General features: G+C 40.3%; 2 protein-coding genes and 4 pseudogenes across 2 annotated transcripts; all 6 read left to right on the forward strand.

Annotated features, from left to right (window-relative positions):
- Positions 1-4,183: 4,183 nt before the first annotated feature.
- LOC130137506 (anthocyanidin 3-O-glucosyltransferase 5-like) lies at positions 4,184-12,567 on the forward strand (annotated as a pseudogene).
- Positions 12,568-20,617: 8,050 nt separating this feature from the next.
- LOC115663013 (anthocyanidin 3-O-glucosyltransferase 5-like) lies at positions 20,618-30,727 on the forward strand (annotated as a pseudogene).
- A 3,263-nt stretch (positions 30,728-33,990) lies between these two features.
- Positions 33,991-37,311, forward strand: LOC115663012 (anthocyanidin 3-O-glucosyltransferase 5-like). The gene is made up of 2 exons (XM_030585074.2): positions 33,991-34,919; positions 36,526-37,311. Exons 1-2 carry the CDS (start codon positions 34,021-34,023, stop codon positions 37,079-37,081), a joined length of 1,455 nt encoding a protein of 484 aa, XP_030440934.2. The 5' UTR covers positions 33,991-34,020; the 3' UTR covers positions 37,082-37,311.
- A 6,297-nt stretch (positions 37,312-43,608) lies between these two features.
- On the forward strand, positions 43,609-53,777 carry LOC115669003 (anthocyanidin 3-O-glucosyltransferase 5-like; annotated as a pseudogene).
- A 3,297-nt stretch (positions 53,778-57,074) lies between these two features.
- LOC130140179 (anthocyanidin 3-O-glucosyltransferase 5-like) lies at positions 57,075-60,205 on the forward strand. Its single transcript, XM_056318858.1, has 2 exons — positions 57,075-58,026; positions 59,637-60,205. Exons 1-2 carry the CDS (start codon positions 57,128-57,130, stop codon positions 60,190-60,192), a joined length of 1,455 nt encoding a protein of 484 aa, XP_056174833.1. The 5' UTR covers positions 57,075-57,127; the 3' UTR covers positions 60,193-60,205.
- Positions 60,206-66,241: 6,036 nt separating this feature from the next.
- Positions 66,242-70,490, forward strand: LOC115662909 (anthocyanidin 3-O-glucosyltransferase 5-like; annotated as a pseudogene).
- Positions 70,491-72,089: the final 1,599 nt, after the last annotated feature.

Raw genomic sequence — 72,089 nt, forward strand, 5'->3', positions numbered from 1 at the left:
TGATTTTTGTGAGCAATTTATTTATTTTAAGTAGATAATTACTAGGATAAATATTAGATTAAGATCTTTGGCTGGTTCTGTTTGGATCAGTGATCTTCATTTTCCTTTTTTAAAAGATGGAACACTCTCCATTTTCAAAAGGGTCATCATGGACTTGATGACGTTTCCATGACCCTCAGGAAAGAGCATGATGAATCTGAGACCCTGGAAGTCAAAGTCCAAGAATGTCATTGGGCTAGGAATGAATCTAGGAGTGGAATCTCCCAATTCTTAGTCCAAGTTGGTGGGCTTTGAGAAACTTCTTTTTTCTTTCCTTGTCATGATGTGTCAACAAAGTTTGGGCCTCATTGATCATGACAAGCCATGACACCAAATCTAATACCACCTCTTCTCGTACGTTCTCTTTTATCATCAAAAGGGTGGAAAAGGGACAATGAGCATTGGCAGCCAGATTATCATAGAAGTTTCGCGTATTCTATGAAATGTCTGATTTGAGTCAATAACTATTGACAGAAGGACGAACTTGTCGTCGTAACCCCTCCACAGCTCAACCACGTACGAAGCAAGGAGATCATCGTGGCCCGAGTGTCACCTGTATATTGATCTACATATTGTAAGATTGATGAGCAACTAGGATGAGACGGACAAATTGGTTATAATACAATGACAGATTGTGTCTGTAGAAGCGTAACTACAAGTCGAGTCCCGGAGAATGCAGCTTTTCCTTGAAAAGATCTCCCACTGCAATAAGCGAATTGACGACGTTTGCGCTTTTCCATCATGTTACAGACATAGAAAAAGTCGCTTTAGCTTTTGGAAAATGTTTGATAGCACCATAGATGTAGAAACTCACAACGCTCTAAGGAAGTTGCACCACCCAAATTTTGAGATGCTCCTCCGGCTTTAAAAGATAATTGCTGCTAATGATGGGACACTTACACAGAATCGACTCTTGCCCCATTGAGGTAGGATGAAAAGACTACTATGGTCTGGTGGATTAAGAGACTCATATACTAGTTATGGTTCATCATAAAGTAATAATCTAATAAAAGATAGTCTCCAATTAAATGGTATGGTTTTGATTCTTATTGATTTGAATATAATTAACGTGTATGGGAACCCTATCGCAATGTTATTAAAAAGCCAATCACATATTTGCTGTATCTTAATGATAGCAAGGTGGGGATACACATATTATATATAAGCGATATGAGTGTAGGTGGATATTGAATCACTCATATTTTTTTGTTATAGGTTATGGAAAAGTACGAAGAGAGGAGACAAGGACAGAAATATCCGAAGCAGCAAGTAACATGGTCAAATTGTTTCCTCATGCTGTGGGATGATTCAAGATTTACGTGCTCATAAGATTTCTTTGCTGATTGATCTGGGGGCGAATGCTGAAACCTGGCTATCTAGAGGTCTGTGGAATGCCCTGCAAGTTTCGTGAACTGATTAAGGTCGAGCTTTTGAACTATGTAGGTGACCCTAATTTGAATAAGTTTGGACGTAGTAGGTATGATTTGGAAACAGAAATTGATTGCGTGGTGTCTTCAAATAGAAAAAAAAATGTTTATAAAGACACCAAAACTTAATGTCCCTATCAAGCTACACCTACAGAGGAGATCGGGGCAGCATCACCCAATCCACTGGACGCACCTTTTTCAGGATAATTATCAATAAAGTTTTAAACTTATTGTATGGATACTAATTCAATCATAAACCATTCGATTTAACCGGCTTAGTCATAAATCTTTGGACGATTTGCCAGTGTAGTCATTTCGACCAATTTTGTTCGAAAATTACTGACATGGAGGCCGGCAATCCTTTAGCCAATTCCTAGGTGGTTCACATTGTTTGAGGAGATCGCGACACCTCCCGGCAACATATAACTACAAAAAAAAGAGAAAAAAAATGACAATGCAAAGGATTGGAGGGAGATAGCAACTCACCCAAGTTTTGTGTTTACTTTTTGTATGCAGGTGTAGGTGATTTCTCAGTACACTGACCCTCTGATGCCAGTGCTGCCTTGCTCCAGTAGATGAAGTCTCATCAAATTTCATGTAAGCCACTCCAGCAAGATGCTCCAACTACACATGACTGGAAACAATAACAGAGACCGCATGTTTAGATCATACTAATTACAGTAGCAAAGCCAAGATTCTCCACTTCTGGACAACCTTGATAAAAAAAAACAGACATAAAAGCCAGGAAAAGGGCTGAACTCACATTAACCATTAGCCTGAAGAAACAACGAGACAACAAAAAGGATAAGAAGACAGAAAAAAAAAGGCTCATGAAATTCAAAGTTTATTCCCAGCACAGTACAGCAGAGCCTAAATAAAGAAGACCTTATCCAATGGATAAGCAACTGATTATGCAAAACACAAAGCCATGATAAGAAACAGAGAAAGACCAACATAGTTTAACATTAAACAGCAAAAACCCAAGCTACCCTTAACAGAACACCTGATGGTTCTGACCGAAGATCAAACAGTGTTTAGTTTCTTGCATTAGATCCAGGCATATCAGGTGCAGGGGCAAGGGTAATGCTTGTGAAACGGATAGAATGAAAGCATCTCGGCAGACAGTATAAAGTTGCTTTTGCGCTTGGATAGAAAACCATCTTTTTTAGGCCAATTTCCTAATCACAAACTACTGGATGAACAGACAGTGAAAAGGCATAAAGTGATCTCGCAACAATTGACACCAAAAAGGCATGCATAGAACAGGTTAGGATACACAGTTCGAAGAAGCATGAAATCAGTAGTTATATAACCAGATAAACTCCTCATTTTTCAGGATGATTCACCAATGACTTTATATGAAAACAATATACTTCTCTTTTGCGCAATGAAATAAAAATAATCTCCATGATCGCCAAAAGTCAAGCCATTAAGAGGATTTCCCATCGTGGATGTTAAGGTGCACATTTGAGCTTGTTATTGACAAGAAATTCCATGTATTGGTTTATTATTTCTTGGCTTAAACTTTTGATTCGTCTCTTCTAGAACTTCTCTATTTTTCTTACTGGGGGCGATCGCTACTTGTTTTGCAAAAGCAGTAGAAAATCTGGTATCGTTTCAACCAATGAGCATTTTCCTTCCTTTGACCGGGATGGCAATGAAAATATAGCTTAAGAGTGGCCAATTTATCAGCTTTATAATTGTTAAATCTCGAGTTATCGTGTCCTTGTCGGGGCAGTCAGATATAGCTCCAAATTTGAATATTTTATGTTGTAAGAATCGTCGGTGCCAAACGGCTTAAAATGACTTGGGAACGGCAGTTGAGGACTCGCCGTTGGGTCGACACACGAAAAAAGAAATCGGAATAATTCAGGTTGAGATCTCTGTACATCAGTTCGCTGATGAAAGACGATAAGAACACGATGCCTCCTGGAATGGTAGATTCACCGGTAAACTCTTCCCTTTGTCATAACCGAAGTATACAGAAGCAGCCCAATCATCGGTGTCGACATTCTGCCACATTTTACCGATTAAGAATCTGTGACCCAGAAAGGCCACGGATATGATGGTAATAAGTTCGAGAAAAAAGTTGATTTGAAACATCGGTTTAGTTAGTTCCGTAAGCGAAATGGTGAACCTTAATTCATATACTAAACACGAAAGGCGCCCGTTCACTAAGGGCGCCACCAAATGGAAGCAAAATTGGATTATGATAGCAATGATCCCGTCTTTCAGGAGCAAACTCATATACTTTGACCAAGGCTTCCGGATCAGCTGTCCGTCTTATCTTTTCTCTCTCTTTTGTAACTTCTCTTGCCGGAAATGTTTACAGTTTACGAGCGAATGGCGTGGTTAGTGAACTCGACTCAAAGTGACTATTTGCCCGTTTAGTGGAATCCATGCACACACGGCGTCAAGTTTTGGCTCGACTTGACTCGTACTTTTAGAGGTTCAAAACTCAATTCAACTCGATTAGATTGCAATCAAGTTGTAAATGAATCTCAACTTGAATATTTTTCACTATATTGTATGTAGATCGGTGCGTTATGTAATCTTATGGATTTCTTTGTTTTCTCTTATGAATTCACGTGCTTTATAAAAAAATCATAGAAGTTTGATTAAGCTCGCTAGCCTGTTGAATTGAGTAATAACTTTAGTTATAGTTTGACCATAAATCAAGCATGTCGATCTTGGAAAATCATTGAGCGGACCCCAGATTAATCTTGCATTCTCTGGAAATCTATAAACGCAAGGTCTACCACCAACCAATGGGCAATATTTTTAACCACACGAGGTTGGATACAAACTACTTAAGGATCCCCTCGCCAACCTGTGTTGTAGCCAACAAATCTTCTGCACACACACTCTCAGCTTCTCTTCGTTCCATAGATTTCCGCCTCTCTTCCCCCAATTCATCGATGGAGAAGCCGAACAAGCTCCGTGCAGCGCTCCTCTCGAGCCCCGGTATGGGCCACCTCGTACCCGTCATCAAGCTCGGCAACTACCTCATTGCCGACCATGGCTTCGAGGTGACCGTCTTTGTCCTCCCCTCGCAGGCCTCCCGCGCTGAGGCCGAGATCATTGAGTCTGCCATGACCCCCAAGCTCCTCGACCTCGTGGAGCTCCCGTCCCCCGACCTCTCGGCTGCGGGCCTCGGCCCGGATGCTGCCGTGGTCACGAGGCTCGCGGTCATGATGTGCGAGTCCCAGCAGGCGTTTAGGTCCACGCTCGCGGCGATGGAGGCCTGGCCCGATGTCTATTAGTGGTCTGCCCTAGGAATCAATCAAGGTTGATACTCTAATATTAGTTGTGGATTAGGTTGTGTCGGAAATCGACCTTCACTATACTTAGGTAGTCATAATGTCTTGCTAGAGACCGCTTATGACTTGTGGGCCAAAAGAGTTTTGGGCACACTGCTAATGTTTAGTGAACCTACAGGGTCGCACACAATAGCGAATGGATTTAATATTGTCTGTGCGCCTTGATCTACTTAAGAAGTAGATTTTAATTTATTCTCCTATTTAAATTATCTATGCGGTCGTGCGCGTTATGAGATAACGATTAAACGTACGATTGAAGGTGGACGGTTTGGCGGGCCCAAATAGCCCGTCCCACTTCTTTTAATTCCGCTAGATAATGAGGCTGTATAAATAGATAGAGAATCGTTCTTTGTCTAGGGTTTTTCGATAGAGTATCGAAAAGCAAAAGGCGTTCAAGAAAAAGGAACTTCAAGATCTTTCGCTAGCACGTGGATCGTTGGAGAATTTCGTTCGTGTGTGTGGATACCGGTAGAGGCGCAACACTTGGGGCGCTCATCCATACACAATCAGTTGCTGATTTCTCTTTGATCTGCAAAAGGTACGTATCGAAATTCCTTTTCGATTTCAATATACGCATGGATCCTGTCTAGGGTTCTATATTCCGCTGCGTTGTTACTGTTAATGAACCCTACAGTGGTATCAGAGCAACTTGTGATATATTGAAGTTGAATCGGAAACCCTAATTGTTGATACATATGATGTATGCTTGAAGAGTCTAAATTAGGGTTAGATGAATTTGAAATATGAATTGATATGATCAATTGAGAAGGAACGAAGCAGGGATGGGTCGATCCTGTTCCGCTCGCGTCGAAGCAGAGACGGTGTCGCGCCTGGGTTGTTGCCTGAGGCGGAGACGGCGGGCGAAGACGACGGCGCGTTTGGGTCTGCTGCCCGAGGCAGAGACGGTAGAGCCCCTGGTCTTCCGGCGCGTCGAGGACTCCCGGCGTTCGGCCAGTTGCGTACGGTGAGGGCGCGGGAGGCGGCATCGACGGAAAGTCTCCCGAGAACACAGAATTGAGAATTCTGTCTATGTTTTCGGGGCTCTCCTGGAAAGCAGAATTGAGAATTCTGTCTAGCTTTGGGCGCCCAGCCCACGTGGCGCCGCCTTCAACCCCCGACCACCGGGCTCGCCTTGACCGCGAGGGCGCCGCCTTCGACCCCGCAGGGCGTAGCCCCTTGACCCATGCATGGAATTGTTCGTTCCCATATATATGATTGATATACCTTTGTTATGATAAGTGATGCTTTGTTTTTGTTCATAACATGTATACATTCATCGCTAAATAAAACATTAAGAGTCCCTAATAAAATTAAGTAATAATATGATGCCTTTCCAATCATACACCTATTAAGACTTGAATCGTCAATAGATGAGCCTACCAAAGCAGGGTGTCTTTAACTATTTGAGTAAAATAGGATGGATAATGGTTATCCATAAGTCAAGATTGGTTTACTTAACGAGGCTATCAAAACGGTTTTGGGCCTTGAGGCATAGTATTTGGGGATAAGATATGAGATGTCAACCTTAATAACCAAGAGTTGTATTCGATACAATTGACAAAGAGTTGTCTACCTAAATAACTTAGTCTTGAGCGGTAAGCCAAAGTTTACTCGAGTCTTGGTAAAATATGGATCTTGGTCCACTATACTTTTTGGGACACATGTTATAAAAGTATAGTGGGAGTTTATTATTTATAATGTTAATGAACAATTCACTTTGCATATTTGTTGTAGATAATGGCAAATAGCTCTGCATCACACTTTTCACTGCGATCTGTCCTTGAGAAGGACAAATTGAATGGTTCGAATTTTTTGGACTGGTATAGAAGCTTGAGAATTGTTCTCAAGCAAGAGAAAAAGGATTATGTCCTGGAGAAACCACTCCCTCAGAAGGCACCTCCTTCCAATGCTCCCCATGCTGAAAGGAATGCTTATCAGAAGCATAAAGATGATGCATTGGATGCATCATGTCTAATGTTAGCTACCATGAACTCAGACCTTCAGAAGCAATTTGAGAACGTGGATGCCTATGATATGATCATGAACCTGAAAAATTTGTTTCAGGAGCAGGCACGCACTGAAAGATACCAAACGGTAAAGACCTTAATTGAGTGCAAGCTAGCAAGTGGGAGCTCAGTTAGCCCACATGTCATAAAGATGATAGGTTATATTGAAAACCTGGAGCGACTGGGCTCTCCCATTAGCCAAGAGTTGGCTATCGACATTATTCTTGATCATTGCCTCAAGATTATGACACGTTTGTTATGAACTATAACATGCATAATTTGAATAAGTCTTTGTGAACTGCATGGGATGCTCAAAACTGCTGAGCAGAATATCAAGAAGGACCCTACCCCTAATGTTCTCATGGTTCAAAAGGGGAAAGGCTTTAAGAAGCCAGGTAAGGTTAAGGGTAAGGGCAAGGGCACTAAGCCTAAACCCAAATCCAAGACCAAACCGGGTCCGACTGCTGATGCTGTATGCTTCCATTGTGGGGAGAATGGACATTGGAAGAGGAATTGCAAGAAATATTTGGAGGATCTGAAGAAAAAGGGAAGTGAGACTTCCGATTCAGGTATTTATGTTATAGAAGTAAATATTACTACTAGTTCTACTTCATGGGTATTGGATACCGGTTGTGGTACTCACATTTGTATGAATGTGCAGGGACTAAAACGAAGTAGAACACTTACAAAAGGTGAAGTGGAGCTACGTGTTGGGAATGGAGCAAGAGTTGCTGCATTAGCCGTAGGAACATATGATGTAGCTTTACCTTCTAGCATGTTTTTAGAACTGAATAATTGCTACTATGTACCTGTTATACGCAGGAATATTATTTCTGTTTCTTGTTTGGACAAGGAAGGTTTCTGTTTTGATATAAAGAACAATAGTTGTTTGTTTTATCTTAATGGATTATTTTATGGTAGCGCCCATATTGTGGATGGGATATATGTTCTAAGTCTTGATGTGCCAATCTATAATATAAATACAAAAAGGTTTAAATCTAATGATTTGAATCCAACCTACGTATGGCATTGTCGATTAGGTCACATAAACGAGAAACGAATTCACAAGCTTCATAGCGATGGACTATTAAATTCATTTGATTTTGAATCATTTGATACATGTGAATCTTGTTTAGTTGGAAAAATGACAAAAGCTCCTTTTACTAATCAAAGTGAGAGGACAAAAGAATTATTGGCCCTTATACATGCGTGTGTGTGGACCACTAAGTTCTACGACCGAGGAGGAGGTTATCGGTACTTCATTACATTTGCGATGATTTCGGTAGATATGGATATGTTTACTTAATGAAACATAAATCTGACTCCTTTGAAAAGTTCAAGGAATTTCAGAATGAAGTACAAAATCAACTTGGCAAGAATATCAAGGCTCTTCGATCTGATCGAGGAGGAGAATATTTAAGCCAAGAGTTCAATGACCATCTTAAAGAGTGTGGAATTGTTTCACAGCTCACTCCCCCTGGAACACCATAGTGGAATGGTGTCTCTGAGAGGAGAAATCGAACTTTGTTAGACATGGTTCGATCAATGATGAGTCATTCAGATCTTCCATTATCTTTCTGGGGATATGTACTCGAGACAGCTGCGTTTACACTAAATAGAAGTCCATCAAAAGCTGTAGAGAAGACACCATATGAGATGTGGACAAGAAAAGTTCCTAGTATGTCTTTTCTAAAGATTTGGGGTTGCGAAGCTTATGTAAAACGTTTACTTTCTGATAAGCTTGGACCCAAATCTGATAAAAGCTTCTTTGTGGGATATCCTAAAGAAACGAAAGGATATTACTTTTACAATCCATCAGAGAACAAAGTGTTTGTTGCTCGAAATGGTGTCTTTTTAGAGAAAGAGTTTCTTACTAAAGGAACCAATGGGAGTAAGGTAAACCTCGAAGAAGTTATTGTGCCACAAGAGGGTGTTCCAGTTCATGAGGAACCTCAATTAGATCTACAAAGAGTTGTAGAGTCTACTCCATTGGCACCTATAGTTCGTAGGTCTGAAAGAACACATCGTGAGCCTATGAGATATGATTTTCACGTAACAGAACATCGTCATCTATTGTTAATAGAAAATGACGAACCTACGACCTATACATAAGCTATGATGGGCCCACACTCCGATAAATGGCTTCAGGCCATGAAATCCGAAATGGACTCGATGTATCAAAACAAAGTTTGGACTTTGATTGATCCGCCCGAAGGTGTCAAACCTATAGGGTGCAAGTGGGTTTTCAAGAAGAAAACTGATATGGATGGGAATGTTCACATCTATAAAGCATGGCTAGTAGCTAAAGGTTTCAAACAAACTCATGGTATTGACTATGACGAGACCTTTTCGCCAGTGGCCATGCTTAAGTCCATTCGGATTATCCTAGCGTTTGCTGCATATTATGACTATGAGATATGGCAAATGGATGTAAAGACAGCTTTCCTTAATGGAAAACTTGAAGAGGATGTGTACATGACACAACCTGAAGGCTTTTCATCATCAGATAACACTGGGAAGATATGCAAGCTTCAACGTTCTATTTATGGATTGAAGCAGGCATCATGGAGCTGGAATATTCGTTTCGATGAAACTGTCAAAGAGTTTGGCTTCATCAGAAACAAAGAAGAAGCTTGTGTATACAAGAAGTCTAGTGGGAGTGCAATTGTGTTTCTAGTGTTGTATGTGGATGACATACTACTCATTGGAAACGACATTCTTATGCTTCAGTCAGTTAAGACATTGCTAGGAAAATTTTTCTCCATGAAGGACATGGGAGAAGCAAACTATATCTTGGGGATCAGGATCTATAGAGATAGATCTAAGAGACTTATTGGACTGAGTCAAAGTACATATGTTGACAAAGTCATCAATAGGTTTAATATGCAAGATTCCAAGAAAGGTTTTCTCCCAATGACACATGGCATAAGTCTTAGCAAGACTCAGTGTCCTTCAACACAAGATGAGCGAGACCGCATGAGTAGGATTCCTTATGCATCAGCTGTGGGATCCATCATGTATGCTATGTTATGCACTCGTCCTGACGTTGCTTATGCATTGAACATGACAAGTAGATACCAGTCAGATCCAAGGGAACCTCACTGGATTGCTGTCAAGAATATCCTTAAGTACTTGAGAAGAACTAAGGATTTATTCTTAGTCTATGGAGGTGAGGAACAGATCACTGTAAATGGTTACACTGATGCTAGTTTCCAAACCGACAAAGACGACCTACGATCGCGATCGGGTTTTGTCTTTTGCGTGAATGGTGGAGCGGTGTCTTTGGAAAAGTTCCAAGCGGGAAACTCTTGCAGATTCTACAACAGAAGCTGAGTATATTGCTGCTTCAGAAGCATCAAAGGAAGCTATTTGGATTCGAAAGTTCATAGAAGAACTGGGAATCAGTCCCACTAGTTCGATTCCAGTGGACCTCTATTGTGACAGCAATAGGGCCATAGCTTTGGGTAAAGAACCTAGGTCTCATCAGAAGACCAAACACATACTCAGGAAGTATCATCTCATTCGGGAATTCATTGAAAGAGGTGATGCTAAGATGTGCAAAGTTGCAACGGAGTTGAATACAGCTGATCCGTTGACGAAGGCTCTTCCACAACCTAAGCATGAGCGTCATTGTAACGCTTTAGGCCTTAGACACATTAGTGATTGGTCTTGATGTGAGTGGGAGTATATGTGATATACATTTTCATTGTTCATTAATAAAATATATATTATATTTGATTTCGATTTAATTTGAGTATATAGTTGAATGCGAAATCTTTATCCCCTGAATATTGAATATCCTTAATAGATAATCAAATACGTGATTTGAACGTGAAATTCTATTGATAGAGTGGATATTAATGTTCTAAATGTCCCTAGTCAATTTGCCATTGTGCATTGGGACGCAAATGGCATTTGAGACTAGCATGTGAGTCAACTGATGACCAAGTTTCACGGGTCATGAATATAGAGATATAAAGTTGATCACATGGAATACATGTTGGAGAACATTGTATTGGACTGACCCGCTATGAGAATACTGTAGGATTGTTATATAATGTCATCAGTATTTCTCATCACAGCTATAGAGTATAGTCCTTTGACCTGAGTCTACCATGGTTTCCTAGACGTGGATTGGCGTGCTTTAACGTTGCCAAACGTCAGCCGTAACAGGTGATTATAAAGGTAATGGCTGGGTATGTCATGAAGTGTGCTGAGTGATGTGAGTAGACAAGATGGGATTTGTCCCTCTCATATAACGAGGGTATGATTTCCTGGCCTCCCGTAGAGTTGAGAATGTGAAATGCATGGCCATGCTCAAGTGAGTTGAAGAGTCAACTACTTGTTTTGTGATCTAAGCTGCGGTATCGGGAAAATGAGTTTAAGCTATATAAGGATGACACTTGTCTGCCTTATGCTTAACTCGGAAATCAAGTGACAAAAGAGACTTAGTTTATATGATTGGTTCTAGTGCAAGTGGGAGATTGTTAGTGGTCTGCCCTAGGAATCAATCAAGGTTGATACTCTAATATTAGTTGTGGATTAGGTTGTGTCGGAAATCGACCTTCACTATACTTAGGTAGTCATAATATCTTGCTAGAGACCGCTTATGACTTGTGGGCCAAAAGAGTTTTGGGCACACTGCTAATGTTTAGTGAACCTACAGGGTCGCACACAATAGCGAACGGATTTAATATTGTCTGTGCGCCTTGATCTACTTAAGAAGTAGATTTTAATATATTCTCCTATTTAAATTATCTATGCGGTCGTGCGCGTTATGAGATAACGATTAAACGTACGATTGAAGGTGGACGGTTTGGCGGGCTCAAATAGCCCGTCCCACTTCTTTTAATTCCGCTAGATAATGAGGCTGTATAAATAGATAGAGAATCGTTCTCTGTCTAGGGTTTTTCGATAGAGTATCGAAAAGCAAAAGGCGTTCAAGAAAAAGGAACTTCAAGATCTTTCGCTAGCACGTGGATCGTTGGAGAATTTTGTTCGTGTGTGTGGATACCGGTAGAGGCGCAACACTTGGGGCGCTCATCCAGACACAATCAGTTGCTGATTTCTCTTTGATCTGCAAAAGGTACGTATCGAAATTCCTTTTCGATTTCAATATACGCATGGATCCTGTCTAGGGTTCTATATTCCGCTGCGTTGTTACTGTTAATGAACCCTACAATGTCCTCATCGTGGACTTGTTCGGGACGGAGCATTTGTGCATTGGCGACTAGTTGGGGATCCCCAATTACGTCTACGTCGCTACCAATGCATGGTTTCTTGCGTTGCTCCTACACTTGCCGACGCTGGACAAGGAAGTCAAGGGAGAGTACGAGGACCGGACCGAACCGCTCGAGATCCCGGGTTGCAAGCTGGTCCGACCCGGAGGACGTGGTGGACCCGATCTTGGACCGGTCCGACCAGCGATCACCGCGAGTTCGTGCGGCTGGCTGGCGAGATCCGATGGGAGATGGAATCCTGCTGAACTTGTGGGAGGATTTACAGGCCGAGACGCTCACCGCACTGAGGAATGAGGAGTTCTTGGGCCGGGTTGCGAACGGTCCGGTGTATACGGTTGGGCCGCTCATTGTACCGGTCAGACCGGTCGTTCTGGGGAAGGAGCTGCTGGAATGGTTGGATAAGCAGCCGACCGAGTCGGTGATGTTCGTCTCGTTCGGGAGTGGAGGGACTCTGTCGGCTGAGCAGCTAGTGGAGCTGGCATGGGGATTAGAGCTGAGCCAACAAAGGTACGGCTTGAAATTTGTATATCCCTAGAATAGTAATTTTTCCGGGTTGCCCTGTTAAACGGGTGGATAGAATAGAATTTGGGTCGGATCGAAAATGGAAAAATTGTCAAATCAGTCCTAAACCTATTGTACGGCGGCCAATTCAGTCCTAAACCTTTTAATTTTGCCAATTCAGTCCTAAACCTTTCTAATTCTTGCCAATTCAGTCCTTCCGACAAATTTTGGCCGGCCGGCGCTGACGTGACCACTGGCCGTCCGGCCAATGCTGACGTGGCAATTTATTATTATTATTTTTCAATTTTTTAATCTTTTTATTTTTTTTTCTGATTTCTTCCTCTGGCCGGTCCGACGACCGGCGGCCGGCCAGAGGGGAGGGCCGGCGAGGCCGACCTCGCCGTTGCTGAGGCGAGGCCGACCTCGCCGTCGCTCGGTTGCGATGGCGAGGTCGGCCTCGCCGTCGCGACCCAGCGACGCCTTTGTTGCCGGGCGAGGCTCGACCTCGCCGTCGCGACCTAGGCGACGGCGAGGTCAAGCCTCGCCCAGATCCGGCGAGGCTCGACCTCGTCGTCGCGAACCAGGGCGACGGCGAGGTCGAGCCTCGCCCAGCCTCGCAGTGCGCGGCGAGGCCGACCTCGCCGTCGCCGGGTCGCGATGGCGAGGTCGAGCCTCACCGGGCCTCGCTCGCCTCACGCCCGGCGGCGACGAGGCCGACCTCGCCGTCGCGAACCGAGGCGACGGCGAGGTCGGCCTCGCCTCAACAGCTGCGAGGCCGGCGAGGTCGACCTCGCCGGCCCTCCCCTCTGGCCGGCCGTCGGTCCGGCCAAAGGAAGAAATCAGAAAAAAAGAAAAAAAAATTAAAAAAGATTAAAAAATTGAAAAAAAATAATAAAAAATTGCCACGTCAGCATTGGCCGGACGACCGGTGCCGGCCGGCGGCCACGTTAGCGCCGGCCGGCCAAAATTGGCCGGAAGGACTGAATTGGCAAGAATTAGAAAGGTTTAGGACTGAATTGGTAAAATTAAAAGGTTTAGGACTGAATTGGCCGCCGTACAATAGGTTTATGACTGATTTGACAATTTTCCCGATCGAAAATGGTTCGATCCATATTTACTCATTTAATTCGTTTTGACCTATATTCATGTAGTGCAAATCTAGCGACCAAACCCCCAATTCATACTCGACCCGATTCGTATTGCTGAAAGACTTTAATATTAAATCTAATTTAGAAAACTTGTTTCTTATAATTTTTTTAAAATATATAATGCTAAAATACTGTGGATAATTTTTATAATTTTAAAAAAATATGATTTGTTTATATTTTTTCTTTTTATATATTTTTTTCTTCTACGTCCAACTACTGACGACTGGCACTCTTTTTAATAATTTTTTATTTTTGCTGTTATTTTCTATTTTATTTTTTTAAAAATCATTATAATTATTTTTTATTTTATTTTCTTATTTTCTTTTTTTTTCTTCATCGGCCAGTCATCGGCCATGGCGACGGTCGATGACTAGCCACAGGCGACAGCCGAAGGCTGGTCACAGGCAACAGACGAGCTCATCAGAAACCGGTGAACCTTGAGTTCGCTGATCTGACGAGGCCGAGGCCTTGTTGACCTCTGGTGAGCCTCAAGCCTCGCCGATCTTGTGAACCTCGAGCTTGCTGGCCTTGGCCTAAGGCTCGAGGCTCACCAGAGGTCAGCGAGCTCATCCCACGCCCGTGGCCTGCCCGCCGGCCGTTGTCGTGGCCGGCCATCGGCTGAGGAAGAAGAAAAAGAAAAAGAAAAAAAGAAAAGAAAAAATTATTAAAAAAAAAGAAAATTTTAAAAATTAAAAATAACATGTTTATGATTCACTTAAGCTTATCTAACGGAGTGCCCATAATTGCCCATGATTGCCTGGCCACTGTACGCCGAGCAAAGGCTAAATGCGACGCTCCTCACGGAGGAGATAGGGGTGGCGGTCCGGCCAAAGGTGCTTCCATCGAAGAAGATTGTGGGGAGGGAGGAGATAGAGAAGTTGGTGAGGACAGTAATGGTGGAGAAAGAAGGGCACACATTAAGAGCTAGAGTCAGAGAACTTAAGAGTAGTGCACAAAAGGCTGTGGCGGAAGGTGGTAGTTCTTACGAGTCTTTATCTAAAATGAAGGAAGATTGCAAAATGATGATCCGCCAAATTAAGAAGGCTCATTAAGTGGTTGCATATACGTGTGACATTAATGGAATGGAGATAATAATGTAGATTCATAATACAATACTTGAATTGGCAAATATCTATATCTTGGTATGTGAATAAGCTGTACGTGTATCTAAGATATGTTGGGGATAGAGGAGAGGACTCGTCATGTTTTAAGTTCTTCTAATGGACTTCAATGGAGATTTTGTGATATCTTGTGATTTCACCTGGGTAAGATGTTGTTTGCATTGATCAGGAGACAAAGTTACTAGAAGAAGAAAGGTACTTGGTTGAAGTGTATTTATGTTTTAGGACTCCTACGCATTTATGCATTCAGTGTGTTGGAGACATGTCTCCTTACTTTCACAAGCTAACAACTCTCCTACAAATAGTTGTCATGGAGATGATCAAGCGAGTGTATTCAATATGTTTGTTTCACCGAAAAGTGTCGACAAAGCACTTTTGAAATGTGGATTGATTTGGAAATTGACAAAAGATGTGAATGGTTTTTTGTTGATTCTTGGACAAGAAATGCAAATTGACAAGAAAATTAGAGGTGCGAAGACTAGAGATAATTGTAGCTAGCCAGGTGAAAGGGTAGTGAAATGTAAAGATAACGGGAAGACAAAATAGAATAATTTATATTCATTGATTGATTGACGACTCGAATTACATCCTAATATTTATAACTGCTAGAAAGGGTTAAATTCAAATAAAACAAATAACAACCTACAAAACTCCTAAAATTCAGCGACATGTATTTACAAACAGTTATAAAAAAAACCCACTACTCAACGATTATAGCTTCATTACTTGACCCACATTGACGGTTTCTTTCACAACCTACAAACTTTCCTCCTGACGTTTATAACAGTCCATATTTCTCGTCCATTAGCATTAGTGGCTTACGAGATTCACGACTGTACGAACTGGGGATGTACCAACTGAAATTGTCGGTCTCACGACTCGGACACTTATCTCACTCTTGAATTGACGATTTTCGCTTCAGTTAAGTTTTACATACCCACATCTCGTGACTCAAATTTTAGTGATTTTCTCTTGTATCGCCTGTTGGCGACTTCTCACTCCTTGTCGATCATCTGAAGTTGCCGACCAAAAGGACGTGGCCAATTTCATGTTTGCCATGTCTTGCTCGGTCTCATTTTGCTCGAGTCGAAAGTAAAAAAAAAAAATTGGCAATTTGTTGTGTCAACAATATTTAACACAAAAAAACCCTACCTCCGAAAGCACTCTGTACCCACGAACTATTCAACGGGGCAAACGTTGACGTTCGTGTACGATTTGCTCAGTGAGATAAAGAGAGAGAGACTGCCATGGCATGGAAAGAGGCGTCGACGGCAACAGGGCCATTTCCTTCGGCCCGACCCCGGATCCTTTGCTGGAGCCCTATGATAGAAATAATTCTACTTTTTAAAAAAAACAAAATTTCTAATCCTTTCCTTTATAGTGTAAAATCTTGTAACTTGTTCATGTTATTCTTAATTCCATTTCATATAAGATTATTTTATGTTGTTTCATTTTTACAGATATTTTTATTTATTTATTTATTTTTCGTTTTGTCTTTTCAACTAAAACTTGTTCAAAAAATATATACCAGTGTTGCCTATGTTATCGGGCTTGGCTTGCTCATCCTTTCTCGTGTGGGCACTTAACCTCGCTAGCGTATTCAAGCCTCACAATGCCTGGCGTCACAGAATAATAGATAACATATAACTCATTATAAGTTATTACACCCTAGAATATAATGCGTACATTTCCCATATTACCTTCATTTGTTTTAGAGTTCTCGATAAACCTTAGATACAAGAAGGATCTAGACATACATGGATTGTCTTGGTCACCTTTTCGGTCAGTTCTGCGGCCTGATGTTGCTCCCATCACACGCATATCCTCTTCTCACTACATTTGAAGGCTATTTCGTCCCATCATTTTCATATTGTTCCATGCTATAGAACCGACACAAAAGAAGAAGGAAGAAAGAAACTATCTGTAGCTTCAAACGTGAAACCTAAACTGAAAACATAATTAGAAAGTCCTAGTTCTCATGAAGAGAGTATTGGAACAATAGACAAATATGCCTTCATTCCAAAGTTTGGGCCTTTCTAAGATATTACTTTACACGCAGCAAATTTAGTAAATGGTGTTGTCTGTGAAGTTCCCTTTGGCCTGTTTGGTTGTTCTTTTCCAAATATAAAATAACCTTTTACTTTCCCGTCAAAATATAAATATCAATTAAATTTCAAAAAAAAGTATGAAATAGTATCCGACCGTATTCATCATTCTTGTCAGAATTGGCAAGGATGACCTTGTTGAGGTCAACGAGGGTTGCCCTTGCCGGTTGGCGTTGTGGCCGGTCGCTGGCTATTGCCGAGGCTCGACGACTAGTAGAGGAAGATGGAAAAAAACGAAAAAAAAGAAAAAGAAGATAATAAATAATAAAAAAAATGCAAAAATTGTCAATGTCAATATTGGCCGTACCACGTAAGATGACTGGCTTCACATCACTGATTTCCAGCCAAAATTGACAAGATGGACTACATTAGCAAATTATTAAAAGGTTTATAACTCAATTGGTCAAATTGAAAGGCTTAGAATTGAATTGGCATAAGTGTAATAGGTTTAAAATTTTTTTTGGTAATTTTCCCTAAGAATTTGCCAAATTACCAGCTTTCCTTTAGCTTTAGTAACTTTCTCGCAAGCCTATAAGATGTCCCCATGCAACCTACCAATTGGTTGGTGTGAAGGGTTGCCCACGTGAGACCCGAGCACGCCCTAGGGAAAGGAGTAACTCAAAAAGAGGGATAAGATTGACTCAATGATAAACCACTAACACCTGCTTCGGGCATTGGTAAAAAAACCGCTCTATTTACAAGAAATTGGCCACTAGTTACAAAGTTGAAGGCATGGAGAGGTCTATCACAGTCACTATGAAGTAATTACCCCTATTTGTAAAGTAACCCTTTTCATTTTTAAGGGTTGAGGCGAGAAATGGCTGGATGAATCCTTCCCTTTGCCACACATCGGTCCCATTTGGGTAGACGAAAGAAGAACTTCGAAAGCCCTCTATTTAGCTTCGAAAAGAACGGGCACTCAACCTATTTAAATATTCTCGCCATTCTATATTTTCTTGAAAATGACGCTCCACCTACTGAAACCGTTTATGATATTTTAAAAAAGGGGGAGGTTTTAAATTTGCCTTAATCAAACGGAAGTCAATTAATGTAATACGAGAAAAGCGAAGAGAGTGTGGGTGATTCGTATATAACTGTATAAGTTTTTTCCTGCTATACTTTCCCCACACTCCCTTCATCTTATTTAATTTGTCACTATAGACTTTTTTTTATCGTATTCTTTTCTGACTATTTATATTGATAATAGCGTATTAAATAAATATAATTTGATAATGTAGAAACGGTTTTATTTATATTCCTTTTATCTGTCCATCCATAAGGTAGATCGACTGCTACTCCTCCAATATGAAAATAGTTATGCATCATTCTCTCACTGGCAACAACTTCGAATAGACATATACTAATTATCTTTTTTTGAAATTATAGAAAAAAGGAGTCCGTGCACTGATATCTGCAATATAGTGGCCACGCCATAACGGATGAGAAGCTATATGAGTCAAATCTAACATAATTACTCCGATATAAGTGGCTCTTTTATGTACTTAAAAATTCTTCAACTACCTTGCTCCGTTTTCGATTATTGCTTTTGTGGACATAATAGCTAAATAATCTCAGCGTGTTACATAAGGCAAATATTGTATAATTAATTGTTCATTTTCCACAATTTTTTCGACTCCTCTGTGCATATGCCAAATAATTAGAACATGATGATTCATGGAGAATATAACATCACCCTTGACGATGCCTAACTCTTCAAGTCATCGTTAGAAGTTCGCAATTGAACAGATCGTTAATAATCTCCGGCAGGCATGTGCATCTTGAACTTTTTACCGTTGGATCGAAAAGAAAAATAAAAAATCACGGTAATTCAAACTGAGACTACTGTATTTCAATTCAACGGTGAAAGATTATAATGACACAATGCTTCCTAAAATGGTAAAATCACTCATATCTTTTCCATATATCATAAGAAAAATATACAGAGGTACTCCAATTATTAGTTTCGATGCTCTCCGCGTATGACTGATTAAGAATCTTTAATCTAAAACAGCGGTTTAGATAGTTCAAGAATAAAGTTGGTTAAAACAGCGGTTTAGATAGTTCTGTAAGCGAAATGATTAACCTTAATTCATATATCGAACACGAAAGGTGCCTGGTGACTAAGGGCGCCACCAAATGGAAGCAAAATATTATTACGATATTAATGATCCTATCTTTTCGGACCAACGTCATAGAAAACGAAATTATGCCTATGCTGTCCTCATATGTTGTGCAGACGAAATTGCATAAACTAAGCAGTAGTGCGAAAGGCGACGAGTAACCGAATTGCTCTGGGTGGGCTTACCTCAATGCAAATGCAGCTGTTGTTTTATGGTAGTGAGTGGCCCATTTCCGAGTCTGTTAACCGTGGGAGCAAAGCAACAACCGCGCAGCAGAATGTGAAAGGAAAAGGAGGAGAGAAGAGGAAAGGAAAGGAAAAAGTGAGGAAAAGGTGAAAAGGGGAGTACCCGTTTAAGAAGTTTTGAGGTGTTGTTTGGGAGGGAAAGGGAAGGCGTTTGGTCCATGATGTGAACTTGATTTGAAGCCAAACCAGAATGGAAACAGCTCCTCCATGTGACCAGTAGCTTGTTTGTTTCCATCTCTTTTGAACACCCCTTTTCGAGCTTGTTCCATTGACACTCCTTTGTCCCCCTCTCTCTCTCTCTCTCTCTCTCTCTCTCTCTCTCTCTCTCTCTCTCTCTCTCTCAACATTGTCATGGACGTGAAAGCTCCATGGAGAAATTACTCAAAAGTATGATGGTCCATTTGGCAATGCTTTCTGCAGATTGCACCCATGAAGTTTAATAATTTCGCTCATGGAGGATAAGGTTACTTGTTATGTGATTATTTGACATGGTCATGAATTGATTGCGAGGAATAAATTTATGGATTTCTTTGTTTCCTCTTGTGAAGTGATATGCTCTATAAAAAAAATCATATAAGCTTTGTTTAAGCTCGCGAGCCCGTTGAGTTGAGTAACGACCGAGTTATAGCTTGACCGTAATCAAGTACGTCGATCACGAATAATCATTGAGCAGACCCCAAATTACTCATGATCGGATAGCTTGATTTGGTTCCGCTCTTAATCTTGCATTCTCTGGAATTCTACAAATGCAATGACTACAACCAATATTTTCAACCACACGAAGGCTTCGTTTGTTTCATGAAAATGAATAATTTTGAACATATTTTTTCATAAAAATGATTGCTTTTGGTACATCGCAAGGTTTGGACCAAAATTTGTGTCCATCCGGACTTCGCAAGTTTTGCACCAAAAGTTGTTTCAATTGGGACTTCGCAACTTTTGGACCAAAATTTGTGTCCATTCGCACTTCGCAACTTTTGGTTTGTGTTGGTTGGGACTTCGCAAGGTTTGGAACAATATTTGTGTCCATCCGCACATTGTAAGTTTTGGACCAAAAGTTGTATCGGTTGAGATTTCGCAATGTCGCTTGAAATGAGTTGCCAATGAAAAATATTTCCATTATCGATCATATTCGTGGATAAGGAAAATATTGTTCTTTCGTTCATTTTCGTAAGCGATATAAACGATCATTTTTAGAAAAATATTTTTCAAATTATTCATTTTTCGCAAAATAAACTGAGCTGAAGTTGGATACTCAACTACTTAAAGACCCACTCGCCAACCTTGCGTTTTAGCTAACATATCTTCCTCAGCCACACTCTCAGCTTCACTTCATTCCATAGATTTCGACGACTTTTCCTCCAATTCATCGATGGAGAAGTCGAAAAAGCTCCATGCAGCGCTCCTCTCGAGCCCCGGCATCGACCACCTCATCCCCGGCATCGAGCTCGGCAAGCGCTGTTACGAATAATACAGAATTGTAAAGAAATGAAATTACAATAACAGAATTGGAATCGATACAAATGGATACCGAGGCCTGTGTTCGACACAGTTTCCTTAAAACAAATTCGTTCCCTCCGGCATGCGTATGAGGTTTCGTGAACGTCTGTCTCCCAGGATACAACGGTTGACAGCTAAGAAGAAATCGGCACTTCAAAGCTTTCGGCGAACTTGAACAAACCGGAACCGAACACTATCGAAAAACAGTGCAAAAATGCAGAGAATTGAAAGAGAGGAATAATTCGATGATTTTTAAAATAGAATGTGAAGGCATCTATTTACAAGGTCAGGGGGGAGCGTTTCGGGAATAATAACGGTTGATTAAATATGTCGTTATAAAATTAATTATGTAACAACATAATTTAACGCCATTAACCTACTATTAATCATACGTTACAAATTAAAATTTGTAACAGCTTGAGTTGAAAAATAAATCAGAAGGTAAAATTGGGCTCGTCGTGAGACCCACTTTTCGGCCCTGCAATCGTGTACACGGGATGTGCACTCGCGCCCAAGTTTTAGCTTGTCGGGCGTCGGATTTGCACCCCCCATAGTGTTTATGCTATGATAGTTACCACTTCAAATGAATGTAACTGCATATAAAGCATTCCATAGCCTTCTTTCTTTTCCAATGTAGGACTAGTGTTTTTCCACTTCCCACTTCCAACTCAAGGGTGTTCTTTGAGCATCAATTTCTCATTCATTCACCCATCAATTTATCCCATATTTCCAACAATCCCCCACATGAATGAAAATTGTTTTAGTTTTGACTCTATGATAGTGTTCAACAATTGAAACCTGCATAGGATAGGTAGGTGTTACCCTTTGAACCTTCCCTTGTGAAAGTATATTTACTTTAATAGTTGTCCAGTAGACATGATGTCCTAAAACTGTCCGGCTTTCTTATGTAAATGAACCATACACTTCACACAAAAATCATCTAAACGTTTGTTCAGTTCTCATAGTTATGTTCGTTTTGGCTATGAACATCAACCTGGTTCTGCAAGAGTTTCTAAAGAATTTAGCCCTTAAATAATTCTCCTTTGAAGCGGCCCCACTTCTCTCTCACATAGGTGATTACTTAATTTTTGAGTAATTTGTTTACTCCACTTAAGAATCATTAAAGTAAAATTGCTATCCTTTTCTTTACAATATCATTGATATTTTATATAGGAATGGTTTTAGGAATAACCCCTACAGTGACATCACTAAGTTTATATAATTAGGTTGTCCCTTTGAACCTAAATCTTGGGATCTCCAGTCAACTAAGTTGGGTTTCCTTTATACCAACTTATTCTTTCATGGGCTTCAGTCCCATTCCTCTTGTCGATTTCTCAACTAACTCTCTGTTTAACCCTTTGGTTAGCGGATCCGCAATATTATCCCTTGACTTTACGTAGTCTATAGAGATAATTCCTATTGAGAGTAGTTGTCTAATGGTATTATGTCTACGACGTATATGTCTAGACTTACCATTATACATATTACTCTGTGCTCTTCCAATCGCAGATTGACTATCACAATGTATACTTATTGGTGGCACATGTTTTTGCCATTTTGGAATATCCTTTAAGAAATGGCGTAGCCATTCAGCCTCTTCACCACATTTATCTAAAGCTATAAATTCAAATTCCATTGTGGATTTGGCTATAACAATTTGTTTACAGGATTTCCAAGATACAGCTGCTCCTACTAGTGTGAATACATATCCACTAGTAGATTTTGAGTCTTTTATATCAGATATCCAGTTCGCATCACTATATCCTTCTAGAACAGCTGGGTATCTGGTATAATGCAGGCCATAATTCCGAGTATATCGTAAGTACCTAAATACTTTTGCTCTTGCTTTCCAATGGTCAGCACTCGGATTGCTCGTATATTTACTCAATTTACTAATCGTATAGGCAATGTCTGGTCTAGTACAACTCATTAAGTACATTAGACTTCCAACAACTCTAGAGTACTCTACTTGAGAAATACCCTCTCCTCCATTCTTGGACAGATGAAGACTATTGTCTAGTGGTGTTCTAGCAATACCATAATCATTCATGTTGAATTTTTTAAGAATCTTGTCCACATAGTGTGAGTGATTTAAAATAAGACCTTATGACGTTCTTGTGATTTTAATTCCTAAAATCATATCGGTAGGTCCCATATCTTTCATGTCAAATCTTGAATTCAACATATATTTGGTAGATTTGATCATTTTATCATCACTACCAACAATTAGTATATCATCTACGTAAAGACACAAAATGACATAGCCATCTGTTGTCTCTTTAATGTAGACACATTTATCACATTCATTGATCTTAAATCCATTGGTAATTATTGCATTATCAAACTTTTCACTGCTTTGGTGCTTATTTTAGGCCATACAATGATTTCACCAATTTACAGACTTTCCTTTCTTGTCCTGGAACTATAAAACCCTCAGGCTGCGTTTGGTCAACCGGATAAAAGCCATGATAGGATATGTTTTATCCTATCCTGTGTTTGGTGGTGGTCCAGGATAGGATAAGGTCGGATATAGACCGGATATAGTCCGGCTAAAAATTCGGGGAGGGGGGTGGGATAGACCCGGATAGGATTTCTAATGCCGTCATCTTCATCCCCACACCTTGTGCGCTTTCACCAAAAAAATTTCTCGACTTTTTTTCCTTCATTGACTCCTCCAGACCCGTGAATAACAAACAAAAAAAATAAAAATTATCCTATCCGACTTTAAATCCGTAGTTCACCAAACAGTGGACAGGATATGAAGAAATCCCAGGATTTCTTATCCTATCATATCCAATCCTATCCTGTTTAGAAATCCCGACAACCAAACGCAGCCTCAGGTTGTTCCATGTAGATTTCTTCATCCAAATCTCCATTTAGGAAAGCTGTTTTTACATTCATTTGATGTACTTCTAGATTTTGTAATGTTGCAATTGTAAGTATCATCCTAATGGAGGTTATTCTCGTCACAGGAGAATAAGTATCAAAGTAATCTAAGTCTTCTCGTTGTTTGTATCGTTTGATCACAAGTCTGGTTTTATACTTATCAATGGAGCCATCTGCTTTCATTTTCTTTTTAAAAATCCATCAAAGGCTTACAACCAGGAGGAAGATTCACTAGCTCCCAAGTATGATTCTGCAAAATAGAATCAACTTCACTTTTTATTGCTTCTTTCCATAGAGGTCCCTCAGAAGAAGTCACAGCTTCTGCATAATTTAATGGTTCCTTTTCTAACAAATAAGTCAGAAAATCATTTCCAAAATTTTTTTCCACTCTTACTCTTTTGCTACGTCTCGGTTCTAGTTCATGATCTGAGTCATGAATTTCATGAGCCGAATCATGACTTTCTTCATTCATAGTTTCATTCTTTCGTTTAGATAAACTTGATACATCATTGGATTTACAAGGAAATACATTTTCAAAGAATGATGCATTCCTAGATTCTATGATCGTATTCTTGTGTATATCTGGAATTTTAGATTCATGTACAAGAAATAGATATGCATTACTGTTATGTGCATAGCCTATAAAGATACAGTCCACCATTTTAGGACCTATCTTTGTCTTCTTTGGTGTTGGAACCGCCACTTTTGCAAGACACCCCCACACTCGTAAGTGTTTGTAGGATGGTCTCCTACCTTTCCATAACTCATAAGGGGTTTTATCCTCTTTCTTTCGAGGTACCTTATTTAAAAGGTAATTGCTTGACAATATAGCTTCTCCCCACATATTTTGAGGCAAACCCGAATTTAGTAATATCGCGTTCATCATTTCTTTCAATTCAGCAACACCATTTGATTGAGGAGAGTAAGGCGCAGTTATTTCATGTATAATTCCGTGTTGTGCACAGAATTCACCAATTGGTACTTCATACTCGCCACCTCTATCACTTCTCAATCTTTTAATTTTCTTATTAAGTTGATTTTCAACTTCATTCTTATAGAGAATAAATTTCTCTAAGGCTTCATCTTTGCTTTTAAGCAAATACACGTAGCAGTATTTAGTGTTATCATCGATAAATGTAATAAAATATTTATTACCACCTCTCGTTTATATGAATTTCAAATCGCAAACATCACTATGAATTAATTCAAGGGGTTCGGTGTTTCTTTCAATTGTTTGAAATGATGATCTCGTTAATTTTGCCTCAACACAAATTTCACATTTATGTTTTGAATCAATTTGGAATGAAGGTATATGTTCCAAGTTAATTAATCTACGCAATGTATCATAATTAACATGTCCTAGTCTACCGTGCCATAAATTGGAAGACTCAAGCAAATAAACGGAAGACTTATTTTCTTTATTGATAATTGTCATTACATTGAGCTTAAAAAGCCCATCAGATACATATCCCTTTCCCACATACATTCCAGATTTAGACAAAATAACTTTGTCTGACTCGAACACCATACGAAATCCATGCTTGTTCAACAGAGACCCAGAGACCCAGAGACCCAGAGACCAGGTTCTTTCGAAATTCTGGCACATATAGGACATTGTTCAGAGTCAGCTCTTTTCCAGATGTCATCTTCAGTAGTACCTTCCTTTGGCCTTCGACAGCAGAAGAGACAGAGTTTCCCATAAAAACCTTTTCCCCATTAATTGGTTCAAGATTTGTGAATTTGTCTTTATTAGAGCATATGTGCCTAGTGACACCAGTGTCAATCCACCATTCCTTCGGATTGGACCCAACTAAGTTTACTACAGAAATCATTGCAGAAAGGTTTATGTTTGACACGTCTTGATCGATGCCACTCACCATATTTATCTCATAATTCTTCTTCTTCGGAAGTCTGCAATCCATAGATCTATGTCCCATTTTGCCACAGTTGAAGCATTTTCCTTAAAACTTGTTCTTGGAAACTCCTCCTTTTGGTCCCAACTTTGGCTTGGCAATCTTCTTGTTCTTGTGGCCTTGCCTAAGCTCCACAACATTTGCCTTAGCTGTAGTAGGATTGAACCCTTTGCGTTCAGATCCTCTATTGTCTTCTTAGATTCGAAGTCTAACAATCAGCTCTTCCAGGTTCATTTCCTTTCGCTTATGCTTGAGATAGTTCTTGAAATCCTTCCACCCAGGAGGTAGCTTTTCAATAATAGCAGCCACTTGGAAGGTTTCACTCAAGTTCATTCCTTCAGCCTGAGTTTCATGCAAGATCACTTGAATTTCTTGCACTTGACTTATCACAGTCTTAAAATCCACCATTTTATAATAAAGGAATCGACCGACAACAAATTTTTTTGCTACGGCATCATCTGTTTTATATTTCTGGTCCAGGGCTTCCCATAACTCCTTTGCCGTCTTTATTGCACAATAGACATTGTACAATGAGTTATGTAAACCATTCATGACATAGTTCCTACATAGGAAGTCAGAGTGCTTCCAGGCTTCAACAGCGTTGAAGGCTTGCTTATCCGTCTCTCCATCGGATAACTTAGGAGCTTCCTCAGTCAAGAATCTCGCAAGATTCAAAGTTGTTAAATAAAACAACATCTTTTGCTGCCACCTTTTAAAGTTCGATCCGTTGAACTTTTCAGGTTTCTCACCATGGTGGACAGAAACCGCAGAAAAAACAGAGGATGAGCCAGGCAGTTGGACAGCTGAGGCATAGGCAGAGTCTTTGGCGATGTTGTCAGCAGCCACGTCCACAACTTCGTTTCCAGTAACCATTTGAATTTTTTTTTAAGCACGAATTTGTTTTAAGATTGTTGCTAACAATACAGAATTGTAAAGAAATGAAATTACAATAACAGAATTGGAATCGATACAAATGGATACCGAGGCCTGTGTTCGACACAGTTTCCTTAAAACAAATTCGTTCCCTCCGGCACGCGTATGAGATTTCGTGAACGTCTGTCTCCCGGGATACAACGGTTGACAGCTAAGAAGAAATCGGCACTTCAAAGCTTTCGGCGAACTTGAACAAACCGGAACCGAACACTATCAAAAAATAGTGCAAAAATGCAGAGAATTGAAAGAGAGAAATAATTCGATGATTTTTAAAATAGAATGATGTCCCAGAACGCGTCGCCGACCCAAACGAGATACCCACATAAATATGCAAGTGGAAGCGAAATAAAAACAATCCAGACAAAAGACAAAGACAGAGGGATAGCACAAAACAATACTTTCATAACAATGGAAAGCAGTCAAACATTAGGCCCCTAAGGTTACATCCACCATCATCATAAAAAAGGGACAGGTGGTAGGGTAAGCTAGCTAGCTGCACAAAAAGGGCTCTACCAAAAAGCTTCTAAGCCCAGCACCCAAACGCTCCTACGGTGCCCATTCTGAATCGGACCCTAAAGACTCCGACTCCGTGTCAGAGTTGATCTCGATCGGCTCTTCCTCGTGCTCGGACTCCAAGGGCTCTGGAATGGGCTCTAGCTCAGGCTCGGGCTCTTCAAATTCCTCCTTGAGCTCGGGACCCGCAGGCGCTACGGGTTCTGGTACGAGCTCGGGTTCGGGATCAGGGTTCTCCGGGGGATCTTCGGCGTCCAGAACCTCCCCGTCAGGAGCACACACGTCCCCGGGCTCCCAATCCACGGCATCCTCGTTGCCGTGCTGTTGTCCCTCAAAACCCCGGATTGGGCCCACGAACTCCAACCCATCACAATAGAATCAGGCCAGGTAAGTGTGGCGCTGCAAGTTCGCTAAGCCCACATCTACTCAGACTGAAGTAAGGTACCTAATGTAAGTCTAATTTGGATCTACCGGGTACTCGGTCTCCTCATGCACCGTGTTCATAGGGACCCCAAAATGCCGAGGCAGTGGCATGATCAAGGTTGGGGTCGGGGATCTGAAATGTTTTGCACTACAGTAATGAGAATAAATCTCAATAAGCAGATAACCTATACCCCACCTAGGCCAATGCGTACCCAGACGAGTCCCAGCATGCATTTTAGCAATTGATATAATAAAATTTACAAGGTCAAGGGGGAGCGTTTCGGGAATAATAACGGCTGATTAAATATGCCGTTATAAAATTAATTCTGTAACAAAACAATTTAACGCCATTAACTTACTATTAAGCGCCTCATCGCTGACCGCGGCTTCGAGGTGACCGTCTTTGTCGTCCCCTCGCAGGCCTCCTGCACTGAGGCTGAGATCATCGACATCGCGATGACCCCCAAGCTCCTCGACGTCGTGGAGCTCCCCGCCCCCAACCTCACGGCCACTGGCCTCGACCCGGATGCCTCTGTGGTTGCGAGGCTTACGGCCATGATGCGCGAGGCCCAGCACGCGTTCTGGTCCGCGCTCGCGGCGATGGAGGCCCAACCCGATGTCCTCATCGTGGACTTGTTCGGGACGGAGCATCTGTGCATTGGCGACAAGTTGGGGATCCCCAAGTACGTCGACGTCCCTTGCAATGCATGGTTTCTTGCGTTGCTCCTACACTCGCCGACGCTGGACAAGGAAGTGAAGGCAGAGTACGTGGACTGGGTCGAACCGCTCGAGATCCCGGGTTGCAAGCAGGTCCGACCGGAGGACGTTGGTGGACCCGATGCTGGACCGGTCCGACCTGCAGTAGCGCGAGTTCGTGCGGCTGGCTGGCGAGATCCCGATGGGAGATGGAATCCTGCTGAATGTGTGGGGGGATTTGCAGGCCGAGACGCTCGCCGCACTGAGGAATGAGGAGTTCTTGGGCCGGGTCGCGAACGGTCCGGTGTATACGGTCGGGCCGCTCGTCAGACCGGCCGTTCTGGGGAAGGATCTGCTGGAATGGCTGGATACGCAGCCGAGCGAGTCGGTATTGTTCGTCTCGTTCCGGAGTGGGGGGACTTTGTCGGCTGAGCAGCTGGTGGAGCTGGCTTGGGGATTGGAGCTGAGCCGACAAAGGCACGGTCTGAATGAGCAAATTTTACATGCAAAAATGCTCAACGAGGCATTGGGTGGAGCACGTGTACGCTTTACGAAAAAGAAAACATTTTTTTAAAATTTTGTTTTGTTTTGTTTTGTTTTACTTATAATGTTCTGTTTATAATATTTGTTATGAAAAATTATGAGACGATAGCAACAAAAGCCTCAAAATAATCTCTTCTCCTTACAATTGCTTTCCGTGTGTTTTAATTTTCACATTATCACGTGTTGAAAAATATTTGTGAAGGTCGAACCTTGTTTGGCTCTATAAAAACAAGGGCCATTCTTTTCATAAATTCCATCCATAAGCTCATTCATCAGACATGGTCTTTTTTTTAAGGGTTAATACCATGAAAAACCTCAAACTGGTATGTCTGTGATAAATTTATGCCAAGCTAGTTTTTTGATCACCAAAAACCTTAAACTGGTATACTTGTCACAAATTTACCCTCTATTAGTTTCATTTAAATTTTACGGTCAAATTGCTGAGTTGGATGACACCTGGCAGTTGACGAATGTAATAATTTGGGGTTTTACCATCAGTTTGTCACATATGTACCGGTTTGTGATTTTTCGTGGTATTTATTCAATTTAATGGAAACTAACGGAAGGCAAATTTTTCATAAATGTACCGGTTTTGGATTTTTGATGGTCAAAAAATTAGTTTGAGGTAAATTTATCACAAAGTGTACCAGTTTGGGATTTTTGGTGGTCAAAAAATTAGTTTGGGGTATATTTGTCACAAATGTATCAGTTTAGAGTTTTTGTGATATTAATTTTTTTTTTAATGACCCATTTAGTTTAAATCCTATCTATCTGATCATCTTCTGATTTTCTTTTTCCTCCTTTTAAGATCTTTTGCTTGAGATACCGAGAAAATACCTTTTGCTTAGGAAAATCACTGCTTTAGGTTACTATGTACATGGTATGTGGTTTACTGTCGGTTGTAGGAAATTTTCCCCTTCCTCTAAGCAATGTCCCGTTAAGGATGAAGGAAAATAGTCTTTTTCTTAATCAAAACAAAATCCATTAACTGACAACACATTGAGATGGTTTGCGCGTGTATATATAAGAATCTCTAGCCAAATATTTTTATTAGGACCATTGTCAGTGTAAAAAATACAGTGCGCGTTCTTTATTAGCATTTGATATGTGGAAGAATTCATTATATGGAACTAACTCTTGGTAGATATATAATTCAATCCAATGATAAATGTGTAACTTTTTTCACATTCACAAAAGACCTAATAATAATCTGGAAAGGATAAACAAAAAAGTGTGGCGTGTATAAATTAAGCTTAATTTTAGTGTTTTTTGGTTATATACTTGATAAATTCCTTCATCTTACATAGGTATAATTTTGTAGGTTTATATGGATACTCCGGAAATCAACTGTCAAATCTCTTGCTGGATCGTTCTTTGATGCGGGGAAGGTAGGCGGTGCCGTTGAGCTTTTGAGCTTTCTGCCAGATGGATTCAAGGTATGTACCTGCGATGTCGGATTAATACTCCCATTGTGGGCCCCACAGGTGGACATCCTGAGCCATCCATCCGTGGGCGGCTTCCTATCTCATTGCGGATGGAACTCGACCCTAGAGAGCATAGTGAACGGAGTGCCCATGATCGCCTGGCCCCTATATGCCGAGCAAAGGGTAAACGCGACACTCCTCGCTGAGGAGATCAGGGTGGCAATCCGGCCAAAAGAGCTGCCGCCGAAGAAGATTGTGGGGCGGGAGGAGATTGAGAAGTTGGTGAGAACGATAATGGTAGAGAAAGAAGTGCACATGATAAGAGTTAGAGTCAAAGAGTTCAAGAGCAACGCAGAAAAGGCCGTGACCAAAGGGGTACTTCCTACGAGTCCCTCCGTAAAATGAAGGAAGATTGCAAAATGAGGATCCATCAAATTAAGAAAGCAAATTAAGTCGTTGCATATATGCATGACTTCAGTAGAATGGAAATAATAATGCAGATTGATAGTCCAATGCCTGAATTGGCAAAGATATGGTTGAAGTGTATTTGATGATGCAGGACTCCTACCCGTTCATGTATTAAGTATTGAGGAGACATTGCTTTCAGTACTCTCCCGAAAACAGTCGTCGTACAGATAAGCAACTAAGTGTATTCACATATAATCAACGCGATCCCAACCATTCTCTGTACCCACGACCAACTATTCAGTGGTGCAAACGTCGTCGCTGGTACACGAATTGCTCAGTGAGAGAGAGAGAGAGAGAATGCAAAGAGGCATCCACACAAACGCTGGCGATCAAAGGAGGGAGCCAAGGGCTTAGGGTGATTGGCTAGACCTGATCCTGTGTTGAGCAACCGTGAGCATGTCCATAAACGGGTGGGCGAGGGATGTTTGCAAATTTTTTTTTTCTTAGGCCCGACCCCAAAGCCGGAACAGTTGCTCAAGCTTTCCCACTCTATTTATGGCAAAAATAATCCTACCTTTAAAAAAAAATCTAATCCTTTCCTTTATAATGTAAAATCTTTTATTTTTTTTTTCTGTTTACATTTTATTTATTTTCCAATTTTATGTCTTTTCAACTTAAACTTGTTTGAAAATATATAAACCCACGTTACCTATGCAATTGGGCGAGCCTTGGGTGTTAACCTCGCTTGCATATTCAAGCCTCACCATGCCTGGTGTAAACGTGTTTGGCGTGCTTGAGGTGCTCAGGCCAACCTTGTCCGGGACGTGTTGTCTATGGTTGTATTAGTTGAGCGCAAGTTGATGTACCTTCGGGTAGTTTCGGTCTTTACAAAATTTCGCTTTAATTCTTATTAAGGCTATGCCATATCAAGTTGGTCCAACGTTTTCTTGTGTTGAGAGAAAAAATGTCCATAAGACTCGCGCTAGCTTTTTTGGCACAACTGTTAGATTGAGATCTGTTGAACGGTTGATATATGTTTCATTTCAATTTAATGGGTGAAAGATTATAAGAGCACAATACTTCCTTAGGACCGTAGAATCACCCCTAACTCTTTGAGTGAGTTTATGGTCCCTAAGAGATGCCATGTCTCTAGAGCTTTTCACTGTTAGATCGAAATGGAAAAAATAACAATTGTCCATATTGAGATCTGTTGAACGATCGAGATTTATTACATTTCAATCTCATGGTGAAAATTACACAGAGAAGATATCTCTTGAAGCTATCGAATCACCTCTAACTCTTCATGCGAGTCCGTGACACGTGCCTCTCGAACTTCTTACCATTGGATCTGGAAGCAAAAAAGAAATTACACTAATTGAGGCTAAGATCTATTGAACGACTGAGATTTATTGTATTTCAATCCAACAACGAAAGATTATGGGGGCATGATATCTCCTTTGACCATAGAATCGCATTAACTTTTCCATATATTTTAAGAAAATTATACAGTAGCCCGTGACATCCTTCGCGTGTTTGACTGATTGAGAATCTTTAATCTTAAAAAGGGTCGGATATCTTGATAAGTTAAACAAAAGCGCAATGTCAAAATCTGTTTAGATAGTTCCACGAGGGAAACGTCTAACCTTAATTTTATATATTAAACATGAACGGTGCCTGGGGATTAAGGGCGCCACCAAAATGGAGAAAAACATGATTATGATATTAGTGGTCCTATCTTTTCTTGAGCAACGTCATGGAATCGACCAAGCCTGTCTACATCTTTGCTCAAGAAAGGTGCCTGGGGATTAAGGGCGCCACCAAAATGGAGAAAAAACATGATTTTGATATTAGTGGTCCTATCTTTTCTTGAGCAACGCCGTGGAATCGACCAAGCCTGTCTACATCCATTGCTTGTTTAATTCCTTCTTCCGTAACTTTTCTTGGCGGAAATTTAGGGTTTACGAACATATGACGTGGGAAGTGAAATCTACTGAGAGCGAGTATTCGTGCACAGAAATGCTTGGAGGACGACGGTACCCTCCTCTAAGCATTGCTCATTCGTGCATTGGTTTGTCTAACATTCATTTACCTTCGAGAGTGCGCCGAGTACATCCCGAGTCTCTTATCAAGAAATATTATCGTGTCAAATTCACACATATGGTGTCAAGTTTGAGCTTGACTTGACTAATGTTTTAGGGGTTCGAAACTCAACTCATCTCAAGCTTGATTGAGTATTGAATTTCTAGCTTAATCTCGGCACAAATGAAAAATTAAGATGCAAGAACCTCGATTCAATTCAACCCCATTTTTATTGTTCAAAAATATTCAAAGCTTAATCTAACATCTTAAGCTTTTGAAATAGTTGAAAATGGTCCCGCAATTTTCATGTAAGAAGGTCCCAAGTTTAAATTTTTCGAAACCCCTTACTTCCTCCCTTGTTATATATTTTACCGCTTATTCTTATGCTAAAATCCAGCCTATGCCTTAGAGGGAGTGTTGAAATATTTAAATATCAAATCATATATTCATGTAACAGCTTAAACTTTTAGAACAGTTGGCAATGATGCCACAAATTCTTACAACTTATAAATGAATATCAAATTCAAGCTAGAGCTCAAGTTTAGTAGGCTTGAATATTTTTCTCTCCACTTACGTGTGTAAGTTTATCGGTATATGATGTAATTTTAGAATTTCTTTGTTCACTCATATAATATCGTATCCTTTTGAAAAAAAATCGTGAAAGTTTGATTAGGCTCGCAAGCCTGTCAAGCTGAGTATTGACAAGTTCAAGTTCGGGTTTGACTCCAAATCAAGTGTGTCATCTCGAGTAAAAATTGAACTGATCCCGAAATGCAACTTAATCTAGATATTAAACGGGAGAGGTGCCTGGTCATTAAGGGCGTCACCAAATGGAGGACCTTATGATTGTCAACTTATTATCCTATCTTTTCTTGAGCAACGTCATAGAATTGACTAAGGCTTTTAGTCTTAATCTTGCATCTTCTGGAAATCTATAAATTCGTGGGTTAATACCACGAAATACCCCAAACTAATACATTTACGATAAATTTACTCCAAATTAATTTTTTAACAGCCAAAATCCCTAAATTGATATATTTGTGACGAATTTATCCAAACTAATTTTTTTACCATAAAAAACTTCAAACTGATACAGTTGTGACAAATTTACCCTCGATTACATTAGTTTAATATCACGAAAAATCACAAACTGATAAGCATGTAACAAATGGAGGAGTAAAATACTAGACTGCTATATCTATTAATTGTCACGTGTCATCCAACTCAGCAATTTGACGGTAAAATTTTATAGAAACTAACGGAGGGTAAATTTATTATAAATGTGCCAATTTGATATTTTTTATGATCAAAAAATTAATTTAAGATAAATTTATTATAAATATATTAATTTGAGATTTTTCGTGATATTAACCATAAATTCAACGGAGCACCACTCCATAGATTTCGACCTCTTTTCTTCCAATTCATCGATGGAGAAGCCGAAAAAGCTCCGTGCGGCGCTCCTCTCGAGCCCCGGTATGGGCCACCTCGTCCCCGTCATTGAGCTCGGCAACCGCCTCGTCGCCGACCATGGCTTTGAGGTGACCATTTTCATCCTCCCCTTGCAGGCCTCCCTCGCCGAGGTCGAGATCATTGAGTCTGCCATGACCCCCAAGCTCCTCGACATCGTGGAGCTCCCGCCCCCCGACCTCTCAGCTGCGGGTCTCGGCCCGGATGCCGCCATGGTCACGAGGCTCGCGGTCATGATGCGCGAGTCCCGGCAGGCGTTTAGGTCCGCGCTCGCGGCGATGGAGGCCTGGCCCGATGTCCTCATCGTGGACTTGTTCGGGACGGAGCATCTGTGCATTGGCGACGAGTTGGGGATCCCCAGGTACGCCTACGTCGCTACCAATGCATGGTTTCTTGCGTTGCTCCTACACTTGCCGACGCTGGACAAGGAAGTCAAGGGTGAGTACGTGGACCGGACCGAACCGCTCGAGATCCCTGGTTGCAAGCTGGTCCGACCAGAGGACGTGGTGGACCCGATGCTGGACCGGTCTGACCAGCAGTATAGCGAGTTCGTGCGGCTGGCTGGCGAGATCCCGATGGGAGATGGAATCCTGCTGAACGTGTGGGAGGATTTGCAGGCCGAGACGTTCGCCGCACTGAGGAATGAGGAGCTCTTGGGCCGGGTTGCGAACAGTTCGGTGTATACGGTTGGGCCGCTCATTAGACCGGTCAGACCGGCTGTTCTGGGGAAGGAGCTGCTGGAATGGTTGGATAAGCAGCCGAGCGACTCGGTGATGTTCGTCTCGTTCGGAAGTGGAGGGACTCTGTCGGCTGAGCAGCTGGTGGAGCTGGCATGGGGATTGGAGCTAAGCCAACAAAGGTACGGTTTGAAATTTGTATATCCTTAGAATAGTAATTTTTCCAGGTTACTGTGTCAAACAGGTGGGTAGAATAGAATTTGGGTCGGATTGAAAATGGTTCGATCCATATTGACCCATTTAATCCGTTTTAACCAATATTCATGTAGTGCAAATCTAGCGACCAAACCCCCAATCTATACTCGACTTGATTTGTATTGCTAAAAGACTTTAATATTAAATCTAATTTAGAAAACCTGTTTGTTATAAATTTTTAAAAATATATATTGCTAAAATACTGTGGATAATTTTTATAATTTTAAAAAAATATGATTTGTTTATATTTTTTCTTTTTTTCTTTTTTTTCTTCTACGTCCAGCGATTGATGATCGGCACTCCTTTTAATAACTTTTATTTTTCTGTTATTTTCTATTTTATTTTTTTAAAAATCATTTTAATTATTTTTTATTTTATTTTCTTATTTTCTTTTTTCTTCTTCATCGGCTGGTCACCGGCCATGGCGATGGCCGATGACTGGCCACAGGCGACGGCCGACGATTGGTCACAGGCAACAGACGAGCTGATCGGAGGCCGGTGAACCTCGAGTTCGCTGATCTAGTGAGGCCGAGGCCTTGCCAACCTCTGGTGAGCCTCAAGCCTCGCGATCTTATGAACCTTGAGCTTGCTGGCCTTGGCCTGAGGCTCGAGGCTCACCAGAGGTCAGCAAGCTCATCCCACGCCTGTGGCCAGCCGCTGGCCATTGTCATTGCCGGTCATCGGCTGAGGAAGAAGAAAAAGAAAAAGAAAAAAAGAAAAGAAAAATGATTAAAAAATAAGAAAATTAAAAAAATTAAAAAAAACATGTTTATGATTCACTTAAGCTTATCTAAGTTATCTTTAAAACAAAAGTCAACCCATTAAAAATTATCTCTAAAACTAAAGCCAATCCATTTAAAACTCATTTAAGACCCATTAAGTTAATAAGTAACCCTTTTATTTAATAAGTAACCCATTTATGACCTATTTAAGTTTATCTTTAAAACTAAAACCAACTTATTTATGACCCATAAAACTAAATATGAATTAAAATATGGGCTCTTAATCCATTTTGCCACCTCTACGTATGGTATATGATTTTAAAAACCATTAAAATGATGTTCCTATTTGTAATTTATTATTAAAAGGCCCGGTTGAAGGAAATTTTCTCTTTTCTCTAACCAATCTCTGATTAAGGATGAAAGAGAATATAGTCTTTTTCTGAATCAAATCAAAATCCATTAGCCAACATTAACTTAGAATGTTGTGGTAGTTTGCGTGCATCTGTAGAAATCAGTAGCCAAATAAATGCTACCCGTTATAATAAGAATGTTTTTATTAGGATCATTGTCAATATAAAGAATACATTGCACCTTGTTTACTACTGATTGACATATGAAAGATTACACATACGAATTTAACTTGTTGCACATATGTTATTCAATCCAACTTTGAATGCGTAATTCTTTCGCGAAAGGCCCGATAATAATCCAAGAATGACAAATTTGCAATTATAGATTAAGCTTTGTATTAGTGTTATTTTGTTATATACTCAATAAACTCTTTCCTCTTACAAATGTATAATTTCAATAGGTTTATATGGGTACTCCGGCAACCAACAGTCAAATCTCTTGATGGATCCTACTTTGATGTGGGAAAGGGTGGTGTAGGCGATGGGGTTTTGAGCTTTTTGCCGAGTGGATTCACGGCACGTACCCGCGACATCGGATTCATACTCCCATCATGGGGCCCACAGGTGGAAATCTTGAGCCATCCATCTGTGGGTGGCTTCCTATCTCACTGCGGATGGAACTCGACCTTAGAGAGCATAGCGAACGGAGTGCCCATGATTGCCTGGCCACTATACGCCGAGCAAAGGCTAAATGCGACGCTCCTCACGGAGGAGATAGGGGTGGCGGTCCGGCCAAAGGTGCTTCCATCGAAGAAGATTGTGGGGAGGGAGGAGATAAAGAAGTTGGTGAGGACAGTAATGGTAGAGAAAGAAGGGCACACATTAAGAGCTAGAGTCAGAGAACTCAAGAGTAGTGCACAAAAAGCTGTGGCGGAAGGTGGTAGTTCTTACGGGTCTTTATCTAAAATGAAGGAAGATTGCAAAATGATGATCCGCCAAATTAAGCAGGCTCATTAAGTGGTTGCATATACGTGTGACATTAATAGAATGGAGATAATAATGTAGATTCATAATACAATAGTTGAATTGGCAAATATCTATATCTTGGTATGTTAATAAGCTGTACGTGTATCTAAGATATGTTGGGGATAGAGGAGAGGACTCGTCATGTTTTAAGTTCTTTTAATGGACTTCAATGGAGATTTTGTGATATCTTGTGATTTCACCTGGGTAAGATGTTGTTTGCATTGATCAGGAGACAAAGTTCTCTAGAAGAAGAATGGTACTTGGTTGAAGTGTATTTATGTTTTAGGACTCCTACGCATTTATGCATTCAGTTTGTTGGAGACATGTCTCCTTACTTTCACAAGCTAACTACTCTCCCACAAATAGTTGTCATGGAGATGAGCAAGCGAGTGTATTCAATATGTTTGTTTCGCCAAAAAGTGTCGACAAAGCACTTTTGAAATGTGGATCGATTTGGAAATTGACAAAAGATGTGAATGGTCTTTTGTTGATTCTTGGACAGGAAACGCAAATTGACGAGAAAATTAGAGGTGTGAAGACTAGAGATAATCGTAGCTAGCCATGTGAAAGGGTAGTGAAATGTAAAGATAATGGGAAGACAAAATAGAATAATTGGTATTCATTGATTGATCGACGACTCGAATTACATCCTAATATTTATAACTGCTAGAAAGGGTTAAATTCAAATAAAACAAATAACAACCTACAAAACTCCTAAAATTCAGCGACATGTATTTACAAACAGTTATAAAAAAACACCCACTACTCAACGATTACAGCTTCATTACTTGACCCACGTTGACGGTTTCTTTCACAACCTGCAAACTTTCCTCCTGATGTTTATAACAGTCCATATTTCTCGTCCATTAGCATTAGTGGCTTACGAGATTCACGACTCTACGAACTGTGGATGTACCAACTGAAATTGTCGGTCTCACGACTCGAACACTTATCTCACTGTTGAATTGGCGATTTTCGCTTCAGCTAAGTTTTACATACCCACATCTCGTGTCTCGCATGTCGGCGACTTCTCATCACTCTTGTCGATCATCTGAAGTTGCCGACCAAAAGGACGTAGCCAATTTCATGTTCGCCATGTCTTGCTCGGTCTCATTTTGCCCGAGTTGAAAGTAAAAAAAATAAATTGGCAATTTGTTGTGTCAGCAATATTTAACACAAAAAAAACCCTACCTCCGAAACCACTCTGTACCCACGAACTATTCAATGGGGCAAACGTTGACGTTCGTGTACGATTTGCTCAGTGATATAAAGAGAGAGAGACTGCCATGGCATGGAAAGAGGCGTCGACGGCGAAAGGGCCATTTCCTTCGGCCCGACCCCGGATCCTTTGCTCAAGCCATATGATAGAAATAATTCTACTTTTTAAAAAAAAAAAAATTTCTAATCCTTTCCTTCATAGTGTAAAATCTTGTAACTTATTCATGTTATTCTTAATTCCATTTCATATAAGATTATTTTATGCTGTTTCATTTTTAGAGATATTTTTATTTATTTTTTTTTCGTTTTGTCTTTTCAACTAAAACTTGTTCAAAAAATTTAAACCAGTGTTGCCTATGTTATCGGGCCTGGCTTGCTCATCCTTTCTCGTGTGGGCACTTAACCTCGCTAGCGTATTCAAGCCCCATAACGCCTAGTGTCACAGAATAATACATAACGTATAACTCATTATAAGTTATTACACCCTAGAATATAATGCCTACATTTCCCATATTACCTTCATTTGTTTTAGAGTTCTCGCTAAACCTTAGATACAAGAAGGATCTAGACATATATGGATTGTCTTGGTCACCTTTTCGGTCAGTTCTGCGGCCTGATGTTGCTCCCATCGCACGCGTATCCTCTCCTCACTACATTTGAAGGCTATTTCGTCCCATCATTTTCATATTGTTTTTTTTTTGGGTAACCAAGGATCCGCCACCATTTCCCGGGGACGAGTCCGCACAGGTAATCGGGGCGCCTATACCTCGGGGGAGACTAGCCCAGCAACCCACCGCTAGGGCCCTCCACTTAAATTACGGAGCCGAGCGGGGATTCGAACCCAGAACCTCTAGAAGGGAAGGAAAGCGCCCACCAACTCGGCCATGCGCAGGTGGGTACATTTTCATATTGTTCCATGCTAATAGAACCAACACAAAAGAAGAAGGAAGAAAGAAAATATCTGTAGTTTCAAACGTGAAACCTAAACTGAAAACATAATTAGAAAGTGCTAGTTCTCATGAAGAGAGTATTGGAACAATAGACAAATATGCCTTCATTCCAAAGTTTGGGCCTTTCTAAGATATTACTTTACACGCACCAAATTTAGCAAATGGTGTCGTCTGCGAAGTTCCCTTTGGCCTGTTTGGTTGTGCTTTTCCAAATATAAAATAACTTTTTACTTTCCCGTCAAAATATAAACTATCAATTAAATTTCAAAAAAAAAGTATGAAATAGTATCCGACCGTATTCATCATTCTCGTCAGAATTGGCAAGGATGACCTCGCCTGAGGTCAGCGAGGGTTGCCCTTGCCGATTGTCGTCGTGGCCGGTCGCTGGCTATTGCCGAGGCTCGACGACTGGTGGAGGAAGATGGAAAAAAACGAAAGAAAAGAAAAAGAAAATAATAAATAATAAAAAAAATATAAAAATTGTCAACGTCAATATCAGCTGTACCACATAAGACGACTGGCTCCACATCACTGATTTTCGGCCAATTTTGGACGGATGGACTACATTGATAAATTATCAAAAGATTTAGAAATCAATTGGTCAAATTGAAATGTTTATAGCTGAATTGGTATAAGTGTAATAAATTTATAATTTTTTTGGTAATTTTCTCCAAGAATTTGCCAAATTACTAGCTTTCCTTTAGCTTTAATGACTTTCTCGCAAGCCCATGAGACGTCCCCATGCAACCTACCAACTGGTCGGTGTGAAGGGTTGCACACGTGAGACCCGAGCACGCCCTGGGAAAAGGAGTAACACAAAAAGAGGGATAAGATTGACTCAATGATAAACCACTAACACCTGCTTCGGGCATTAGGAAGAAAACCGCTCTACAGACAAGAAATTGGCCACTAGTTACAAAGTTGAAGGTATCGAGAGGTCTATCACAGTCACTGCGAAGTAATTACCCCTATTTGTAAAGTAACCCTTTTCATTTTTAAGGGTTGAGGCGAGAAATGGCTGGATGAATCCTTCCCTTTGCCACACATCGGTCCCATTTGGGTGGACGAAAGAAGATCTTCGAAAGCCCTCTTTTTAGCTTCGAAAAGAACGGGCACTCAACTTATTTAAATATTCTCGCTATTCTATATTTTCTTGAAAATGACGCTCCACCTACTGAAACCGTTTATGATATTTTAAAAAAGGGGGAGGTTTTAAATTTGTCTTAATCAAACGGAAGTCAATTAATGTAATATGAGAAAAGAGAAGAGAGTGTGGGTGATTCGTATATAACTGTATAAGTTTTTTCCTGCTATACTTTCCCCACACTCCCTTCCTCTTATTTTTGTCAATATAGACTCTTTTTTTTTATCGTATTCTTTTCTGACTATTTATATTGATAATAGTGTATTCAATTAATATAATTTGATCATGTAGAAACGGTTTTATTCATATTCCTTTTATCTGTCCATCCATAAGGTAGATCGACGGCTACTCCTCCAATACGAAAATAGTTATGTAGCATTCTCTCACTGGCGACAACTTCGAATAGATCATATACTAATTATCTTTTTCTGAAATTATAGAAAAAAGGAGTCCGTGCACTGATATCCGCCATACAGGGGCCAAGCCATAACGGATGAGAAGCTATATGAGTCAAATCTAACATAATTACCCCGATATAAATGGCTCTTTTATGTACTTAAAAATTCTTCAACTACCTTGGTCCATTTGCGATTATTGCTTTTGTGGACATAATAGCTAAATAATCTGAGCGTGTTACATGAGGCAAATATTGTATAATTAATTGTTCATTTTCCACAATTTTTTCGACTCCTCTGTGCATATGCCAAATAATTAGAACATGATGATTCATGGAGAATATAACATCACCCCTAACTCTTCAAGTAATCGTTAGAAGTTCGCAATTGAACAGATCGTTTATAATCTCCAGCGGGCATGTGCATCTTGAACTTTTTACCGTTGGATTGAAAAGAAAGACAAAAAATCACGGTAATTCAAACTGAGACTACTGTATTTCAATTCAACGGTCAAAGATTACAATGACACAATGCTACCTAAAACAGCAGAATCACTCGTATCTTTTCCATATATCATAAGAAAAATATACAGAGGTACTCCGATTATTAGTTTCGATGCTCTCCGCGTATGACTGATTAAGAATCTTTAATCTAAAACAGCGGCTTAGATAGTTCAAGAATAAAGTTGATTAAAACAGCGGTTTAGATAGTTCCGTAAGCGAAATGATTAACCTTAATTCATATATCGAACACGAAAGGTGCCTGGTGACTAACGGCGCCACCAAATGGAAGCAAAATATTATTACGATATTAATGATCCTATCTTTTCCGGACCAACGTCATAGAAAACGAAATTATGGGCAAAAGAACACTACAAGTGCCATAACTTGTGTACGGCGCTCACTTTGGTGCCATAAGTTTTTTTTGGATCACTTTAGTGCTAAAATTTTTGAAAAACGATCACTTAAGTGCTAAAATTTTTGAAAAACGATCACTTAAGTGCCAACTCCGGTGCCGTACATAATTTTTCGCCGGAAATCCGACGTGGCATTTTTTTTATTAATTTCTGAAGCTGACGTGGCTCACCGGAGATTGGCACTTAAGTGATCGTTTTTCAAAAATTTTAGCACTTAAATGATCGTTTTTAAAAAAATTTAGCACTTAAGTGATCGTTTTTCAAAAATTTTAGCATTGAAGTGATCCAAAAAAAACTTATGACACTTAAGTGATCGTTTTTCCTCCGACTTGGCACCAAAGTGATCCGAAAAAAAGTTATGGCACCAAAGTGATCTCTGTACACAAGTTATGGCACTTATAGTGTCCTTTTGCCCGAAATTATGCCTATGCTGTCCTCATATGTTGTGCAGACGAAATTGCATAAACTAAGCAGTAGTGCGAGAGTCGACGAGTAACCGAATTGCTCTGGGTGGGCTTATCTCAATGCAAATGCAGCTGTTGTTGGATGGTAGTGAGTGGCCCATTTCCGAGTCTGTTAACCGTGGGAGCAAAGCAACAACAGCGCAGCAGAATGTGAAAGGAAAAGGAGGAGAGAAGAGGAAAGGAAAGGAAAAAGTGAGGAAAAGGTGAAAAGGGGAGTACCCGTTTAAGAAGTTTTGAGGTGTTGTTTGGGAGGGAAAGGGAAGACGTTTGGTCCATGATGTGAACTTGATTTGAAGCCAAACCAGAATAGAAACAGCTCCTCCATGTGACCAGTAGCTTGTTTGTTTCCATCTCTTTTGAACACCCCTTTTCGAGCTTGTTCCATTGACACTCCTTTGTCCCCCCCCCTTCTCTCTCTCTCTCTCTCTCTCTCAACATTGTCATGGACGTGAAAGCTCCATGGAGAAATTACTCAAAAGTATGATGGTCCATTTGGCAATGCTTTCTGCAGATTGCACCCATGAAGTTTAATAATTTCGCTCATGGAGGATAAGGTTACTTGTTATGTGATTATTTGACATGGTCATGAATTGATTGCGAGGAATAAATTTGTGGATTTCTTTGTTTCCTCTTGTGAAGTGATATGCTCTATAAAAAAAATCATAGAAGCTTTGATTAAGCTCGCGAGCCCGTTGAGTTGAGTAATGACTGAGTTATAGCTTTACCGTAATCAAGTATGTCGATCGCGAATAATCATTGAGCAAACCCCAAATTACTCATGATCGGATAGGTTGATTTGGTTCCGCTCTTAATCTTGCATTCTCTGGAATTCTACAAATGCAATGACTACAACCAATATTTTCAACCACACGAAGGCTTCGTTTGTTTCGTGAAAATGAATAATTTTGAACATATTTTTCATAAAAATGATTGCTTTTGGTACTTCGCAAGGTTTGGACCAAAATTTGTGTCCATCCGGACTTCGCAAGTTTTGCACCAAAAGTTGTTTCAATTGGGACTTCGCAACTTTTGGACCAAAATTTGTGTCCATTCGCACTTCGTAACTTTTGGTTTGTGTCGGTTGGGACTTCGCAAGGTTTGGAACAATATTTGTGTCCATTCGCAACATTGTAAGTTTTGGACCAAAAGTTGTATCGGTTGAGATTTCGCAATGTCGCTTGAAATAAGTTGCCAATGAAAAATATTTCCATTATCGATCATATTCGTGGATAAGGAAAATATTTTTCTTTTGTTCATTTTCGTAAGCGATATAAGCGATTATTTTTAGAAAAATATTTTTCAAATTATTCATTTTTCGCAAAATAAACTGAGCTGAAGTTGGATACTCAACTACTTAAAGACCCACTCGCCAACCTTGCGTTTTAGCTAACATATCTTCCTTAGCCACACTTTCAGCTTCACTTCATTCCATAGATTTCGACCACTTTTCCTCCAATTCATCGATGGAGAAGTCGAAAAAGCTCCATGCAGCGCTCCTCTCGAGCCCCGGCATCGACCACCTCATCCCCGGCATCGAGCTCGGCAAGCGCTGTTGCAAATAATACAGAATTGTAAAGAAATGAAATTACAATAACAGAATTGGAATCGATACAAATGGATACCGAGGCCTGTGTTCGACATAGTTTCCTTAAAACAAATACGTTCCCTCCGGCATGCGTATGAGGTTTCGTGAACGTCTGTCTCCCAGGATACAATGGTTGACAGCTAAGAAGAAATCGGCACTTCAAAGCTTTCGGCGAACTTGAACAAACCGGAACCGAACACTATCGAAAAATAATGCAAAAATGTAGAGAATTGAAAGAGAGTAATAATTCGATGATTTTTAAAATAGAATAGGAAGTCATCTATTTACAAGGTCAGGGGGGAGCGTTTCGGGAATAATAACGGCTAATTAAATATGTCGTTATAAAATTAATTCTGTAACAACACAATTTAACGCCATTAACCTGCTATTAATCATACGTTACAAATTAAAATTTGTAACAGCTTGAGTTGAAAAATAAATCAGAAGGCAAAATTGGGCTCGTCGTGAGGCCCACTTTTCGGCCCTGCAATCGTGTACACGGGATGTGCGCTCGCGTCCAAGTTTCAGCTTGTCGGGCGTCGGATTTGCACCCCCATAGTGTTTATGCTATGATAGTTATCACTTCAAATGAACGTAACTGTATATAAAGCACTCCATAGCCTTCTTTCTTTTCCAATGTAGGACTCGTGTTTTTCCACTTCCCACTTCCAACTCAAGGGTGTTCTTTGAGCATCAATTTCTCATTCATTCACCCATCAATTTATCCCATATTTCCAACAATCCCCCACATGAATGAAAATTGTTTTAGTTTTGACTCTATGATAGTGTTCAACAATTGAAACCTGCATAGGATAGGTAGGTGTTACCCTTTGAACCTTCCCTTGTGAAAGTATATTTACTTTACTAGTTGTCCAGTAGACATGATGTCCTAAAACTGTCCAGCTTTCTTATGTAAATGAACCATACACTTCACACAAGAATCATCTAAACGTTTATTCAGTTCTCATAGTTATGTTCGTTTTGGCCATGAACATCAACTTGGTTCTGCAAGAGTTTCTAAAGAATTTAGCCCTTAAATAATTTTCCTTTGAAACGGCCTCACTTCTCTCTCACATAGGTGATTACTTAATTTTTGAGTAATTTGTTTACTCCACTTAAGAATCATTAAAGTAAAATTGCTATCCTTTTCTTTACAATATCATTGATATTTTATATAGGAATGGTTTTAAGAATAACCCCCACAGTGACATCACTAAGTTTATATAATTAGGTTGTTCCTTTGAACCTAGATCTTGGGATCTCCAGTCAACTAAGTTGGGTTTCCTTTATACCAACTTATTCTTTCATGGGCTTCAGTCCCATTCCTCTTGTCGATTTCTCAACTAACTCTCTGTTTAACCCTTTGGTTAGCGGATCCGTAATATTATCCCTTGACTTTACGTAGTCAATAGAGATAATTCCTATTGAGAGTAGTTGTCTAATGGTATTATGTCTACGACGTATATGTCTAGACTTACCATTATACATATTACTCTGTGCTCTTCCAATCGTAGATTAACTATCACAATGTATACTTATTGGTGGCATAGGTTTTTGCCATTTTGGAATATCCTTTAAGAAATGGCGTAGCCATTCAGCCTCTTCACCACATTTATCTAAAGCTATAAATTCAAATTCCATTGTGGATTTGGCTATAACAATTTGCTTACAGGATTTCCAAGATACGGCTGCTCCTACTAGTGTGAATACATATCCACTAGTAGATTTTGAGTCTTTTATATCAGATATCCAGTTCGCATCACTATATCCTTCTAGAACAGCTGGGTATCTGGTATAATGCAGGCCATAATTCCGAGTATATCGTAAGTACCTAAATACTCTCACTCTTGCTTTCCAATGGTCAGCACTCGGATTGCTCGTATATTTACTCAATTTACTAACCGTATAGGCAATGTCTGGTCTAGTACAACTCATTAAGTACATTAGACTTCCAACAACTCTAGAGTACTCTACTTGAGAAATACCATCTCCTCTATTCTTGGACAGATGAAGACTATTGTCTAATGGTGTTCTAGCAATACCATAATCATTCATGTTGAATTTTTCAAGAATCTTGTCCACATAGTGTGAGTGATTTAAAATAAGACCTTATGACGTTCTTGTGATTTTAATTCCTAAAATCATATCGGTAGGTCCCATATCTTTCATGTCAAATCTTGAATTCAACATATATTTGGTAGATTTGATCATTTTATCATCACTACCAACAATTAGTATATCATCTACGTAAAGACACAAAATGACATAGCCATCTGTTGTCTCTTTAATGTAGACACATTTATCACATTCATTGATCTTAAATCCATTGGTAATTATTGCATTATCAAACTTTTCACTGCTTTGGTGCTTGTTTTAGGCCATACAATGATTTCACCAATTTACAGACTTTCCTTTCTTGTCCTGGAACTATAAAACCCTCAGGTTGCGTTTGGTCGACCGGATAAAAGCCAGGATAGGATATGTTTTATCCTATCCTGTGTTTGGTGGTGGTCCAGGATAGGATAAGGTCGGATATAGACCGGATATAGCCCGGATAAAAAAATCCGGGGGGGGGGGGGTGGGATAGACCCGGATAGGATTTCTAATGCCGTCATCTTCATCCCCACACCTTGTGCGCTTTCGCCAAAAAAATTCTCGACTTTTTTTCCTTCATTGACTCCTCCGGACCCGTGAATAGCAAACAAAAAAAATAAAAATTATCCTATCCGATTTTAAATCCGTAGTCCACCAAACAGTGGACAGAATATGAAGAAATCCCAGGATTTTTTATCCTATCCTATCCAATCCTATCATGTTTAGAAATCCGGACAACCAAACGCAGCCTCAGGTTGTTCCATGTAGATTTCTTCGTCCAAATCTCCATTTAGGAAAGCTGTTTTTACATCCATTTGATGTACTTCTAGATTTCGTAATGTTGCAATTGCAAGTATCATCCTAATGGAGGTTATTCTCGTCACAGGAGAATAAGTATCAAAGTAATCTAAGTCTTCTCGTTATTTGTATCCTTTGATCACAAGTCTGGCTTTATACTTATCAATGGAGCCATCTGCTTTCATTTTCTTTTTAAAAATCCATTAAAGGCTTACAACCAGGAGGAAGATTCACTAGCTCCCAAGTATGATTCTGCAAAATAGAATCAACTTCACTTTTTATTGCTTCTTTCAATAGAGGTCCCTCAGAAGAAGTCACGGCTTCTGCATAATTTAATGGTTCCTTTTTCTAACAAATAAGTCAGAAAATCATTTCCAAAATTTTTTTCCACTCTTGCTCTTTTGCTACGTCTCGGTTCTAGTTCATGATCTGAGTCATGAATTTCATGAGCCGAATCATGACTTTCGTCATTCATAGTTTCATTCTTTCGTTTAGATGAACTTGATCCATCATTGGATTTACAAGGAAATACATTTTCAAAGAATGATGCATTCCTAGATTCCATGATCGTATTCTTGTGTATATCTGGAATTTTAGATTCATGTACAAGAAATAGATATGCATTACTGTTATGTGCATAGCCTATAAAGATACAGTCCACCATTTTAGGACCTATCTTTGTCTTCTTTGGTGTTGGAACCGCCACTTTTGCAAGACACCCCCACACTCGTAAGTGTTTGTAGGATGGTCTCCTACCTTTCCATAACTCATAAGGGGTTTTATCCTCTTTCTTTCGAGGTACCTTATTTAAAAGGTAATTGCTTGACAATATAGCTTCTCCCCACATATTTTGAGGCAAACCTGAATTTAGTAATATTCCGTTCATCATTTCTTTTAATGTGCGATTTTTACGTTTAGCAACACCATTTGATTGAGGAGAGTAAGGCGCAATTATTTCATGTATAATTCCGTGTTGTGCACAGAATTCACCAATTGGTACTTCATACTCGCCACCTCTATCACTTCTCAATCTTTTAATTTTCTTATTAAGTTGATTTTCAACTTCATTCTTATAGAGAATAAATTTCTCTAAGGCTTCATCTTTGCTTTTAAGCAAATACACATAGCAGTGTTTAGTGTTATCATCGATAAATGTAATAAAATATTTATTACCACCTCTTGTTTATATGAATTTCAAATCGCAAACATCACTATGAATTAATTTAAGGGGTTCGGTGTTTCTTTCAATTGTTTGAAATGATGATCTCGTTAATTTTGCCTCAACACAAATTTCACATTTATGTTTTGAATCAATTTGGAATGAAGGTATATGTTCCAAGTTAATTAATCTACGCAATGTATCATAATTAACATGTTCTAGTCTACCGTGCCATAAATTGGAAGACTCAAGCAAATAAACGGAAGACTTATTTTCTTTATTGATAATTGTCATTACATTGAGCTTAAAAAGCCCATAAGATACATATCCCTTCCCCACATACATTCCAGATTTAGACAAAATAACTTTGTCTGACTCGAACACCATACGAAATCCATGCTTGTTCAACAGAGACCCAGAGACCAGGTTCTTTCGAAATTCTAGCACATATAGGCCATTGTTCAGAGTCAGCTCTTTTCCAGATGTCATCTTCAGTAGTACCTTCCCTTGGCCTTCGACAGCAGAAGAGACAGAGTTTCCCATAAAAACCTTTTCCCCATTAATTGGTTCAAGATTTGTGAATAGGTCTTTATTAGAGCATATGTCCCTAGTGGCACTAGTGTCAATCCACCATTCCTTCGGATTGGACCCAACTAAGTTTACTTCAGAAATCATTGCAGAAAGGTTTATGTTTGACACGTCTTGATCGATGCCACTCACCATATTTATCTCATAATTCTTCTTCTTCGGAAGTCTGCAATCCACAGATCTATGTCCCATTTTGCCACAGTTGAAGCATTTTCCTTGAAACTTGTTCTTGGAAACTCCTCTTTTTGGTCCCAACTTTGGCTTGGCAATCTTCTTGTTCTTGTGGCCTTGCCTAAGCTCCACAAAATTTGCCTTAGCTGTAGTAGGATTGAACCCTTTGCGTTCGGATCCTCTATTGTCTTCTTCGATTCGAAGTCTAACAATCAGCTCTTCCAGGTTCATTTCCTTTCGCTTATGCTTGAGATAGTTCTTGAAATCCTTCCACCCAGGAGGTAGCTTTTCAATAATAGCAGCCACTTGGAAGGTTTCACTCAAGTTCATTCCTTCAGCCTGAGTTTCATGCAAGATCACTTGAATTTCTTGCACTTGACTTATCACAGTCTTAAAATCCACCATTTTATAATGAAAGAATCGACCGACAACAAATTTTTTTGCTATGGCATCCTCTGTTTTATATTTCCGGTCCAGGGCTTCCCATAACTCCTTTGCCGTCTTTATTGCACAATAGACATTGTACAATGAGTCATGTAAACCATTCATGACATAGTTCCTACACAGGAAGTCAGAGTGCTTCCAGGCTTCAACAGCGTTAAAGGCTTGCTTATCCGTCTCTCCATCGGATAACTTAGGAGCTTCCTCAGTCAAGAATCTCGCAAGATTCAAAGTTGTTAAATAAAACAACATCTTTTGCTGCTACCTTTTAAAGTTCGATCCGTTGAACTTTTCAGGTTTCTCACCATGGTGGATAGAAACCGCAGAAAAAACAGAGGATGAGCCAGGCAGTTGGACAGCTGAGGCATAGGCAGAGTCTTTGGCGATGTTGTCAGCAGCCACGTCCACAACTTCGTTTCCAGTAGCCATTTGAATTTTTTTTTAAGCACGAATTTGTTTTAAGATTGTTGCTAACAATACAGAATTGTAAAGAAATGAAATTACAATAACAGAATTGGAATCGATACAAATGGATACCGAGGCCTGTGTTCGACACAGTTTCCTTAAAACAAATTCGTTCCCTCCGGCACGCGTATGAGATTTCGTGAACGTCTGTCTCCCGGGATACAACGGTTGACAGCTAAGAAGAAATTGGCACTTCAAAGCTTTCGGCTAACTTGAACAAACCGGAATCGAACACTATCGAAAAATAGTGCAAAAATGCAGAGAATTGAAAGAGAGGAATAATTCGATGATTTTTAAAATAGAATGGCGTCCCAGAACGCGTCGCCGACCCAAACGAGATACCCACATAAATACGCAAGTGGAAGCGAAATAAAAACAATCCAGACAAAAGACAAAGACAGAGGGATAGCACAAAACAATACTTTCATAACAATGGAAAGCAGTCAAACATTAGGCCCCTAAGGTTACATCCACCATCATCATCAAAAAGGGACAGGTGGTAGGGTAAGCTAGCTAGCTGCACAAAAAGGGCTCTACCAAAAAGCTTCTAAGCTCAGCACCCAAACGCTCCTATGGTGCCCAATCTGAATCGGACCCTGAAGACTCCGACTCCGTGTCAGAATTGATCTCGATCGGCTCTTCCTCGTGCTCGGACTCCAAGGGCTCTGGCATGGGCTCTAGCTCAGGCTCGGGCTCTTCAAATTCCTCCTCGAGCTCGGGACCCGCAGGCGCTACGGGTTCTGGTACGGGCTTGGGTTCGGGATCAGGGTTCTCTGGGGGATCTTCGGCGTCCAGAACCTCCCCGTCAGGAGCACACACGTCCAAGGGCTCCCAATCCACGGCATCCTCGTTGCCGTGCTGTTGTCCCTCAAAACCCCGGATTGGGCCCACTAACTCCAACCCATCACGATAGAATCAGGCCAGGTAAGTGTGGCGCTGCAAGTACGCTAAGCCCACATCTACCCAGACTGAAGTAAGGTGCCTAATGTAAGTCTAATTTGGACCTACCGGGTACTCGGTCTCCTCATGCACCGTGTGCATAGGGACCCCAAAATGCCGAGGCAGTGGCATGATCAAGGTTGGGGTCGGGGATCCGAAATGTTTTGCACTACAGCAATGAGAATAAATCTCAATAAGCAGATAACCTATACCCCACCTAGGCCAATGCGTACCCAGACGAGTCCCAGCATGCATTCTAGCAATTGATATAATAAAATTTACAAGGTCAAGGGGGAGCGTTTCGGGAATAATAACGGCTGATTAAATATGCCGTTATAAAATTAATTCTGTAACAACACAATTTAACGCCATTAACTTGCTATTAAGCTCCTCATCGCTGACCACGGCTTCGAGGTGACCGTCTTTGTCGTCCCCTCGCAGGCCTCCCGCGCTGAGGCTGAGATCATCGACATCGCGATGACCCCCAAGCTCCTCGACGTCGTGGAGCTTCCCGCCCCCGACATCACGGCCGCCGGCCTCGGCCCGGATGCCTCTGTGGTCGCGAGGCTTACGGCCATGATGCGCGAGGCCCAGCACGCGTTCCGGTCCGGGCTCGCGGCGATGGAGGCCCAACCCGATGTCCTCATCGTGGACTTGTTCGGGATGGAGCATCTGTGCATTGGCGACGAGTTGGGGATCCCCAAGTACGTCGGCGTCCCTTGCAATGCATGGTTTCTTGCGTTGCTCCTACACTCGCTGACGCTGGACAAGGAAGTGAAGGCAGAGTACGTGGACTGGGTCGAACCGCTCGAGATCCCGGGTTGCAAGCAGGTCCGACCGGAGGACGTGGTGGACCCGATGCTGGACCGGTCTGACCTGCAGTACCGCGAGTTCGTGCGGCTGGCTGGCGAGATCCCGATGGGAGATGGAATCCTGCTGAATGTGTGGGAGGATTTGCAGGCCGAGACGCTCGCCGCACTGAGGAATGAGGAGTTCTTGGGCCGGGTCGCGAACGGTCCGGTGTATACGGTCGGGTCGCTCGTCAGACCGGTCAGACCGGCCGTTCTGGGGAAGGATCTGCTGGAATGGCTGGATACGCAGCCGAGCGAGTCGGTATTGTTCGTCTCGTTCCGGAGTGGGGGGACTTTGTCGGCTGAGCAGCTGGTGGAGCTGGCTTGGGGATTGGAGCTGAGCCGACAAAGGCACGGTCTGAATGAGCAAATTTTACATGCAAAAATGCTCAACGAGGCATTGGGTGGAGCACGTGTACGCTTTACGAAAAAGAAAACATTTTTTTTAAATTTTGTTTTGTTTTGTTTTGTTTTACTTATAATGTTCTGTTTATAATATTTGTTATGAAAAATTATGAGACGACAGCAACAAAAGCCTCAAAATAATATCTTCTCCTTACAATTGCTTTCCGTGTGTTTTAATTTTCACATTATCACGTGTTGAAAAATATTTGTGAAGGTCGAACCTTGTTTGGCTCTATAAAAACAAGGGCCATTCTTTTCATAAATTCCATCCATAAGCTCATTCATCAGACATGGTCATTTTTTTAAGGGTTAATACCATGAAAAACCTCAAACTGGTATGTCTGTGATAAATTTATGCCAAGCTAGTTTTTTGATCACCAAAAACCTTAAACTGGTATATTTGTCACAAATTTACCCTCCATTAGTTTCATTTAAATTTTACGGTTAAATTGCTGAGTTAAATGACACCTGGCAGTTGACGGGTATAATAGTTTGGGGTTTTACCATCAGTTTGTCACATATGTACCGGTTTGTAATTTTTTGTGGTATTAATTCAATTTAATTGAAACTAATGGAGGGCAAATTTTTCACAAATGTACCGGTTTTGGATTTTTGATGGTCAAAAAATTAGTTTGAGGTAAATTTATCACAAAGTGTACCAGTTTGGGATTTTTGGTGGTCAAAAAATGAGTTTGGGGTATATTTGTCACAAATGTACCAGTTTAGAGTTTTCATGATATTAATTTTTTTTGAATGACCCATTTAGTTTAAATCCTATCTATCTGATCATCTTCTGATTTTCTTTTTCCTCCTTTTAAGATCTTTTGCTTGAGATACCGAGAAAATACCTTTTGCTTAGGAAAATCACTGCTTTAGGTTACTATGTACATGGTATGTGGTTTACTGTCGGTTGTAGGAAATTTTCCCCTTCCTCTAAGCAATGTCCCGTTAAGGATGAAGGAAAATAGTCTTTTTCTTAATCAAAACAAAATCCATTAACTGACAACACATTGAGATGGTTTGCGCGTGTATATATAAGAATCTCTAGCCAAATATTTTTATTAGGACCATTGTCAGTGTAAAAAATACAGTGCGCGTTCTTTATTAGCATTTGATATGTGGAAGAATTCATTATACGGAACTAACTCTTGGTAGATATATAATTCAATCCAATGATAAATGTGTAACTTTTTTCACAGTCACAAAAGACCTAATAATAATCTGGAAAGGATAAACAAAAAAGTGTGGCGTGTATAAATTAAGCTTAATTTTAGTGTTTTTTGGTTATATACTTGATAAATTCCTTCATCTTACATAGGTATAATTTTGTAGGTTTATATGGATACTCCGGAAAAATCAACTGTCAAATCTGTTGCTGGATCGTTCTTTGATGCGGGGAAGGTAGGTGGTGCCGATGAGCTTTTGAGCTTTTTGCCAGATGGATTCAAGGTATGTACCTGCGATGTCGGATCAATACTCCCATTGTGGGCCCCACAGGTGGACATCCTGAGCCATCCATCCGTGGGCGGCTTCCTATCTCATTGCGGATGGAACTCGACCCTAGAGAGCATAGTGAACGGAGTGCCCATGATCGCCTGGCCCCTATATGCCGAGCAAAGGGTAAACGCGACACTCCTCGCCGAGGAGATCAGGGTGGCAATCCGGCCAAAGGAGCTGCCGCCGAAGAAGATTGTGGGGCGGGAGGAGATTGAGAAGTTGGTGAGAACGATAATGGTAGAGAAAGAAGTGCACATGATAAGAGTTAGAGTCAAAGAGTTCAAGAGCAACGCAGAAAAGGCCGTGACCAAAGGGGTACTTCCTACGAGTCCCTCCGTAAAATGAAGGAAGATTGCAAAATGAGGATCCATCAAATTAAGAAAGCAAATTAAGTCGTTGCATATATGCATGACTTCAGTAGAATGGAAATAATAATGCAGATTGATAGTCCAATGCCTGAATTGGCAAAGATATGGTTGAAGTGTATTTGATGATGCAGGACTCCTACCCGTTCATGTATTAAGTATTGAGGAGACATTGCTTTCAGTACTCTCCCGAAAACAGTCGTCGTACAGATGAGCAACTAAGTGTATTCACATATAATCAACGCGATCCCAACCATTCTCTGTACCCACGACCAACTATTCAGTGGTGCAAACGTCGTCGCTGGTACACGAATTGCTCAGTGAGAGAGAGAGAGAGAATGCAAAGAGGCATCCACACAAACGCTGGCGATCAAAGGAGGGAGCCAAGGGCTTAGGGTGATTGGCTAGACCTGATCCTGTGTTGAGCAACCGTGAGCATGTCCATAAACGGGTGGGCGAGGGATGTTTGCAATTTTTTTTTTCTTAGGCCCGACCCCGAAGCCGGAACAGTTGCTCAAGCTTTCCCACTCTATTTATGGCAAAAATAATCCTACCTTTAAAAAAAAAATCTAATCCTTTCCTTTATAATGTAAAATCTTTTATTTTTTTTTTCTGTTTACATTTTATTTATTTTCCAATTTTATGTCTTTTCAACTTAAACTTGTTTGAAAATATATAAACCCACGTTACCTATGCAATTGGGCGAGCCTTGGGTGTTAACCTCGCTTGCATATTCAAGCCTCTCACCATGCCTGGTGTAAACGTGTTTGGCGTGCTTGAGGTGCTCAGGCCAACCTTGTCCGGGACGTGTTGTCTATGGTTGTATTAGTTGAGCGCAAGTTGATGTACCTTCGGGTAGTTTCGGTCTTTACAAAATTTCGCTTTAATTCTTATTAAGGCGATGCCATATCAAGTTGGTCCAACGTTTTCTTGTGTTGAGAGAAAAAATGTCCATAAGACTCGCGCTAGCTTTTTTGGCACAACCGTTAGGTTGAGATATGTTGAACGGTTGATATATGTTTCATTTCAATTTAATGGGTGAAAGATTATAAGAGCACAATACTTCCTTAGGACCGTAGAATCACCCCTAACTCTTTGAGTGAGTTTATGGTCCCTAAGAGATGCCATGTCTCTAGAGCTTTTCACTGTTAGATCGAAATGGAAAAAATAACAACTGTCCATAATGAGATCTGTTGAACGATCGAGATTTATTACATTTCAATCTCATGGTGAAAATTACACAGAGAAGATATCTCTTGAAGCTATCGAATCACCTCTAACTCTTCATGCGAGTCCGTGACACGTGCCTCTCGAACTTCTTACCATTGGATCTGGAAGCAAAAAAGAAATTACACTAATTGAGGCTAAGATCTATTGAACGACTGCGATTTATTGTATTTCAATCCAACAACGAAAGATTACGGGGGCATGATATCTCCTTTGACCATAGAATCGCGCATTAACTTTTCCATATATTTTAAGAAAATTATACAGTAGCCCGTGACATCCTTCGCGTGTTTGACTGATTGAGAATCTTTAATCTTAAAAAGGGTCGGATATCTTGATAAGTTAAACAAAAGCGCAATGTCAAAATCTGTTTAGATAGTTCCACGAGGGAAACGTCTAACCTTAATTTTATATATTAAACATGAACGGTGCCTGGGGATTAAGGGCGCCACCAAAATGGAGAAAAACATGATTATGATATTAGTGGTCCTATCTTTTCTTGAGCAACGTCATGGAATCGACCAAGCCTGTCTACATCTTTGCTCAAGAAAGGTGCCTGGGGATTAACGGCGCCACCAAAATGGAGAAAAACATGATTTTGATATTAGTGGTCCTATCTTTTCTTGAGCAACGCCGTGGAATCGACCAAGCCTGTCTACATCCATTGCTTGTTTCATTCCTTCTTCCGTAACTTTTCTTGGCGGAAATTTTAGGGTTTACGAACATATGACGTGGGAAGTGAAATCTACTGAGAGCGAGTATTCGTGCACAGAAATGCTTGGAGGACGACGGTACCCTCCTCTAAGCATTGCTCATTCGTGCATCGGTTTGTCTAACATTCATTTACCTTCGAGAGTGCGCCGAGTACATCCCGAATCTCTTATCAAGAAATATTATTGAGTCAAATTCACACATATGGCGTCAAGTTTGAGCTTGACTTGACTAATGTTTTAGGGGTTTGAAACTCAACTCATCTCAAGCTCGATTGAGTATTGAATTTCTAGCTTAATCTCGGCACAAATGAAAAATTAAGATGCAAGAACCTCGATTCAATTCAACCCCATTTTTATTGTTCAAAAATATTCAAAGCTTAATCTAACATCTTAAGCTTTTGAAATAGTTGAAAATGGTCCCGCAATTTTCATCTAAGAAGGTCCAAGTTTAAATTTTTCCAAACCCCTTACTTCCTCCCTTATTATATATTTTACCGCTTATTCTTATGCTAAAATCCAGCCTATGCCTTAGAGGGAGTGTTGAAATATTTAGATATCAAATCATATATTCATGTAACAGCTTAAACTTTTAGAACAGTTGGCAATGATGCCACAAATTCTTACAACTTATAAATGAATATCAAATTCAAGCTAGAGCTCAAGTTTAGTAGGCTTGAATATTTTTCTCTCCACTTACATGTGTAAGTTTATCGGTATATGATGTAATTTTAGAATTTCTTTGTTCACTCATATAATATCGTATCCTTTTGAAAAAAAATCGTGAAAGTTTGATTAGGCTCGCAAGCCTGTCAAGCTGAGTATTGACAAGTTCAAGTTCGGGTTTGACTCCAAATCAAGTGTGTCATCTCGAGTAAAAATTGAGCTGATCCCGAAATGCAACTTAATCTAGATATTAAACGGGACAGGTGCCCGGTCATTAAGGGCGTCACCAAATGGAGGACCTTATGATTGTCAACTTATTATCCTATCTTTTCTTGAGCAACGTCATAGAATTGACTAAGGCTTTTACTCTTAATCTTGCATCTTCTGGAAATCTATAAATTCGAGGGTTAATACCACGAAATACCCCAAACTAATACATTTACGATAAATTTACTCTAAACTAATTTTTTAACAGCCAAAATCCCTAAATTGGTATATCTGTGACGAATTTATCCCAAACTAATTTTTTGACCATAAAAAACTTCAAACTGATACACTTGTGACAAATTTACCCTCCATTACATTAGTTTAATACCACGAAAAATCACAAACTGATAAGCATGTAACAAATGGAGGAGTAAAACACTAGACTGCTATATCTATTAATTGTCACGTGTCATCCAACTCAGCAATTTGACGGTAAAATTTTATAGAAACTAATGGAGGATAAATTTATTATAAATGTGCCAATTTGATATTTTTTATGGTCAAAAAATTAATTTAAGATAAATTTATTATAAATATATTAATTTGAGATTTTTCGTGATATTAACCATAAATTCAACGGAGTACCACCGACCATTCATGGTGGATTCTCAACTACTTAAAGGTCCCCTAGGCAACCTGTGTTGTAGCTGACACATCTTCTTCACACACTCTCAGCTTCACTTCACTCCATAGATTTCGACCTCTTTTCTTCCAATTCATCGATGGAGAAGCCGAAAAAGCTCCGTGCGGTACTCCTCTCGAGCCCCGGTATGGGCCACCTCGTCCCCGTCATTGAGCTCGGCAACCGCCTCGTCGCCGACAATGGCTTTGAGGTGACCATTTTCATCCTCCCCTTGCAGGCCTCCCTCGCCGAGGCCGAGATCATTGAGTCTGTCATGACCCCCAAGCTCCTCGACATCGTGGAGCTCCCGCCCCCCGACCTCTCAGCTGTGGGTCTCGGCCCGGATGCCGCCGTGGTCACGAGGCTCGCGGTCATGATGCGCGAGTCCCGGCAGGCGTTTAGGTCCGCGCTCGCGGCGATGGAGGCCTGGCCCGATGTCCTCATCGTGGACTTGTTCGGGACGGAGCATCTGTGCATTGGCGACGAGTTGGGGATCCCCAGGTACGCCTACGTCGCTACCAATGCATGGTTTCTTGCGTTGCTCCTACACTTGCCGACGCTGGACAAGGAAGTCAAGGGAGAGTACGTGGACCGGACCGAACCGCTCGAGATCCCTGGTTGCAAGCTGGTCCGACCAGAGGACGTGGTGGACCCGATGCTGGACCGGTCTGACCAGCAGTACCGCGAGTTCGTGCGGCTGGCTGGCGAGATCCCGATGGGAGATGGAATCCTGCTGAACGTGTGGGAGGATTTGCAGGCCGAGACGCTCGCCGCACTGAGGAATGAGGAGCTCTTGGGCCGGGTTGCGAACAGTCCGGTGTATACGGTTGGGCCGCTCATTAGACCGGTCAGACCGGCTGTTCTGGGGAAGGAGCTGCTGGAATGGTTGGATAAGCAGCCGAGCGACTCGGTGATGTTCGTCTCGTTCGGAAGTGGAGGGACTCTGTCGGCTGAGCAGCTGGTGGAGCTGGCATGGGGATTGGAGCTGAGCCAACAAAGGTACGGTTTGAAATTTGTATATCCTTAGAATAGTAATTTTTCCAGGTTACTGTGTCAAACAGGTGGGTAGAATAGAATTTGGGTCGGATTGAAAATGGTTCGATCCATATTGATCCATTTAATCCGTTTTAACCAATATTCATGTAGTGCAAATCTAGCGACCAAATCCCCAATCTATACTCGGCTTGATTTGTATTGCTAAAAGACTTTAATATTAAATCTAATTTAGAAAACCTGTTTGTATAAATTTTTAAAAATATATATTGCTAAAATACTGTGGATAATTTTTATAATTTTAAAAAAAAATATGATTTGTTTATATTTTTTCTTTTTTTCTTTTTTTTTTCTTCTACGTCCAGCGATTGATGATCGGCACTCCTTTTAATAACTTTTATTTTTCTGTTATTTTCTATTTTATTTTTTTAAAAATCATTTTAATTATTTTTTATTTTATTTTCTTATTTTCTTTTTTCTTCTTCATCGGCTGGTCACCGGCCATGGCGATGGCCGATGACTGGCCACAGGCGACGGCCGACGATTGGTCACAGGCAACAGACGAGCTGATCGGAGGCCGGTGAACCTCGAGTTCGCTGATCTAGTGAGGCCGAGGCCTTGCCAACCTCTGGTGAGCCTCAAGCCTCGCGATCTTATGAACCTTGAGCTTGCTGGCCTTGGCCTGAGGCTCGAGGCTCACCAGAGGTCAGCAAGCTCATCCCACGCCTGTGGCCAGCCGCTGGCCATTGTCATTGCCGGTCATCGGCTGAGGAAGAAGAAAAAGAAAAAGAAAAAAAGAAAAGAAAAATGATTAAAAAATAAGAAAATTAAAAAAATTAAAAATAACATGTTTATGATTCACTTAAGCTTATCTAAGTTATCTTTAAAACTAAAGTCAACCCATTAAAAATTATCTCTAAAACTAAAGCCAATCCATTTAAAACTCATTTAAGACCCATTAAGTTAATAAGTAACCCTTTTTATTTAATAAGTAACCCATTTATGACCTATTTAAGTTTATCTTTAAAACTAAAACCAACTTATTTATGACCCATAAAACTAAATATGAATTAAAATATGGGCTCTTAATCCATTTTGCCACCTCTACGTATGGTATATGATTTTAAAAACCATTAAAATGATGTTCCTATTTGTAATTTATTATTAAAAGGCCCGGTTGAAGGAGATTTTCTCTTTTCTCTAACCAATCTCTGATTAAGGATGAAAGAGAATATAGTCTTTTTCTGAATCAAATCAAAATCCATTAGCCAACATTAACTTAGAATGTTGTGGTAGTTTGCGTGCATCTGTAGAAATCAGTAGCCAAATAAATGCTACCCGTTATAATAAGAATGTTTTTATTAGGATCATTGTCAATATAAAGAATACATTGCACCTTGTTTACTACTGATTGACATATGAAAGATTACACATACGAATTTAACTTGTTGCACATATGTTATTCAATCCAACTTTGAATGCGTAATTCTTTCGCGAAAGGCCCGATAATAATCCAAGAATGACAAATTTGCAATTATAGATTAAGCTTTGTATTAGTGTTATTTTGTTATATACTCAATAAACTCTTTCCTCTTACAAATGTATAATTTCAATAGGTTTATATGGGTACTCCGGCAACCAACAGTCAAATCTCTTGATGGATCCTACTTTGATGTGGGAAAGGGTGGTGTAGGCGATGGGGTTTTGAGCTTTTTGCCGAGTGGATTCACGGCACGTACCCGCGACATCGGATTCATACTCCCATCATGGGGCCCACAGGTGGAAATCTTGAGCCATCCATCTGTGGGTGGCTTCCTATCTCACTGCGGATGGAACTCGACCTTAGAGAGCATAGCGAACGGAGTGCCCATGATTGCCTGGCCACTATACGCCGAGCAAAGGCTAAATGCGACGCTCCTCACGGAGGAGATAGGGGTGGCGGTCCGGCCAAAGGTGCTTCCATCGAAGAAGATTGTGGGGAGGGAGGAGATAGAGAAGTTGGTGAGGACAGTAATGGTAGAGAAAGAAGGGCACACATTAAGAGCTAGAGTCAGAGAACTCAAGAGTAGTGCACAAAAAGCTGTGGCGGAAGGTGGTAGTTCTTACGGGTCTTTATCTAAAATGAAGGAAGATTGCAAAATGATGATCCGCCAAATTAAGCAGGCTCATTAAGTGGTTGCATATACGTGTGACATTAATAGAATGGAGATAATAATGTAGATTCATAATACAATAGTTGAATTGGCAAATATCTATATCTTGGTATGTTAATAAGCTGTACGTGTATCTAAGATATGTTGGGAATAGAGGAGAGGACTCGTCATGTTTTAAGTTCTTTTAATGGACTTCAATGGAGATTTTGTGATATCTTGTGATTTCACCTGGGTAAGATGTTGTTTGCATTGATCAGGAGACAAAGTTCTCTAGAAGAAGAATGGTACTTGGTTGAAGTGTATTTATGTTTTAGGACTCCTACGCATTTATGCATTCAGTTTGTTGGAGACATGTCTCCTTACTTTCACAAGCTAACTACTCTCCCACAAATAGTTGTCATGGAGATGAGCAAGCGAGTGTATTCAATATGTTTGTTTCGCCGAAAAGTGTCGACAAAGCACTTTTGAAATGTGGATCGATTTGGAAATTGACAAAAGATGTGAATGGTCTTTTGTTGATTCTTGGACAGGAAACGCAAATTGACGAGAAAATTAGAGGTGTGAAGACTAGAGATAATCGTAGCTAGCCATGTGAAAGGGTAGTGAAATGTAAAGATAACGGGAAGACAAAATAGAATAATTTGTATTCATTGATTGATCGACGACTCGAATTACATCCTAATATTTATAACTACTAGAAAGGGTTAAATTCAAATAAAACAAATAACAACCTACAAAACTCCTAAAATTCAGCGACATGTATTTACAAACAGTTATAAAAAAACACCCACTACTCAACAATTACAGCTTCATTACTTGACCCCACGTTGACGGTTTCTTTCACAACCTGCAAACTTTCCTCCTGATGTTTATAACAGTCCATATTCCTCGTCCATTAGCATTAGTGGCTTACGAGATTCACGACTCTACGAACTGTGGATGTACCAACTGAAATTGTCGGTCTCACGACTCGAACACTTATCTCACTGTTGAATTGGCGATTTTCGCTTCAGCTAAGTTTTACATACCCACATCTCGTGACTCAAATTTTAGTGATTTTCTCTTGTCTCGCATGTCGGCGACTTCTCATCACTCTTGTCGATCATCTGAAGTTGCCGACCAAAAGGACGTAGCCAATTTCATGTTCGCCATGTCTTGCTCGGTCTCATTTTGCCCGAGTTGAAAGTAAAAAAAATAAATTGGCAATTTGTTGTGTCAGCAATATTTAACACAAAAAAAACCCTACCTCCGAAACCACTCTGTACCCACGAACTATTCAATGGGGCAAACGTTGACGTTCGTGTACGATTTGCTCAGTGATATAAAGAGAGAGAGACTGCCATGGCATGGAAAGAGGCGTCGACGGCGAAAGGGCCATTTCCTTCGGCCCGACCCCGGATCCTTTGCTCAAGCCATATGATAGAAATAATTCTACTTTAAAAAAAAAAAAAATTTCTAATCCTTTCCTTCATAGTGTAAAATCTTGTAACTTATTCATGTTATTCTTAATTCCATTTCATATAAGATTATTTTATGCTGTTTCATTTTTAGAGATATTTTTATTTATTTTTTTTTCGTTTTGTCTTTTCAACTAAAACTTGTTCAAAAAATTTAAACCAGTGTTGCCTATGTTATCGGGCCTGGCTTGCTCATCCTTTCTCGTGTGGGCACTTAACCTCGCTAGCGTATTCAAGCCCCATAACGCCTAGTGTCACAGAATAATACATAACGTATAACTCATTATAAGTTATTACACCCTAGAATATAATGCCTACATTTCCCATATTACCTTCATTTGTTTTAGAGTTCTCGCTAAACCTTAGATACAAGAAGGATCTAGACATATATGGATTGTCTTGGTCACCTTTTCGGTCAGTTCTGCGGCCTGATGTTGCTCCCATCGCACGCGTATCCTCTCCTCACTACATTTGAAGGCTATTTCGTCCCATCATTTTCATATTGTTTTTTTTTTGGGTAACCAAGGATCCGCCACCATTTCCCGGGGACGAGCCCGCACAGGTAATCGGGGCGCCTATACCTCGGGGGAGACTAGCCCAGCAACCCACCGCTAGGGCCCTCCACTTAAATTACGGAGCCGAGCGGGGATTCGAACCCAGAACCTCTAGAAGGGAAGGAAAGCGCCCACCAACTCGGCCATGCGCAGGTGGGTACATTTTCATATTGTTCCATGCTAATAGAACCAACACAAAAGAAGAAGGAAGAAAGAAAATATCTGTAGTTTCAAACGTGAAACCTAAACTGAAAACATAATTAGAAAGTGCTAGTTCTCATGAAGAGAGTATTGGAACAATAGACAAATATTCCTTCATTCCAAAGTTTGGGCCTTTCTAAGATATTACTTTACACGCACCAAATTTAGCAAATGGTGTCGTCTGGGAAGTTCCCTTTGGCCTGTTTGGTTGTGCTTTTCCAAATATAAAATAACTTTTTACTTTCCTGTCAAAATATAAACTATCAATTAAATTTAAAAAAAAAGTATGAAATAGTATCCGACCGTATTCATCATTCTCGTCAGAATTGGCAAGGATGACCTCGCCTGAGGTCAGCGAGGGTTGCCCTTGCCGGTTGTCGTCGTGGCCGGTCGCTGGCTATTGCCGAGGCTCGACGACTGGTGGAGGAAGATGGAAAAAAAACGAAAGAAAAGAAAAAGAAAATAATAAATAATAAAAAAAAATATAAAAATTGTCAACGTCAATATCAGCTGTACCACATAAGATGACTGGCTCCACATCACTGATTTCCGGCCAATTTTGGACGGATGGACTACATTGATAAATTATCAAAAGATTTAGAAATCAATTGGTCAAATTGAAATGTTTATAGCTGAATTGGTATAAGTGTAATAAATTTATAATTTTTTTGGTAATTTTCTCCAAGAATTTGCCAAATTACTAGCTTTCCTTTAGCTTTAATGACTTTCTCGCAAGCCCATGAGACGTCCCCATGCAACCTACCAACTGGTCGGTGTGAAGGGTTGCACACGTGAGACCCGAGCACGCCCTGGGAAAAGGAGTAACACAAAAAGAGGGATAAGATTGACTCAATGATAAACCACTAACACCTGCTTCGGGCATTAGGAAGAAAACCGCTCTACAGACAAGAAATTGGCCACTAGTTACAAAGTTGAAGGTATCGAGAGGTCTATCACAGTCACTGCGAAGTAATTACCCCTATTTGTAAAGTAACCCTTTTCATTTTTAAGGGTTGAGGCGAGAAATGGCTGGATGAATCCTTCCCTTTGCCACAGATCGGTCCCATTTGGGTGGACGAAAGAAGAACTTCGAAAGCCCTCTTTTTAGCTTCGAAAAGAACGGGCACTCAACTTATTTAAATATTCTCGCTATTCTATATTTTCTTGAAAATGACGCTCCACCTACTGAAACCGTTTATGATATTTTAAAAAAGGGGGAGGTTTTAAATTTGTCTTAATCAAACGGAAGTCAATTAATGTAATACGAGAAGAGAAAAGAGAGTGTGGGTGATTCGTATATAACTGTATAAGTTTTTTCCTGCTATACTTTCCCCACACTCCCTTCCTCTTATTTTTGTCAATATAGACTCTTTTTTTTTATCGTATTCTTTTCTAACTATTTATATTGATAATAGTGTATTAAATAAATATAATTTGATCATGTAGAAACGGTTTTATTTATATTCCTTTTATCTGTCCATCCATAAGGTAGATCGACGGCTACTCCTCCAATACGAAAATAGTTATGTAGCATTCTCTCACTGGCGACAACTTCGAATAGATCATATACTAATTATCTTTTTCTGAAATTATAGAAAAGAGGAGTCTGTGCACTGATATCTGCCATACAGAGGCCAAGCCATAACGGATGAGAAGCTATATGAGTCAAATCTAACATAATTACCCCGATATAAATGGCTCTTTTACGTACTTAAAAATTCTTCAACTACCTTGGTCCATTTTCGATTATTGCTTTTGTGGACATAATGGCTAAATAATCTCAATGTATTACATGAGGCAAATATTGTATAATTAATTGTTCATTTTCCACAATTTTTTCGACTCCTCTGTGCATATGCCAAATAATTAGAACATGATGATTCATGGAGAATATAACATCACCCCTAACTCTTCAAGTCATCGTTAGAAGTTCGCAATTGAACATATCGTTTATAATCCCCAGCAGGCATGTGCATCTTGAACGTTTTACCGTTGGATCGAAAAGAAAAATAAAAAATCACGGTAATTCAAACTGAGACTATTGTATTTCAATTCAACGGTCGAAGATTATAACGACACAATGCTTCCTAAAACGGCAGAATCACTCATATCTTTTCCATATATCATAAGAAAAATATACAGAGGTACTCCAATTATTAGTTTCGATGCTCTCCGCGTATGACTGATGAAGAATCTTTAATCTAAAACAGCGGCTTAGATAGTTCAAGAATAAAGTTGATTAAAACAGCGGTTTAGATAGTTCCGTAAGCGAAATGATTAACCTTTATTCATATATCGAACACGAATGGTGCCTGGTGACTAAGGGCGCCACCAGATGGAAGTAAAATATTATTACGATATTAATGATCCTATCTTTTCCGGACCAACGTCATAGAAAACGAAATTATGCCTGTGCTGTCCTCATATGTTGTGCAGACGAAATTGCATAAACTAAGCAGTAGTGCGAAAGGCGACGAGTAACCGAATTGCTCTGGGTGGGCTTACCTCAATGCAAATGCAGCTGTTGTTTTATGGTAGTGAGTGGCCCATTTCCGAGTCTGTTAACCGTGGGAGCAAAGCAACAACAGCGCAGCAGAATGTGAAAGGAAAAGGAGGAAGGAAGAGGAAAGGAAAGGAAAAAGTGAGGAAAAGGTGAAAAGGGGAGTACCCGTTTAAGAAGTTTTGAGGTGTTGTTTGGGAGGGAAAGGGAAGGCGTTTGGTCCATGATGTGAACTTGATTTGAAGCCAAACCAGAATGGAAACAGCTCCTCCATGTGACCAGTAGCTTGTTTGTTTCCATCTCTTTTGAACACCCCTTTTCGAGCTTGTTCCATTGACACTCCTTTGTCCCCTCTCTCTCCTCCCTCTCTCTCTCTCTCTCTCTCTCTCTCTCTCTCAACATTGTCATGGACGTGAAAGCTCCATGGAGAAATTACTCAAAAGTATGATGGTCCATTTGGCAATGCTTTCTGCAGATTGCACCCATGAAGTTTAATAATTTCGCTCATGGAGGATAAGGTTACTTGTTATGTGATTATTTGACATGGTCATGAATTGATTGCGAGGAATAAATTTGTGGATTTCTTTGTTTCCTCTTGTGAAGTGATATGCTCTATAAAAAAAATCATAGAAGCTTTGATTAAGCTCGCGAGCCCGTTGAGTTGAGTAACGACCGAGTTATAGCTTGACCGTAATCAAGTACGTCGATCGCGAATAATCATTGAGCAGACCCCAAATTACTCATGATCGGATAGCTTGATTTGGTTCCGCTCTTAATCTTGCATTCTCTGGAATTCTACAAATGACTACAACCAATATTTTCAATCACACGAAGGCTTCGTTTGTTTCGTGGAAAATGAATGATTTTGGACATATTTTTCATAAAAATGATTGCTTTTGGTACTTCGCAAGGTTTGGACCAAAATTTATGTCCATCCGGACTTCGCAAGTTTTGCACCAAAAGTTGTTTTCAATTGGGACTTCGCAACTTTTGGACCAAAATTTGTGTCCATTCGCACTTCGCAACTTTTGGTTTGTGTCGGTTGGGACTTCGCAAGGTTTGGAACAATATTTGTGTCCATTCGCACATTGTAATTTTTGGACCAAAAGTTGTGTCGGTTGAGATTTCGCAATATCGCTTGAAATAGGTTGCCAATGAAAAATATTTCCATTATCGATCATATTCGTGGATAAGGAAAATATTTTTCTTTCGTTCATTTTCGTAAGCGATATAAGCGATCATTTTTAGGAAAATATATTTTAAATTATTCATTTTTCGCGAAATAAACTGAGCTGAAGTTGGATACTCAACTACTTAAAGACCCACTCGCCAACCTTGCGTTTTAGCTAACATATCTTCCTCAGCCACACTCTCAGCTTCACTTCATTCCATAGATTTCGACCACTTTTCCTCCAATTCATCGATGGAGAAGCCGAAAAAGCTCCATACAGCGCTCCTCTCAAGCCCCGGCATGGACCACCTCATCCCCGGCATCGAGCTCGGCAAGCGCCTCATCGCTGACCATGGCTTCGAGGTGACCGTCTTTGTCGTCCCCTCGCAGGCCTCCCGCGCTGAGGCTGAGATCATCGACATCGCGATGACCCCCAAGCTCCTCAACGTCATGGAGCTCCCCGCCCCCGACCTCACGGCCGCCGGCCTCGGCCCGGATGCCTCCGTGGTCGCGAGGCTTACAGCCATGATGCGCGAGGCCCGGCACGCGTTCCGGTCCGCGCTCGTGGCGATGGAGGCCCAGCCCGATGTCCTCATCATGGACTTGTTCGGGACGGAGCATCTGTGCATTGGCGAGGAGTTGGGGATCCCCAAGTACGTCTACGTCCCTTCCAATGCGTGGTTTCTTGTGTTGCTCCTACACTCGCCGACGCTAGACAAGGAAGTGAAGGCAGAGTACGTGGACCGGACCGAACCGCTCGAGATCCCGGGTTGCAAACCTGTCCGACCAGAGGACGTGGTGGACCCGATGCTGGACCGGTCCGACCTGCAATACCGCGAGTACGTGCGGCTGGCTTGCGAGACCCCGACGGGAGATGGGATCCTGTTGAATGTGTGGGAGGATTTGGAGGCCGAGATGCCCGCCGCACTGAGGAATGAGGAGTTCTTGGGCCGGGTCGCGAACGGTCCGGTGTATACGGTCGGGCCGCTCGTTCGACCGGTCAGACCAGCCAGTCTGGGGAAGGAGCTGGTGGAATGGCTGGATAAGCAGCCGAGCGAGTCGGTGATGTTCGTCTCGTTCGGAAGTGGAGGGACATTGTCGGCTGAGCAGCTGGTGGAGCTGGCTTGGGGATTGGAGCTGAGCCGACAAAGGTAAGGTCTGAATGAGCAAAAATGCTCCACGAGGCATTGGGTGGAGCACGTGTACGCTTTTCGAAAAACAGAAGGCCTAATATCCTAAAAAATCTCAAATTTTAACTTTTGTTTCAATTTTACTTTTTATCTCATAAAAATTTTTAAACTTTAGGTTATGTTCAAATTTTATCATAAACTTTTTTTTGTCTCATAAAAAACCCTCAACTTTAGGTCTTGTCCCAATTTTACCCTAAACTTTTTTTGTCCTACGAAAAATCTCCAATTTTTTTTATCTTGTCCCAATTTTACCGTTCAATCCCAATTTTGCCCTAAAATTTTTGCAGATTCATAAAAAATCACTAAATTTTGCTCGAGTCACAAATCTGCCCCCATTAACCCTCCGTCCAAAATTTCTCGTTGACAACCTATAAATGGAAAACTCTAAAGCACGAGTTGTTCGAGCGTCCCGAGCTCAAGCTCTCCAACCGCGAGAGAAAGCACAAGAGATTTAAGACCGAGTGCAAAATCACTAAGGGCGATTTTGACGGAGGGTTAATAGAAAGTAGATTTGGGACTCATGAAAAAGTTTGTGATATTTTATGAGATAAAAAAATTAGAGTTAAATTGAAACTTTATGGGACAAAAAAAAGTTTGGGGTAAAATTAGTATTGAACCTAAAGTTGATGATTTTTTATTAGACAAAAAAAGTTTAGGGTAAAATTGGAACTTAGACCTAAAATTTGGAGTTTTTTATGGACAAAAAAACAGTTTAGGGTAGAATTGAGACATGACTTAAAGTTGGAGGTTTTTTATGGGACAAAAGGTAAAATTAGGACAAAAATTAAAGTTTGAGGTTTTTTATGGTATTAGACCCGAAAAAGAAAACATTTTTTTTAAATTTTTTTTTGTTCTGTTTTATTTTACTTATAATGAAAACATTTTTTTAAAAGAAAACATTTTTGTTCTCATATTTTTTAAATTTTTTTTAAAAATAAAACATTTCTGGTATTTATAATAGTTGTTATGAAACATATGAGATAATAGCAACAAAAGCCCCGAAATAATCTCTTCTCCTTAGGACTAATTCCAAAAAAAAAAAAAGGCATCAACTTTACCTTGAATGACAATTCTAGCTTGAACTTCTTTTTATCTAAAAAGAAAACACCAATTTTTACTCGTGTCACAAATCAGGCCCCGTAATGTAAAATTTTCAATCTGTTCATACAAGATTTGAGATTTAAATGAAAGTTAATGAATTTTTATGACACAAAAAAAAGTTTGGGCCAGAATTATCACTCAAGATAAAGTTGGTGCTCTTTCATGAAATTAGGCCCTTCTCCTTGCAAGCCTTGCTTTTTTTTTTTTTTATATATAGGAAATATAGAAAATAGTCGGGACGGACAGTTGCTTTCTGTGTGTTTTAACTTTCACGTTATCACATATTGAAAAATTTGTGAAGGTCGATCCTTGTTTGGCTATGTAAAAACAAGGGCCATTCTCTTCACAAATTCCATCCACAAGCTCATTTATCTGACATGAATTTTTTTTTAAGGGTTAATGCCACGAAAAACTCTAAACTGGTACGTCTGTGACAAATTACCCAAAATCAATTTTTTGACCACCAAAAGCCTCAAACTGGTATGTCCGTGATAATTTACCCTTTATTAGTTTCTATTAAATTTTACTGTCAAATTGTTAAGTTGAATGATACATTGCAATTAACGGGTGTAACAGTTTGGGGTTTTACCTTTTGTTTGTCACATGTGTACCGGTTTATGATTTTTCGTGGTATTAATCTAATTTAATGGAAACCAACGGAGGAAAAATTTGTCACAAATGTACCGGTTTTGGATTTTTGATGGTCAACAAATTAATTTGTGGTAAATTTTGTTACAAAGTATACTAGTTTGGAGTTTTTGGTGGTCAAAAAATTAGTTGGAGGTATATTTATCACATGTGTACTGGTTTGGGGTTTTTCGTAATATTAATTTTTTTTTAATGACCCATTTATTTTTTTTTTATCTATCCAATTTCCAACTCTTCTCGCTCTCTGACTTTTACTCTGCCTCTTGCAGAGCGCGGGAGTCGAACCCTGCACCTGTGATACTAGCGTCCCCACCCCCAATCCCTTTACCAACAGGGCTGCATACTTAATGGCCCATTTAGTTTAAAATTTTACATCCTATCTTTCTGATTATCTTCTGATCATCTTTTACCTCCTTTTAAGATCTTTTGCTTGATATATCGAGAAAAACCTTTTGCTTAGGATAATCACTTCTTTAGGTTAGTATGTACATGGTATTTGGTTTTACTGTCGGTTGTAGGAAATTTTCCCCTTCCTCTAAGCAATTTTTAGTTAAGGATGAAGGAAAATAATCTTTTCTTAATCAAAACAAAATCCATTAACTAACAAGACATTGAGATGGTTTGCGCGTGTATATATAAGAATCTCTAGCCAAATATTTTTATTAGGATCATTGTCAGTGTAGAAAATACAGTGCGCGTTCTTTATTAGCATTTGATATGTGGAAGAATTCGTTATGCGGAACTAACTCTTGGCAGATGTATGATTCAATCCAACGATAAATGCGTAACTTTTTTCACACTCGCAAAAGACCTAATGATAATCTAGAAAGGATAAATAAAAAAGTGTGGTGTGTATAAATTAAGCTTCATTTTAGTGTTTCTTGGTTATATACTTGATAAATTCCTTCATCTTACATATGTATAATTTTGTTGGTTTATATGGATACTCCGGAAACCAATTGTCAAATCTCTTGCTCTTGCTGGATCGTTCTTTGATGCGGGGAAGGTTGGTGGTGCCGATGAGCTATTGAGATTTCTGCCAGATGGATTCAAGGTACGTACCCGCGACGTTGGATTAATACTCCCATCGTGGGCCCCACAGGTGGATATCCTGAGCCATCCATCATTGGGCGGCTTCCTATCTCATTGCGGATGGAACTCAACCCTAGAGAGCATAGTAAACGGAGTGCCCATGATCGCCTGGCCCTTGCATGCCGAGCAAAGGCTAAATGCAACACTCCTCGTTGAGGAGATCGGGGTGGCGATCCGGCCAAAGGAGCTGCCGCCGAAGAAGATTGTGGGGAGGGAGGAGATAGAGAAGCTGGCGAGATCGATAATGGTGGAGAAAGAAGGTCACACAATAAGAGCTAGAGTCAAAGAGCTCAAGATCAACGCAGAAAAGGCCATGGTCAAAGGAGGTACTTCCTACGAGTCCCTCCGTAAAATGAAGGAAGATTGCAAAATGAGGATCCATTAAATTAAGAAAGCAAATTAAGTTGTCACACATATGCATGACATAAGTATAATGGAAATAATAATGCAGATTGGCAGTCCAATGCATGAATTGGCAAAGATATGGTTGAAGTGTATTTGATCCCGTTTATGTATCAAGTATTGAGGAGACATTACTTTCAGTACTCTCCCAAAAACAGTTGTCGCACAGATGAGCAACTAAGTGTATTCACATATATTCAACACGATAAACCCCACCTCCCAACCATACTCTGCACCCACCACCAACTATTCAGTGGTTCGAACGTCGTCGCGCGTACACGAATTGCTCAGTGAGAGAGAGAGGATACAAAGAGGCATCGACAGAAACGATGGCCTTCAAAGGAGGAAACCGAGTTGGCCAGACCTGATCATGGGTCGAGCAATCATGCGTACATACATAAATGGGTGGGCGAGGGATGTTCGCAAAAAAGGTCATTTTCTTAAGCCGCACCCTGAAGCCGGAACAGTTGCTCAATCTCTCCCACTCTATTTATGGCGAAAATAATCCTGCCTTTTAAAAAAAAAATTCTAATCCTTTCCTTTATAATGTAAAATATTTTTTTCTGTTTACTTTTTATTTATTTTCCAATTTTATGTCTTTTCAACTTAAACTTGTTTAAAAATATATAAAGCCACGTTACCTATGCAATTGGGCGAGCCTTGGGCGTTAACCTCGCTTGCATATTCAAGCCTCACCATGCCTGGTGTATGTTAAGGATAATGACACAAATCAAGGAATCAAGATCAAATCAAATCACACAAGTACTAATGTCAAGGAAGAATCTCACATAACAAGCAAGTGCTAAGATCAAGGGATTGTAAATTCAATTTAATTGATTCTAATGACTTGTAATCTCTTATATAAATACATGTACTCAGCGCACGGAAATGTATCAGTTGCATAAAATCTTTTTCTCAAAATTCTCTCGATTCTCTTAAACATTATATGGTATCGGAGCTTTTTCGCTCAACCGAGCCTTCGATCCCACCATGTCGAGTTCAACCAATGACAACACCACTCTTCTGCAACCGGTCTCATCACCATCGGCAACACTATTCAACTTCCCGTGAAGCTCACGGCTGGCAACTTTCCCTCTTGGCGAGCATAACTTCAAGCCATTTTAATCGGGCATGATCTGCTCCGATTTGTTGACGGCCCACACCTTTATCCGTCACTTGATTCGTCGGGATCAGCCAGTCCAACACACACATTGTGGATCCGCCAAGACCAGCTGTTGTTATCCGTCATTTTCGGCTCAGTTTCTGAATCTATTTTGTCGCTGATTGAATTCAGCAAAACCTCTCAAGAGGCACTAAAAACGCTCACCAACCTTTATGCCAACAAATCCCATTCTCGGGTAATGTATCTCAAGGACCAGTTGTCCACAATCTGGCAATTGAGATTAGTTTCTGAATATCTTCAAGAATTAAATGGTATTGCCGATGAACTCTCCATTATCCTTAACGTCCAAATCCATTTCCAAATCATATTGTGATTCGTGCCAATGCAATAAAAGTCATCATTTGTCATTCAAAGTTTCTACTCTCTCGTGCCAAAATCCACTAGAACTCTTATACACCGACGTTTGGGGTCATGCTC

The sequence above is a fragment of the Syzygium oleosum genome, unplaced genomic scaffold (assembly GCF_021117445.2).
Source record: "Syzygium oleosum isolate NSW1041296 unplaced genomic scaffold, Sole_v2.1 Sole_v2.01, whole genome shotgun sequence".
NCBI lineage: Eukaryota > Viridiplantae > Streptophyta > Magnoliopsida > Myrtales > Myrtaceae > Syzygium > Syzygium oleosum.

What these genes read in the sequence shown, in the direction of transcription:
- LOC115663012 (XM_030585074.2), top strand. Translation starts at nt 34,021, where the DNA reads ATGGAGAAGCCGAAAAAGCTCCGTGCGGCGCTCCTCTCGAGCCCCGGT. An exon ending in TTGGAGCTAAGCCAACAAAG is followed by an intron (nt 34,920 to 36,525) that starts GTACGGTTTGAA and finishes TAATTTCAATAG; the next exon opens with GTTTATATGGGTACTCCGGC.
- LOC130140179 (XM_056318858.1), top strand. Translation starts at nt 57,128, where the DNA reads ATGGAGAAGCCGAAAAAGCTCCGTGCGGTACTCCTCTCGAGCCCCGGT. An exon ending in TTGGAGCTGAGCCAACAAAG is followed by an intron (nt 58,027 to 59,636) that starts GTACGGTTTGAA and finishes TAATTTCAATAG; the next exon opens with GTTTATATGGGTACTCCGGC.